Below are 71,626 nucleotides of genomic sequence, written 5' to 3'. Positions count from 1 at the left end.
GTGTGTCCAGGGAACAACAGAGGAGATCAACAGAGGAGGTCTGGCTCCCTCTCCTCTAATGTTTAGTATTTGATTTATTCTAAACCCATTTTTTACACTTTAATGTATATAGGACTCAGATGGGAATTTTGCTAAAATGCAGATTCTGATTCAGTAGGCCCTGTGTAGGGCCTGAGATTCTGCATTTCTGACAAGCTCTCAGGTGAAGCTGATGCTGTGGTCCTTGGATCACACACTGAGAGGCAAGAGTCTAGAACACCACTAAGGTCCCCTAGCACTTTACTGGAAGGGAAAGAACATATTCAACCCCACTGGAGATCTGAACACACCTAAATGGCTCCCAAACACCTCCCCCTGGATTTTTTTTTTTATTTTAAAGTTTTTATTTATTTGACAGAGAGAGCTCACAAGTAGGCAGAGAGGCAGGCAGAGAGAGAGGGGGAAGCAGGCTCCCCACTGAGCAGAGAGCCCGAAGCGGGGTTCGATCCCAGGACCCTGAGATATTGACCTGAGCTGAAGGCAGAGACTTAACCCACTGACCCACCCAGGCACCCCATCCCCCTGCACTCTTATGAGGTCATTCCACTGGGTCTTGCATTATCCTCATCTAGCTTTCAGCTTCTCCCTGGAGAAGGGAGCTGGGTGTCTCCCTGAGCTGGAGTACTTTGGGGCACAGTAAATGCCATTTCAGTGTCATGGTTAAGAGGTTAAGAGCATATACTCTGTGGTCCTGCTGCCTAGGTTTGTGTCCTGGCTCTGCTCCTTACCAACAAAGCAAGTGGCTTAAACCCTTGGAACCCCAGTTTGCTCATCTTTAAAATTAGGGTAAATACAAAAGCAATCCTACAGGGCCATTGGGGAAGATTCAAGGAGATAATGAGTGAAAAGCACAATCCCAATGTCTAGCATATAGTAAGTGCTTAATAAATGACAGCTCGTTATCTTCATTGTTTTTTACTGTCATGGAGGACATCACACAAAGTGTGACAGCCGCTTTCAGGGAGAGTAGGGGAAGTCTTCAGAAGGGAGGCAGAGAAGAACTGGGCAAAAGAAATGAAATGTTCAAAGGTGGGGAAGGGGCAACAGGGTTACCTAAATCTTACCAAGTGTCAAGAACTCTGTATTATTCCTCTGAATGTGGAAATGTAGATATTTTGAAAGAAGACACAGTTTGAAGCAATGCTTAACACAGAAGAATGCACAGTGGAATCATCGGGGGAGTTTTGTTTAGTCATTTTGGAGAGACTCAACCAGGGACCAAGTCTTAAAGAACACGGTACCCTGAGGGATGCAGGAGGACTCTGAGTGACCACTGGCCCCGCTGCCCCACTCTGAAGCTGGGCTCTTCTGTCCACAGGAAGCTGCTCTGAATGTCACAGCAATGCCACCTGCATGGAGGACGGGACTGTCACAACATGCTCCTGCCAGGTGGGTTTCACTGGCGACGGCCTTCTGTGCACAGACCTGGATGAATGTGTCATTCCTGGGGCCCACAACTGCTCCAAGGGCAGCAGCTGCGTTAACACACTGGGCTCCTACTTGTGCACCTGCGCTGCAGGTTTCCATCTGACGCCTGGGCTGGGGTGCACCGATGTGGATGAGTGCACCCAGCCAGGGCTCAGCCACTGCCACCCCCTAGCCACCTGCATCAATACCAAGGGCAATTACTCATGTGTCTGTCCTGCAGGCTACCTGGGGGACGGGCAGCACTGCGAGTGCTCCCCGGGCTCCTGTGGGCCGGGACTGGACTGTGTGCCCGAGGGTGACACGCTGGTGTGCGTGGACCCATGCCAGGAGCACCAAGTCCTAGATGAGTATTGGCGCAGCACAGAGTACGGGGAGGGTTACACCTGTGACCTGGGCCTGAGCGGCTGGTACCGCTTCATGGGGCCGGGTGGTGTGCGCCTGGCAGAGACCTGCGTGCCGGTCCTGCACTGCAACACGGCCGCGACCATGTGGCTCAACGGCACGCACCCGTCCAGTGATGAGGGCATAGTGAACCGCAAAGCCTGCGCGCACTGGAGTGGTCACTGCTGCCTGTGGGACGCGCCAGTCCAAGTGAAGGCCTGTGCTGGTGGCTACTATGTCTACAACCTGACCGCGCCCCCCGAGTGCTATCTGGCCTATTGCACAGGTGAGTGGGCGCCCCGTCCCCACACTCCAGACCTGGGTGGGCACCACAAGAGACCAGGGAGCATCCCTGTTGACCATCTTTGTCTATGATCCCGTAGACGCCAGCTCCGTGATGGGGACATGTGAGGAGTGCAGTGCAGAGGAGGACTGCAAATCGGATGATGGCACATGGAGCTGCCAGTGCAAACAGGACTTCAACATCACTGGTGAGGCCAGTGGGAGGAGGGCACCGTGTTGAAAATGTCAGCAACCGGGGGAGGAACATATTCCTATATGTGAGTTGGGGACATGTGAAGATGATGCAGGGCTGCATATTATCCTATCCAAGTAAAAAGTGGGTCCAGTTATATCTGTTAAAACCAGGAGACCCCAAAGCTCCCAGAGCTTCAGGGACCTCCTTACCCCCAGCTTCTTCCTGAGGCTCCCACACTACAGCACAGGTGGCTGCCACTTGTTGGCCAGAGGTTGCCCAAGCCCTATTTCTACAGCTCAAGAACACAGGACTGGTGACCAGCCTGCAGTTTCAAGGGCTGGGCCCTCCACTGACCAGCAGATGATCTTGAGCAGGGCTCTGTGGGTTTCCAAGCCTCAGTTTCCCCATACATACAATGATTGAAGCAGGCTAATATCTCCCAAACTTCAGTCATGATTTTAGTCACATCCAAGTACTAATTTTACAATTTTGTTTTTTCCAAGTACTACTTAGACTGTGATTTTTATTATTAACTTGTTCTTCTTTAAACTGGTTAAATCCTTCTTTTAAATAAACGGGACATTTATGGTCACTGCTGTGTCTGTGGCAAGTAACACTTACCTTAGATAGAAGGTAACAGTAAAAATGAATACAGGGAGAGAAAATCATTAAATCCCAGCAGCTGTGTAATACTTCAATTTTTAAAAAGTTAAAAAAAAAAAAATCCAGCTGGATGTCATTGTGTGCCCCAAACACCGAGCCTGATGTCTGCACTCTGTTGTTTTAAAAGGGAAATTAGCAGTGTATAGCATTAAAAACATTAGTAGCTAGTGTGGATTATACAAAAAGGATGGAAAGATATTGAGATTAATGTGTTTGTTGTTTTGTTTAATTTTACTGAGACTCAGTGTATTTAATGTTGGGGGGTGAACGACCAGAATACTGTTTTTTGTACACAGTCCCATACTTAGGGTAATATGGAGCTGATAGTTGGCCAATTGAATCCATCCAGTGATGCTTGGAATCCAATCTTTTGTCTCCGTCCCTCTGAGAGAGAAGACCACAACAAGATGAGATGGGGGCTAGTCTGAGTGCCCCCAGCTGACGGCCAGCCCGACCAGCTGGGCCTGGGCCCCGGGGATGTGCTGGACCCTGAATTGTGGTTCCAAGTTTCCAATCCTGCTTTCCCTGCCCATTTCAGATCTCTCCCACTTGGAGCGCAGGCTGGAGTGTGGAGCCAATGACATCAAGGTGTCCCTGAGCAAGTGCCAGCTGAAGAGCCTGGGCTTTGAGCAGGTTTTCATGTCCCTGAGTGACAGCCAATGCTCAGGCTTCAGTGAGAGGAGTGACCGGGACTGGATAACTGTGGTGACCCCAGCCAGGGATGGACCCTGTGGGACGGTGATGATGGTATGTCCTGGCCAACATGGGACAGGGTCAGAGCATTGCCTGGTTCAAGCCCCAGGTTTACCATTTCCTAGTCATATGAGCCCAGTTGTGCCTCAGTTTCCTCAACTATAAAATGGAATAATGATACTAGTACTTACTTCACAGGGTTAAGAGAATTAAAGGAGTTAAGGTGTGTGAAATGATTAGGACGGTGATTGGCACAGTATAAGTGCTTAATAAATTTAAGTTTCAATAAAGAGAATGATCCATGATGATAGTTCCCGATTTTACAGATGGGAACAGCAGGGCCTAGACTGGGCAGTGTGTCTTCTTAGCCAGCAGGTATCAGCACTGGGCTCAAAAGCAGGTCTGTCTGTCATGAATTGTCCTTGAAGGCAAGGTCTGCATCACTAGTGTTGAGAGAACTAGGACCTCTCCTCCAGAAAAGTCCTCAAAAGGGACCTGGAGCTCCATGTTTGAGTGGAACACTGCTTCTCCAATCCCCTCATCCCCCAGAAAGAAAAGGAAAGAAGACAAAAAAAAAAGGAAGAAAGCAATTGTTATTTGCTTAGCACAGCGTCTGAAATTCCAGCATTAGTAATGAGTATGGACGTGGTTTTAAGTCTTTTTAGTGTTTGAGAGGAGACATGATCTAATTTGAAGAGCCCAGGCTTATTAGATTCCACATACTGTGAACAAGTTACTCAAGAGTTACTGTTTGTGAACCCCCATCTCCTCATCATGAGGCAGGAAGATAGCTGCCCTCCTCTTAGGGTCATGAAGGAACTAATGCAGTCATGCAGGAGGAATGTTTAGCTCAGGGCCTAGTTCATATATGGCTGCTGTCCCAACTTTTGATTATAATAGCTGGGAGTGCAACTCACAGGTGGCCAGAGAAACTGCTTTGGTTTTGAGTCCTACTCAGATTCTCATGCCCTTCTCTCCCACTCCCACCCCCCAATACAGAGGAACGAAACCCATGCCACATACAGCAACACCCTCTACCTGGCAGATGACATCATCATTCGTGACCGCAACATCAAAGTCAACTTTGCATGTTCCTACCCCCTGGACATGAAAGTCAGCTTGAAGACCTCCCTGCAGCCAATGGTCAGGTATGGCCAGAGAGGGTCCCCAGTGCCCCTGGCCATCTCTACCCCCACGACTACTTAACCACCAGTTCCTCAGCTTCCCTGTTAACTGCCAGCCATAAGTTGCTGGGTGGGGGGACTAGGAGGCAGTATTTCCAATGGAGGAGCCCAGTGTGGAAGGAAGGACCCCAGAATCAAATCCAGGCTCTGTCACATACTAACCAGATGTGTTTTTTTCCAGCTCTGGAAATTGATAGCCCCACTCTGGCTGTCCGTCTTCTCACCTGTGAAATGGACCTAAAAATACTCGTACTGCCTTTCTTAGAAGCACAACAGTGCTTGGCATATGTGAATTAACTATGAGGGTCTCTGGCTTATCAGAGGGGCGGCGTGGTTGGATCAGATGGAAGGAGGGAGGACTCTAGGTCCAGACCTGCTATTTATATGAGAAATAATTCATATGTCACGTTTGAACCTTAGTTTCCTTTCTTCTCTATAAATGGGAATTTGATTAAAGAAGGGTTTATAAATTATGCCTCTTAGAGTCTGAGGGTCTTTAAGGAAGTATGTATGGGGATGCCTGCACAGTGAACCAAAGAAGTTCCATCCATATTGGGTGTCACATGAGATTTATTTAAAAAAAAAATAAAAGGATCCTGTTGCTAAATAATATTGAAAATCTCTGAGTAGGGAGAATCACAGGCCAATGATGCTAATGTTGGAAAAATTATAGTTGTAACTATAACAAGCATTTATCAAGAGCTCATTATATATCAGACATTGTGTTAAGTGCTCTATAGGAAACATCTCACTGAAATCTTAAAGTACCTTAAGAGGTGTAAGTATTTACTACTATTATTATTATTACTCCCATTATACAGATGTAGAAATTGAGGTTCAGAGAAGACTGAGTAACCTGTCCAAAGTTAAGAGTCTAATAAGTGGCAGAGCTGGAATTCAAACCCAGGCCATCATGCTTAGAGCCCCCACTCTACCATGACCTTCATTATGAAACTCATCCATGACTTCATGTTCTTTGGGCCAACCAGACTTGGGGAAAGAAGGCTGCTTGTTGTCTGCCTGTGGGTGGAGCATCATCTGGCCAAGCAATGCCCTGGAGCAATGTGGCCAGGTCTCAGGCCTGAGAGACTTCAGGGAGCAACATACCTATATGGAGATGTCTTTTGATTTGAGCTGGAAATCTTGTCCTAGTCCAAATCTGAGTCCAAACCAATAACCAAGTTCTCACCTGCAATATGGACTTCTGTATTACTGAGCTTTTATCATGTGCCTTATTTCCTAGTGAATCAGTCTTAGTGTCCTTTATTGGCTCATCCTGTGAAGTCTCATCAGTGTAGCTGTTTTCAATGTGGTTAAAAACAACCCATTTACAAAACCCCCACCTTCTGCTATAGGTAGAGCCAGAACTCTGACCTAGGCGGTAGGACTCATAGCCATCCCTTTTAATTGTTCCAGGGTGAGACCAAAGAAGGAATGTAGGTGACTCCCTTGAGAATTTCTTTACTGGACTCCTTGAAGGCAAGGGCCAACCAAGGGGTGTGGTGTGTGGACATGTTACAAAAAATGTGGTCTATGGATCAGCAGCATCAGCATCACACGGGAACTTGTTAAAGATGCAGAATCTTGAGCTCTATTTGAACCTACCAAACCAGAACCTGCATTTCAACAAGATCCCGAGGTGACTCACCATGTCTGCTCATCACAGTGGGCAGCCATTGCAGTGGTTGGTGGGTTCTAGTCCTCCTGCTAGATAAACACGCACAGAGCTGCGAGGGACCGCCTGGGACCACAGAACAGAAAGGGTGGCTCGTCTGTTGCTGTTCTCAGCTCTGGTTTTCTCACCAGCCCCTCTCCCCTGGCAGCGTTCTGAACATCAGCGTGGGTGGGACAGGCATGTTCACCGTGCGGATGGCACTCTTCCAGAGCCCCACCTACACACAGCCCTACCAAGGCTCGTCTGTGACCCTGGCCACAGAGGCCTTTCTCTACGTGGGCACCGTGCTGGATGGGGGTGACCTGTCCCGGTTTGCACTGCTGATGACCAACTGCTATGCCACACCCAGCAGCAACGCCACGGACCCCTTGAAATACTTCATCATCCAGGATAGGTAAGGCCCATGGGTGGAATTCTGGGGCAGAAGGGGGCAGCCTTTGGATTTGGATTCGGGAGAAAGTACATCTTCATATTCATTCACCTCTAGCTGAAATATGGCATCACCAGCCATTATGAACACAGGCAACAAACCATAGAAGTATTAGCAGGACACGTGAAAATATTTATACATGTCAGTACTTTTTAGTTACTAGAGTATTAGACTTTCTACTAGAAATTATTTAATGTATTATCAAATATATATCTTTGTAAATATATGTATTTATATAGAATAGATTATATAAATATATAATGCATATATCAAATGCTCTAATATCTTGAGAACTATGCTTCAGCTGAACTGGTTTCCTTTATAATCTTAGGTACATTACTTTATGAATTTAAAACATTATTTTTGAAGAGGGAGGCACAGGCTTCACCAGAAGGCTGCAGGTGTCCAGGGCTCAAGAAAAGATTAAGAAACCTGACTGGAAGGTGCACCCACCCAGGGTAGGGGGCAAGCTGGCACTTGGCTGGGAGGACTGAGCTAGAGACACAGGGCCAGTTGTAAAAGGGAGGACACAGGTGTGCTACTTTTCACTCCAGCAGCACTGGAGAACCGTGGACCACACTGAGAGGAAGTAATTCACATTATCATTCAAATCAGAATAGAAATCTTTTGAAAGCTTACTGTGTGCCTGGATCTGTGGACAGCACAGTGAATAGAAAGGACAAAACTCTCTGCCCTCATACGGCTGATATTCTAAGGCGGGGGGGACCAATAATTAAACAAGAAGAAATGTGTAGCATGTCAGTGGTAAGGGCGCTATAGGAAAAACCCAAGGCAGGGAAAGGGAAGGGGCATATGCTATATAATAGCATAGTCAGAAAAAGCATCCCCAAAAGGCAGTGACCTATTCCTGTTTCGGTTCTTAGAATCTGCCTGGTTACATCAAGGGAAAAGTATCAGTTGGGTGCTCCTTTGACATATATATCTGTTATTGCTAATCCCCTCTGCAACAGAAAGAAGTCTACTTTAGGGCCTTCCGCTGTGACAGGAGCTAACTAAAATTTAATAGCACTGTTTTACTTTGTATTTATCCATAAATGGTCATGTTGTGCTTATGGCAAGTGATGCTGGTTTGCTATTTGTGGTTAGGATCTAAAGATTCTTCTAAAAAATAGATGTGTTCTCCAATAAAAATGTAAATATATTTAATGCACAAAGCAAGTAAATGATAATAATACAGATGCTGGGAAACAAAGAAAAATATACACAAAGGTGGTTTCTAGGTAAGACCAAAAAAGCAAATTTGGAAAGGGGCATTGATGGAGATTAGAGCATCATGGAGATTTGGGTCCACATCTTGGCTTTGCTATTTCTTAATCTGGAGACACAATTCATCTCATCTCTCCAAATATTCATGTCCTCATATGTGAAATGGGCATAAATACCTACTGTGCAGGGACTGGTAAACTTTTTTTTTTTTACCTGAGTAAAAACACTGAGTATGTTCATCGTGGGACACTTAGAAAGTTTTGAAAAGGAAGCAGGAAGACTGCCTGGGTGTGCCTGTGTTTTTGTCTGGGTGTGGGAGCTGGGTTAGGAAGCACTAGTCCAGGAAGAGTAGCAAACATCTCAGGACATATAAGGAAGAGGCGACTGGGGAGACAGCGAGGGGCAGGAGGGGAAACTTGGATGCCCTGCTTAGGTTGCGTGCATGGAGCCTTCAGGGGGTGGGTCCCCTGAACCTCAGGGCTTTCGTTGTGCCAAGTGGAGTCTGCATTTTTACAAAAAGATCTGAATGGCTTGCACAAAGCAGGGAGTTCCCTTCTCAGTTCTTCCTCTGTGTAGTGAGCACTCAGCCCCTCTCCTAAATCAATTTTGAGCAAATCATGTAAAATAGCAGAGAAAATGCCCAGTTTGCCTGCCCTTGTATCCTGATCCAGCCCAGCACACACATGATCTCTGCATGTGCAATTTTGAGTTTTGGTGCAACTGTGTTGATTGTGCAATTGTACAGATAGGCATACGTGCATAAACACACATAAACACATACACACACTCTCCCTTTTGGTCACTGCCCCTCAGGACTTATAAGTGCCACTGTTATCATTAGAACTGGGCACACAGGAGATAGCCAACAAATGGTAGGTAATGATCCTGAATCTCATTTCTTGGGAAATCAGAGGTGCTGACTTTATAGCATAGTTTCAACCCTGTGCTGATGACATTTTATTTCAGCATTATATATTTTATATATACACATTATAGATAGATAGCATCTACTATGTGTCCTATACTGCAGTATGCTCTTGGAAAGGTTAACTCATTTAATCTTCCCAGCTATCTTATGATATGGGTTACAAATAGTATTTCCTGTGTACAGATGGGGAAAGTGAGGCACAGAGAGATTAAGTTGCTCAAGGACACATAGCTAATAGGTGGTGGAGTGAGATTTGAACCCAGGAAGTTTGGCCCCAGAGTGCTTGCTTAACTAACCAGGTTATATGACTTAACCCTCCCAGATGTCCACGCACTAAGGACTCAACCATCCAAGTGGTGGAGAATGGGGAGTCCCCTCAGGGCCGATTTTCTGTCCAGATGTTCCGTTTTGCTGGGAACTACGACCTGGTCTACCTGCACTGTGAAGTGTATCTCTGTGACACCTTTACTGAAAAATGCAAACCTGTGAGTTGACTTTCCTCTGCCTGCCTGCCATGATCTTCCCCCTCACCTGTCTTCCATAACCAAAGACATTTGGCCACAAGGTCTAAAAGAAAACAAACATTACTGTTGTGTTTCTCTTTTATTTAGTCCAGGAACAGAATGTGCAGTAAGATGGGGTGGGCAGAGCCAGGTAGGAGACCTAAGCCATTGGGAAATCAGGTGGGATCAGCACAGTGTGACAGGCTGGTAAATGCTCTGGACTGTCTACAAGCCTGTGTTCTCATAATAGAAGCTGACAGTTTAAAGTACCAGGTGCACCTTATCTGTGTTAACTTTCTAATTCTTGGCAGTAACTAAAGGGGAGACATTTTATTAGTTCCCTTTTTTATATGAGGAGAGCAGTTCAGAGAACTTAAGTGACTTTCTTAAGATCAAACACCTAATGAATGGTAGAGGTGGGGCATGAGCCCAGGTATACAGATCTCCTGACAACCTCCTCGACCATCCTCAAGCCCCAGCCTGATGCAGGAGGAGACCCCTGTAAGGAGTGCAGCCCACTCCCCATGGTAGGACCACATTCAGTCTCCCTCATGGAAGGGATTCTTTGTTACCCTCTTCCTGCAGACCTGCTCCAGGACCAGATTCCGCAGTGGGGGCATCATAGACCAAACCCACGTCCTGAACCTGGGTCCCATCACACGGAAAAGTAAGAGAGCCACTCCCTCCCCCAGGTTTCTGGTGGGAAATATTCTCTGGAGATAAGAAGGGATGACAGAACCAGGCACATGGATCTTACTGGGTTCTGAAGAACCAGAGCAAGTAGATTCTGTGGGGGCAAAGTGGACTACAAGCTGCCTGCCTTTTACCAGTTCCTAGTCATTCATTCATTCTATTGCACAAATTTGTTCTTGTACCTCCTGTATACTAGGTCCTGTGCTAGCAGGTGGGAGTCTTGTGGTGAGCAAAAACAGATACAGACCTCGTTCACATGTAGCTTATAGACCAGTGGAGCAGTCATTATTCAGACTGAGGAAGGATTAACCAAGAGGGGTCAGGGAAAGTGGGTGAGGAAAAGAGAACCCCAGACAGAGGGTACAGCATAGGCAAAGGGCCTGTGGTGGTAGAGGTGAGGGGGTGGGTAACCCAGCCTGCTAGAGGAACTGAGAAAAGGCCAGGCAGGCTGTAAAGAGGAAGAGGTTGGTATGGGATGAGCAGCTGCAGGTGGGCCCAGACCATGTGGGAATTTATCATTGTTGCTAAGATTTGGGGCCTTTCTCCTAAAAGTAGTGGGGAACTCCTGAAATGTCCAAGACAGAGAAGTGACATGATCTGATCCAGATTCAGAAAGACCACTCTAGCTGCCAACAGGAGAGCAAACTGAAGGGATATCTCTCAGGCTTCTTGCCATCTGCATGCTTTCTCCTTGCACTGATCCTTTCTTTCCCTTTACAGATGTCCAGGCAGTAGTCTCAACGGCTGCTTCTAGCAGCCTGGGTAAGTTCAGATCCTCATTTCAGGAGGACCTGCATTAGAACCTTCCTCAGGGGCTTTTATATGTGGGCCCAGGATGTGCTGGAGTGCCTGGCCTGCTTGGCCTGAGCTCTGAAGAGATGACTGCATCTGTAGAAATGCCTGGTCCTGGGGTCGTACATATAGGCACATATACCTGTGCTGTCCCACAGTAGTGCATATGTGCACACAGACAGGCGTACAAAGACAGGTGTGGACAGACAGGCACACCAGAATGTACATTACGCAGAAATGTCTGTGCGCACACACACACACACATGCACCATGTCACATGCATATGTTCATATCTGCACACACAGAGGCATAGATAGCTGGAGTTGCGTGCATGCATATTTGCAAAGGCAGACATACGCATACTTCTACAAACTTATACCCAATAGACATGCACACACTAGAGCTGTACCTTGGGCACTTCCTGAAGCTTTGTGACTCATCTCTAACACTTTTTTTAGGATTCACTCAATAGGTGACAATTAGGTGTTGAGTGCTACTACATGCCAAGGACCATGCTTAGTTCCGGGATGAACACACTAGACAAACAAGAAGCTCTGTTTCTCTGCCTCTCTGACCACAAAGGCCAGGGAGAGCTGGCACTTCATGGCCTTTGATTTTCACAGACACTGACTTGTCTGAAAATCTGGATGAAAAGTGAATTCATGTAAGTGTTGCCCTTCTTGGCTCCTGGCATCTACATCTGAAGGAGTTGTTACACCAACCTAGTGTTTTACCTGAGCTAGGCCAACCCTTCAGCAGTGAGCTTGGAGTTGAAGATTCAAGATGTTCTTAAGAGGCTCATCCTCTGTGAATATCCCAAAGTCACCAAGGATGGCTGAGTAGGTTGGGCACTGCACATGAGTGTCCTTTTGAGGGGCTACCAATCCTAGTGTCAGAGGAAAGGCTGTTTTCTTCAATCTGGTCCACTTGGGAGGGCACTTTTTTTTCTTTTTCTACCCCGAGTAGAACCTTTTTCTAATTGGTTTTCAGGGCAGATAAAGAAAAGGTTGCCTTTTCTAACTGATCAGCCCAGAGAGGGTGTCCTTTCCTAACTGGTCAGTCTAAAGGTGGCATCTTATGTTAGTTTTGTACAAAGGTACATCAGTGCTACCAGCAGCCCTGTAATTGTTTTCTTTGCAGGGTTCCTGAAGGTCTGGCTGCCTCTGCTTCTGTGGGCCACCTTAACCCTGATGTTTCAGTGACTGGCAGCTGGAAACCCTGTGCTCTGTGGCTTCATTTCCTGCCGGCTGGGGATGATGCAGCTTAGTCCTCCAGCCACAGAAAAGGGAGCTCACACTTCAGTCAATCTTGCTCCTCTTCCCCCCCAGCCCACCCACTTTAATCTTCACTGTTGCAAAATATTCTCTATTTTCAAATTCTGCCTTCTCTCAAAATGGGACTTGTGACGTGTCCGCACATAAGGTCCCATGTCTCTTTGAAGAGTATGGCAAAATAATAATAATTTTAAAAGCTCAGTCTTTGAAGTCATTCATTCATTCAACAAGGATTTATTGAGCACCGTGTATATGTAAGAACTAATCAGAGAGCTGAGGACCCTGTGGTGAAAAAAACCAGACTGCATCCCTGCACTCATGGTGCTCACACCCTGGTTGGAGAGACTGGCTTCAACTGGTTCTGCTGTACAACCTCAGATAAAATACACAATGTCTCTGAGCTTCGTCCATCCATTCTTTCATTCATTTTTCCATGCATCCATTTACTCAGAAATATTTGCTGAGCACCTCCTATGTGCCAGCCCTGTCCTAGCTGCTGGGGATACAGCAGGGAATGAGCCACACACCATCCCTCCCCTCCTGGAGCATACAGTCTGGCAGGAAAAGGAGAACTTGAATGGTGATTACAAGTGTGGCAGGCATGAGAGAAATGGCAGAAATGGAAAGTGTAACTGGGGGCTGCTGCCACTGTATAATAGGGATAAAAATGATGCTTTCACAGGGTCCATTCAGCTTTGCAGAAACATTTAGGTGAGCATCCAGTATGTTCTAGGTGCTCACCCAAGGTACTGGGGACACAGGAGTAAGTTAGAGAGACATAGTCCCTATCTTCAGAAGTCTCAGAGTATTTAGAGGTGATGTATGACCTGTCCCAGGGACTTCCTCCCTCCATTGCACTTGTCCCTCTCCATCCAGAAGATGTAGGCCTGCGTGCACAGCCACAACAGCAGTAGCAGTGGAAAGCAGACCCACGACCTCTATTGCGCAGGGTTGCTTCGTAAGAGGGGACTTCAGGAGGCTCACTGAAGGCACAATCAAAAACTAAGAGGCTACTGGGCCCAGGAGACCCAGATATTCCAAGGGCTCTGGACTTCTTTGTCAAGGTCAGTGGAAGCCAATGCTGATGGGAAATGTCTGCCCTGACACCAGCTGCTTTCTGGGACTCCAGCTGTGGCTTTCCAGGACAGACCAAGGTCCTGTTGTGTTAGTAGAGCCTTCTGATCTCAGGGAAAACCACATGTGTGTATCAGCAAACAGGGGCTATGAGGATATGTATATTAAGTTACAGGACCTCACAGGGAGACACGCAGACATGCACTGAATCCCTAAACCTGCTGCCTTTACAGAAGAGCTTTATGGAGAACTTCAATGCTGAGCCCAGCCCTGTCTATGGTTAGTAGAGCCTGGCTGGATTGTGTGCAGATTCACTTTGACCCAGGTACAACAGAACATGAGGAAAAATAAAAACAGGGGCCAAATGCAAGAAACAGGGAAAAGAAAACACATCAGAATTAATCCCTTTGTCCCTCTATTCCTTTCCTTTTTTCTTTTCTTTCCCTTCCTTTCCTTTCTTTTCCCTTCCTTTTCCTTTCTTTACTTTGTTTTTTTTTTCTTTTTATCACTTAAGTATTCAGCTCAATATTCAATAGATATTTTAAACATAAATTCAATGCTGGGCACTTTTATAGGCACCACAGAAACACCAAGTAATCAAAACAGAGACCTTACTGATAAAGAGATAAAGAGCTCATGTTTAAAAAGGGGGAATAGGGACGCCTGGGTGGCTCAGTTGGTTAAGCAGCTGCCTTTGGCTCAGGTCATGATCCCGGTGTCCTGGGATCGAGTCCCACATCGGGCTCCTTGCTCGTCAGGGAACCTGCTGCTCCCTCTGCCTCTGCCTGCCATTCTGTCTGCCTGTGCTCGCTCTCTCTCCCTCTCTCTCTCTGACAAATAAATAAATAAAATCTTAAAAAAAAAAAATAAAAAAATAAAAAGGGGGAATACATTTAAATAATAATTATGTGAAATGTCAGGTGGAGACAAGCACTTTGGGGAAAAAAACAAGGAAGAGAATAGAGCTATTTGGGGGTGGTATTTTATATAGGATGCTCAGGGAAAGTCTCTCTGATAAGCAGAAGCTGAGAGAAGTAAGGGAACAAAGCAGGGGGATATCTAAGGAAGAACATTACAGGCAAGTGCAAAGGCCCTGAGGGAGGATTTTGTGTCTTCCCAGCAAGGTTTCACTAAGACTTGGATAGCCATAAATTTTGAGCCATTTCTCACGGGAGAGGGTTTGAAGCATACATGTTATTTTTTCCCCCCATTTGTTTACTCAACGAGTACTTACTAGGTGCTGGTTAGAAGTGCAGACAGGATCCCTGTCCACAAAGATCTTACAGCCTTCAGAGGGAGACAGATCAATTAGTAGGTAATTGAGTGGGACTGGAATCATCCCAGCGAGGCACAGGAGCAGAGAAAAGATGCACCAGCAAGCGTGTGGTGTTCAGGAGTCTTCCTGGTGGTGGACCTAGGAATATGTTGACCTAGGAGAGGTGGACCTAAATATATGGTAGGAGGCCAGGCACAGTATGATCTAGACAGAGGGAATAGCACATTAAAGGTCAGGAGGTGGGGAAGAGTTCAGAGAGCCACAGATTGGAAGGAGCATAGAATGTGTTGGGGAGAAGCTGTAGGTGAGGTTAGGAGTGCGGCCAGGGGTCAAATCCCTGGAAGCATGAAGTGACGGGAGTGGGGGATAATGCCAAGAGGTGACGCTATGGCATCTGGCTGCAGGAGAGGTAAGAGAATCAAAGGGGGGCAAAGAATGAAAGCAAGGAGACTCACTAGGCTCCTGTTAAAATCACCCTCATAAGATAACAGTGGCCTGAATTAGGGTTGGTGAAATAAAGCTAAAGAAGGAAAGACAGATTCAAGAAATCCTTGAAAACTGACAAGTTGTGGTAATTACTGGAAATGTGACTGAGGGAGAAAGGAGGGAGGTAGGTTTCCAGTTTGGGTGACCAGGTGCATAGCAGTGCCATGGATTAAGACAGACAATGCAGTGAAAAGGGGAAGATTTGGAGAATGGATGACTTCAGATTTGAGACTGCTGAGGTGAAAGTGCCTCAAGCATCTCGGCCTAAGGAGAGATGGTTCGGCAGGCAGCTGGGTTGATGGATCAGATGTTCAAGGGATTGGTCAGGGATGGAGATACAGATTTGAAACTCACTAGCCTATAAAAGGTACTAGAAACCAGGAGATAACTTGACACCGTCCAGTGAGAGTATATGGAGTGACAAGAAAAATGTGATCTACTGGCATTCTCAAGGATACATGAAGGAAGAGGACAATGACAGACAAAGAGCAACAAAGTCAAGAAAACAGTGACACAGGGGAGCCAGGGAGATGCAGAGTGTCGGGAGGAAGCAGCAAAAAAGGTACTGACAAGGGGCCAGAAAAAATGCTTGAAGACATGGCCTTAGCAGGGCAGCTCAAGCCACATGGTTCAGACTGGAATGGAAGAGTTGGAGGAGGGAAGGTGGAAGTGATGGTTTTGTGGGCCCAGATGAATTATGGAATCCAACATTTGTGGTGGTTATAAGTTCCATATTTAGGGATTTTTTTCTCCAAATATACTAGGAGTAGGGAAGGTGGCTTGTAGCATTTTATTTTGCTCAGGTTGAGGTTTTGCTGGAAGGTGTTACCAATGCCAAGACTCCTGTGCTCCCTGTCTTCAGTAGCCTTGGCTCCTTGAGGAGTCTCAGAGAAACACAGGACAGGCAGTGACCACTTGTTCTGCAAAAGCTTCAACTCCTTTATTAATGCCACAATACCATGCCATGGAAGCCAGGTCCAAGCCTGACACTTCCAAGTCCAAGATCTCTGGCTTCATCTCCATTCCATACCTTCCAATCTCTAGGGTAGCCCACCTACTAGGAGGTATTGGAGGAGAGGTGATTCTGACACTTACTTGGTCTGTCCTTTGGTATTATTCCATGACTCACCATCATGAAACTGGCCCTTCCCAGACACAACACTGAGTATCTGAAGGTGGGTAGAGTCTATGGGCCAAAAATAGGAAACACCCGTCCCCCACTTCCTTATTTATTCCCTTGCTCTAACTAGCCCCAAGTGGAGTGGCATCCAGACAGAAGCAGAAGTGTTCTACAGTGATTAGCTAAGAACACAAGGTACAATTGGAAATCTATTGTGCAAACAAGTGCCTGTTTGATTTCTCTCACTTCCCTTTGGGTTTTAAGCTCCCTTTTGATTAGTGTTTGGTTTCTGGTAATAAATACGGTCCCAACTTCATTGGTTTATGGAGGGGAATATTCTTCCACTATTTTCTATGGTAAATTGTTTATCTTACCTACGCCCAACAAGACCAATGTATACCTGAGATTAACTCCAGTCCTATCTGGGCACCAATCATGGAGAGCCACGTGGGTGGAAAACTGCAATAAAAGTGTGGTGCATAGCCGGCTTTCCCACAGCTGACCAGACAACAGCTCTGTGTTCTTATCCCAAGGTAAGTACCATTTCAAGCCCCAGCAGGCTTCCTTCTGATCTTGGGGGGTTTCCCCACCACCCTTGACCCACTGGATGTGCTGGGGTTGTTTGTTTCTGGAAGCTTTCAGAATAACTTTCAGCCCGGTCAAGTGCTCCGGATTTCACTGTGTGTTCAGCTCAACCACGATTCCAGCTACCTGCTGGCTACTCCAGGTCTAAAGATGCCTCCTCACTCTGTCCCTCCTCCAGGAACATAGGCCCCCACTTGGGATCTCATCCCTTAGAATTACTAGTCCTGGGTACTCTCTCATAACATATTCATGATATCCTCTCTAGAAACAGATCTCTAGATTCAAATTGAGTCTTCTGGAGACTTTAAGAAGCCATCAAAGATTTGCTTATTGGAGGAAAGTTGCCAGAAGAGGGAGTGTTACTGGCAGACTCTTCACAGCTCTTTGTTTCTGCCCTCCCCATCCCTATTTACTTATTCATTTATCGCTCATATCTTTACTGAGCACCCCTTATGTGGCAGACACCATGCTAGCAGCAAGCAACGTGGGCACAGTCTGACACGGTCCCACCCTCCCAAGAAATCTGTATGCATCTAGGACACTTCAGGAGACTCTTAGGACAGTGCCCAATACACCAGAACTGAGAAAGCAGCTGTTACTTTTGTCTGTAGATATTCATAGCACTGTAAGTTCCCCTCCACCCAGTCTCTCAGAGCCTGAACCCCTACTTGAGTAGGAACCAACCTAAGGCCTTCTAGGACGTCCTGCAGTGCCAGCCAGCTCCAAACTTGCCTTCGGTTCTCTTGCTGTCAACCTCATCCCCTTCGCAAGCCTCTTACCCTCATCACCCCACCTCCTCTCTGCAAGACATGCCTGCTTTAAAACAATGCAGCCCTTCACAAAAGAAATTATGGGTCTGTTTCTGTGAACATGGGTCTGTGTCCTTAAGCAAGCTATTTAACTTCCAGCATAGTGTCTACATGTAGGAGGAGCTCAGTCCATATCTCTGGGATTAATATGCTCTGAGACCCATCTCCCTCTTCATCCATAAATGGGAGCAAAAATAGTACCTTTCCCGGTGGGCGGTTCAGAGCCTTAAATGAGCTAACATGTGCAAGGGGCTGAGTACAAATCATGGTGCTGAACTGATATGAATTCCCTTCTTACCCTTATCCAAGGAGGAATGACCTCTGTCGCCCTGACTGTATCTGAGTCTCTCCCTTCCCCTAGCTGCATGGAGAGTCTGCACGCTGCTGAATGACCTGCACGTCTCAGCTTATGGAAAGGATGGTGGGCTCTTATGTCTTGTGGCTGGCCTTGGCGTCCTGCCTTCTGACCCTGGCATCTACAGAACAGCAAGGTGTGTGCTCTGCTCACCTGGCATCTCTGATGCCCCATGATACCTGGGGAGAGGGGGACTGCAGAGAAGGCAGTTCAGGGTCAGTAAGGGGAACAGGGACATGTCTAATTGAAGACTCAGCAGCTAGAAGTCAAGGGGTACAAGACGAGGGAAACTAGAATACAGCCATAATCTCTCAGAGTCAAATAGGAAATCCCCTCTGCAAGGACCGTGGAGCCAGTTAATGTAACTGCCCATGTCCAAAATATGTGGAGCTCAGAGAGCCCAGATTCATGGAGACATGAATCTCCTAGTCACTCTGTGCCCTTGTGTTGGCAAGCACCTTCTCCTTCCTCTGAAATTTTACTCATCTGTAAAAAGAAAGGACTAGAGGTAATGATCTCTCGGTGATCCTTTCAAAGATCTGTGGACTGGGCATCTTAGATGTTTGCAGCAAGGGTCCTCGGGCTTAACACCAGGCTGAAATTTCTGCCTGTGTCACCTGCGGAGGGGGCTATGGGAAGGGGAAGGGGGACCCAGTTCATGGCCACTCTTGGGAAACCATAGTGTGTGTGTGGGAAATAATCCAACAACAGCAAGTGCAGTGACTCCTTTCCTTAAAACAAGTACATATGTAAGCAAGGCTTAAAAATCTCTTTTTCAAAAAAGCCCCTCTAACATGTATTTCAAGAATGTGATCATATGTGTGTACTTAGTCTGTAATTCAGGCATTGACACTGTTCAGTAAATCAGAACTGGAGAACAGAACCAGTCTGAACTCCTACTAAGCCTCAGGGGCTGTGTTTGGCATTTTATATTTATTATTATTGTTATAAGCAATGCTTTGGGGTTTTATTTCTCCAAAGCAGGGAATACCTCCTAAGATGACTACAGTAGTGCATAGCAAACTCTTGAAGAATTTTTTGATGGCTAGGTGTATTTTTTCATGTATGTTAGAAATGTATAACTAGTACAGCATACCTACAGTATCACAGATTATTATTCCTTAAGATGAAACAAATTTATAGAGAGTCACTAAAAGAAACATATTAAGCAGATAACTGGACAAAGGGACACAAATGTGGAAAACATTGTGACTCAAGGCTTAGGAATGGAGGGAGTTTGGGAACCACTAACTTGCAGGTGTTGTTTTAAAGACAAGTCTCAGGGGAGTCAAACCACATGTCAAGGTCATCCTTGATGACCTAAATCCAGCAGGTGTGGCACTAGATCTAAACCCAGACTGACCAACCCACCCCTTCAATTCTCACCTCCCCCACACATCATAGTTCCTTAATCTGTTAAAAACCATGGGATGGGGATGCCTGGGTAGTTCAGTCGGTCAAGTGCCTGCCTTCGGCTCAGGTCATGATCTCAGGGTCCTGGAATCAAGCCCCACATTGGACTACTGGCTCAGTGGGGAGTCCGTTTCTCCCTCTCTCTCCGCCCCTCCTCCCAACTCATGTGCTCTCATACTCTCTCTCACTCAAATAAATAAATAAAATCTTTAAAAGAAGCCACAAAAAACAAAACCAAAAATATGAGATCAAGGGCTCCTGGGTGGCTCAGTCAATAAAGAGGCCAACTCTTGATTTCATCTCTGGTCATGATCTCAGAGTGGTAGGATGGAGCCCGCCTGGGGCTCTGTGCTCAGTGGGGAGTCTGCTTGGGATTCTCTCCCTTTCCCTCTCCCTCTGTCCTTCTCCTCTCCTCTAACTCCCTCTCTCTCAAAAATAAATAAACAAATCTTTAAAAAAGCCCCATGAGATGAGCAAAATCGGAAATGTTAGAACAGTGGTTCTCCACTGGGGGTGATTTGGGCAATGCCTGGAGACAACTTCCAGGAGGAAGGAACTACTGGAATCTAGTGAGAAGGGCCCAGGAAAGCTGTGAAACATCCTGCAATGCATAGGACAGCCCCCCATAACACAGAATTATCCAGCCCCAAACATCAGTAGTGCCGAGGTTGAGAAATCTTATGTTAGATCTATTATCTATCAATAAAGGGGAAATGTCTATGATATAGTAAGTAAAATATGTAAGTGGGGAAAAAATGTACAGCATTAAGCCATTTTTAAAAATCCCTATATTTTAAACATATGCATAGAAAGAGTCTGAAAGGGGTGCCTGGGTGGCTCAGTGGGTTAAGCCTCTGCCTTCAGCTCAGGTCATGATCTCAGTGTCCTGGGATCGAGGCCCACATCTGGGCTCTCTGCTCAGCGGGGAGCCTGCTTCCCTCTCTCTCTCTGCCTCCCTCTCTGCCTAATTGTGATCTCTCTCTGTGTCAAATAAATAAATAAAACCTTTAAAAAAAAAAAGAAAGAAAGAAAGAGTCTGAAGACCATACAGCAAATTTATAGTTACTTCTAGGGATGGAATGGGCTTATGACAACTTTCATTTCTACTTTATTCATTTTAATGACATTTGAGGTTTTTTCAGGGAGCCTGTATTACATTTATAATACATTGGTCAAACAGGACCAGTGTAAGGTTGCACAGGGGAGCAATGCACAACTCTAGAGCCAAAGAGAGGGCATCAAGCTCAGTGTGAGGGATGCCCCTTGAAACTGTGCAGGGTGGAGACCTTGGTGTTCTTAATGCCTATAAAATACCACACAAAGTCCTCATTATTATTCGGACCCTAAGAGGATGAGGCCAATGTGTAATGAATGGGTTGTGTGCCTCATTTCCTCATTAGGGTCCTTAAGCACATTCAAAATTCAAAACAGAGTGCATAGGGGGCGTCTGGATGGCTCAGTGGCTTAAGCGTCCAACTCTTGATTTCCACTCAGGTCAGGTCATGACCCAAAGTTGTGAGATTGAGCCCTATGTTGGGCTCTGCACTGGGTGTGAAGCCTATTTGAGACTCACTCTCTCCCCCTCTGCCCGTCCCCTCCCTCTCTAAAACAAAACAAAACAAAACAAAATGAGTGTGTGTGTGTGCACGTGTGCATGTGTGGAGAGGGGAGGATTAAAATCCTGTAGGCTCTGAGGATGCGCAGTAAACCCAAGCACACTGCTGCTTTCCAGGTGACAGAAACTTCATCAACATCCGTTCCTATGACCCCTGCCAGAATTATACCCATCTGGACGAACCATCACGAAGTACAGAGTACACAGGACAGGGCCAGCTATGTGACAGGGACATGAATGGCTGGTACCGCTTCGTGGGAGATGGAGGAGCGAGGTTGCCAGAGACCTGTGTCCCAATGTACCGATGCAAGACAGACGCTCCCATGTGGCTGAATGGGACACACCCTACCATCGAGGAGGGGATCGTCAGCCGCATTGCTTGTGCCCACTGGAGCGACAACTGCTGTCTCTGGAAGACTGAGGTGCAGGTGAAGGCCTGTCCGGGCGAGTTCCATGTGTACCGGCTGCAGGGCACCCCCAAGTGTAATCTGAGGTACTGCACAGGTGAGTGGCAGAGAGCTGGGGATGACTGTGGGGCAGGGCTACCTGGTGGCCAGCCCAGGCATCAGCAGTGAGTGGAGCAGATCAGGAGACTAAGCAGAACAGCCTGGATTCAGCTCCTGCCTGTTACTGCCCAGTGGGGATGTCACCCAAGGTTGCCAGGCTTTACAACATTTCAAGTAAAGCCAGAAATTCAGAGTTGAGGGCTAACTCTCTTGATATATACATATGCATATGCATATACATTTGCACACATACACATACATACACACACCTATATCCATATGTGTAGCATGATATGAAGAACTCGGGCTCAATCAGATTTAGATTCCAGTTGGGCAGTTTAATTTACCTCTCTGAGCTTTAGTTTTCTGATGTGAGAAAAATGGATAATGGCAAAAGTCACAGCCAATGCATACTGTCGCTGCTCCAAGCCAAAGTGCTTTAGACTATGAGCTCATTTAATGCTTTCACCAACCTCATGAGATATGGGTTATATATAACTACACCCAATGAGAGGTCTGGGGCAGAGAGAGGTTAAGCAGCTGTCCCAATGTCACAGAGCAGGAACACGACGGAGGTGGGATTTGAACCCTGACACTCTCGTTCCAAGATCTATATACCTAACCACTATGCTACCCAGTTTCATAAACTACCACGAGAACTGAATGAGCTAATTTGTTGAAAGTGCTCCAACAGTGTCTGCCATGTAGTAAGCATTAGGATAGCTGCCTCTGGGTTCTCATTTCACTGGACTGGGAGTCAGAAAATCTGAGTTTAAGGCTTGACCCTTCCACTATGTATCGCACACCCTTGGGCAGGAGTTCTGGGCCTTGGTAGAATAACAGAGTTGGCCTTGGTGGCCTCAGACTGCCTTGCTCTGCATCCTGATCCTCTTCCCCTGTGCCTCACCCTGGAGACCCCTACACTGCGAAGGACAAGTGTGAGAATACCTGCCGCCCGGAGGAGGAATGCAGCTTTCTCAATGGCACCTGGGGCTGTTACTGCAGACAGGACCTCAACAGCTCTGGTGAGTGGCTTGGCAGGGCTGAGCAATGGGAACAATGCTGGTCTGAGCAGACAAGGCAGCACAGAAGGATTTTCCTTTTCCGAGGGTATGGACAAGGTGTGGACCAGAGTCAGTGGGGATGGAACTGAGGTCAGGGAATGAAGGTTCTCAAAGCTATTTGCAAGGATGGAAGAGGTGGGATGGAACAAATTGCCAAGTCAGTCTTTGGACCACAGCCTGAGAAAGCAGCTATGGTGTTGGTGAGCTTGACCCATAAGGCACAAAGGTACTAACGATAGGGACTCTGCAGGTGTGGGAATTGCATTAAAATATCTGTAGGTCTACATGTGAAGGACATGGGTAGACTCCTGTGACAGTCCTGAATTTGTGACATAGTGGCTCTCTGGAGCCTGGGTCAAGGCACCTAGACTTTCTGAGGCTTAATGTCTTCATGTGTAAAATGGGAATAAGATTACAGTACAAATAACCACCATACAGGGTAACTGCAAAAATTAAATAGGAGCAGTCCAAATGGGTAGGCTTGTAAGGTGATAAGGTTATTGTCCCAGGAAGTAAGCAAGCAGAGGCACATGACTTATGGGTAGAGATGCCATCAACAAGCCCTAAGTCCTGGGGTTAGATGAACTTCCCATTAAGATTATTCCCTTCCCGGGGCGCCTGGGTGGCTCAGTGGGTTAAGCCGCTGCCTTTGGCTCAGGTCATGATCCCAGGTCCTGGGTTCGAGCCCCGCATCGGGCTTTCTGCTCAGCAGGGAGCCTGCTTCCTCCTCCTCTCTCTGCCTGCCTCTCTGCCTGCTTGTGATTTCTCTCTGTCAAATAAATAAATAAAATCTTTAAAAAAAAAAAAAAAAGATTATTCCCTTCCCTCCTGGGACTCTAATGAGGGCCTTTGACTCTTGCCCTTGGCATAAACATGCCTTCCTCTGAACACACTCCCAGTCCCTGCAGAAAAGAAAGTGTTCTAGACAGTGGACCAAGAACAAGCATATGTTTAGAAGACTGGGCTGGAGTGTGGACCAGGTGGTGCTTGGGTGTGCCTAGCAGGAGTAGGGTGAGGACAAGAGGCAGGACTAGAAGGAAACAACTCTGATCTCCATGAAGGCTCTCTGTGCTTATTGGGTGGACAAGCCCCCAAAGGCTCCAGGTTATTTTCCAGGTTTTGGGCAACCACAGAATCAGACGGTGGACTTCAAGGATGTCTTCTCTGTACCTGAAGACTCCAAGGGTATCCTTGGCAGGTCCTCCTAGCTGACTGGGTGGGTGGGTGGCCTGCCTCAAGTCTTCACTGGTGGCTACTCAACAAGTCCCCATTGCTTCCAGGCACAACCCCGTTGTGACCTGGCTTTTGCTTACTTCTCCATCTCTCACACTCCACCCCTACTTATTCTAAGTTCCTGTACCTCTGAGCTTAGCTTCTCCATAAACACACCAGCTTTTCTTCCATCACCACGCTTTTGCCTCTGCTATTCCCTGAGCCAGGGGTGCCCTCACTTGCCCTGTGCACCTGCAAAACTCCTACTCCTGACCAACTCCCAGCCCTCTATGAGTCCTTCCCTGACTTAACTGACAGACCCAGATATACCTTCTTGTGTTTCCCTGTGCACCTAGAACATACTTCTTTCATCATACTGCATCTTAATAAGCTGTTGGCATGTTGGTTCTGACACAAGACCAAGGAATCCTCATGGCCTGGGTCCATGTTTTCTTTATTTTTGTGTTGAATGTGCCTCGCACATACAGAAGGTGGTTAGTAAATGTATTTGAATCAATGCATTCATAAATACAATCAAAACGATATTTCTCTTCATTTGCTATCTACCTCCCCATCAGAATGTTAGCTCCATAAATAAGGGTAGGGATTCTGTCAGTTTTGACAAACACTGTATCCTCAGTACCTAGAACAGTGCAGACAGTAATGCTCAAGATGTATTATTTGTTGAATAAATGCCGAATGAATGAATGGAATGAATCAGTGAATGAATGAATGAATGAATGAGTGAATGAATGAACAAATGAATGAACGAAAGAAAAAAAGAAATGCAATGGCTCTGAACCTGGTCAGATGTGCTGGCTTCACAAAGCCAGGGAGCAGGAGTAGTGTGTATCCAACCCTGATTCCAGTCTGGAATGCAGGATAGTTCTGCTTCTCTAGAGACCCCAATTCCCAGAGACCCTGATCCCCAATCCCCAAGACATGAAAGTCCACACCTGCACACAGCATGCCTAGAAATCTTGGACCAGAGGCTTTTTTGCCAACCTCACCCAATACAACCCGAGTGTGAATCCCACCTGGGTCCCAGGCCCCTATTAGTCTACCTAACTCCCTGGTACATATGATGGCTTTTCCAAAGGGCATAGAATGTGGGCTCTGCCCACTGCTTCCAGACCCCTGTCCACTCCACCTACCCCATTCTCAACTTTCTAGATGTCCACAGTATGCAGCCTCAGCTAGACTGTGGGGCCGAGGAGATCACGGTGTCACTGGACAAGTGTCAGCTGGGAGGCCTGGGTTTTGGGGACAATGTCATCACCTACCTGCGAGACCGGAACTGCAGCAGTATCACGCAAAGAGAGGAGAGAAACTGGATATCTGTGACCAGCCCTACCCACGCTGGGGCCTGTGGAAACATTCTGGAGGTGAATGGTGTTTACACCACTGCTACCAGAGGGTGGGAGTTGGGCTGTGGAGCTATCTCAGTAGCTGTGAAACCTTGGACAAGTCACTTAGCCTCTCTGGGCCTCTAGTAGTATGTGAGAGTAGTAGTGTGTGTAGTATGTGAGAGTACACATGCTGGTTCACATACAGAGCTTAGAAGAGGTTTGCTGCTTGAGCTCAATAAATGTAAGCTGTGATTATGATTATTTTAATTAGGGGTGATGTGGGAGGGGTCAACATGGGAGTAAGCGTGGTAGTTGTTGATTCTCCCCAAAGGCCAAAAATTATTGTTCTAGTTTTTGATCTGGGATTCTCAGTCCCCTTCCCATAAGGCTCCAGGGGCCACTAAGGGAAGAGGCCCATGTTCTTCCTGGTGATCGGAAGGCAGGGTGGCAGCATGATGGAGAGCATCAACCTTAGAGTCATGTAGGCCTGAGTTCTAGATACAGCTGCACACACATAAACATACACGTGGTCTTATTTTTATGCCAAAGAGAAATGGAACCCATGCCATCTACAAAAACACCCTCTCTGTGGCCAATGAGTTCATCATCAGAGACACCATCCTCAACATCAATTTCCAGTGTGCCTACCCACTGGACATGAAAGTCAGCCTCCAAACTGCCCTGCAGCCCATTGTAAGGTATGGCACTGACCCTTGCCCTTTAATCTATAACCCTGACACTGATCACACCCACTTCAAGCAAAGCTTAAAATGTCCTCAGGCTGCTGCCTACTTCCTACAGGAGCTCTCACTCTTTCCATCATTCACTCTGCAAATATTTCTTGATCATAGATTAATGTTCAGCATGCACAAGGCAGACATAGAGTATTCTGTGGGTATTAAAGATTATTATTACGAAGCAATGCAGCAACATAAAATAATGTTAATTAAATATGCTAAGGAACAAAAACATACCACAGTTTCATTTATCTTGAGGAAGAAAGGAATTAAGCAACTAATTATTCCATCAACTATTTACAAGTGAGATGAATGCAATGTGGGAGAAGCACAGGGTGCTGTGGGATCAAGAAGCAAGGGTTCCTGATCTAATCGTTGTGGGGAGGGGATGGAGGAGCAGGAAGGCTTCCCCACAGATGTGGGATTTAAGCTGGGATAAGCTTTGATTAGATAAATAGCACTCCCAATTCACTAGAAATAGAACTAAGTAGCAATTTGGGTGGGGATCCATTTGGAAGAAACAAATGAAAGAAGAAGAAAGAAACAGAAGAAAACAAAAAACAGTTTTCATCTATTTTGGTCACTGCTGTCTCACAGTGCCCAAACAGGGCCCTGTGGAATGGATTCCTCAGCATTTAGACAGTAAGACTTGCTGGGGGATTTTCTGTGTCAGAACTCCAGGGTGCCCTTTCCATCCCCCCACTGCCTCCTGGGCTCTCAGAGTAGTATGAATATGACTAGTAATTTTCTAGTTCAATGGTTTTCAGACTGTATTGTGTTGGGGCTCCAAGTTTCATAATAAATAAAAATTAAAGCCATTCCTCTTTTAAAATGAATGTTTCACTGGATGATTCCCTGGTGGAGGAAGGAGATCTGCTGCTAAAAATGGTGAACCCACAGAACTGATCCCATTGTATAGGGGGGAAGATGGAGGTGTGCATTTGCTGTTATTCTCTGAGGGACAGAGATATAGGTGATCTGTGAGGTAGGGAAAATGGGTAGAGATCCCAGAGACACACTTGTCTGCTTGTCAAGTTTAGTGCCTAGCAGATACTAAATGCATGATTTAAATAGGTGATTGACTAGTTCCTTTAGGAATCAAAGATATGCCTTCACTTTCATAGCCTCACATAAGTGCAGGGCTGGATTTACTTTGTTCTCACTGGTGGGAACCTAACGATTCCACTCTTATGGTTTTCCTCTTCTCAGTTCTCTGAACATCAGTGTGGATGGGGATGGAGAGTTCACTGTAAGAATGGCCCTGTTTCAAGACCAGAACTATGTATCTCCTTACGAAGGGGCCGTAGCTGTCCTGGCTGTTGAATCTATGCTCTATGTGGGTGCCATCTTGGAGAGAGGGGACACCTCCCGGTTTAACCTGTTGTTGAGGAACTGCTATGCCACACCTACTGAAGATAAGACTGACCCCGTGAAATATTTCATCATCAGAAACAGGTAACAGGCAACTCTGGGTTATCTTTTGGCCTGATTAAGGTTTTCGGGGAAGAAAGATCACCATGGCCCTGCCTGGTAGTTGTGTAAACTGGCTTACTTCTTTTGCAACATAATTTGGCATTACATATCATGACCATACTTTTGACCCAGGAGTATCACTCTTGACATTTTAGCCTAAAGCATTAATACAAAATAGGTCAGCAAGATAAAGAAATGCCAATTATTTTTCACTTAAGTATCCTTTATAACCTTGGCAATAGGTTCAAAGTTCAAAAATAGGGATCCATTAAGTAATGATGGGCTATTATACAGATAGTAACACCAACAAATCAACATGAAAATGGTATGACAAGTGTTATGGGACAAGATATCGCTGAAATTGCTAACTGGCAAAAACAAAGGGAAAATGTATATCCATAGATCATGATTCAAACCATGGTAAAAATATTAGCTAATATGTATCACTGAGTTTAGTTATGAGTTTAGCCATGCACTGTGTCACTAAATGGTTACATCAACGCCAGGAGGTACAGATTACTGTCTGCTCTACAGACCAGAAAAGGGAATCTCGGACAGGTTAAGTCATCTGCTCATGATCATTTAGCTAGAAAGTAGGTCTGGGTGGAATATGAAACAGTCTATTTCACCTCAGAGAACAAACCCCACAAAACTGAAACCTGGGCTGATGAATAAATGTCTTGGAGGGGGCGCATAGGTGGCTCAGTCAGTTAAGCATCTGCCTTTGGCTCAGATCATGATCTCAGGGTCCTGGGATTGAGGCCCAGGTCGGGCTCCATGTTCAGTGGGGAGTCTGCTTCTGCCTCTGCCCCTCCCCACCTCTCATGAGCGCTCTCTCTCTCTATTTCAAAAAAATTTAATACCTTGAAGGAAACCCAGAGGAATAAAAGTCTATGTCAGGATGGAGGGAATCAGGGAACTCTTACATTCTCTGTGATGATGTTTTTATACTAGATACAGATTAAAGATACACCCAAGGACCTCAGGTTCCTTGAGCTGTTCTAAAAGTAGACCCTTGCCCCTGTCACTTTCCCAGCTGCCCAAATCAATATGATTCCACCATCCATGTGGAGGAGAATGGGGTGTCCTCAGAAAGCCGGTTCTCAGTTCAGATGTTCATGTTTGCTGGAAATTATGACCTAGTCTTCCTGCATTGTGAGATTCATCTCTGCGATTCCCTTAATGAACAGTGCCAGCCGGTGAGTATCTCTTCAGAGTGAACTATTCAGAGATTCACATGGGGCCTGGTACCTGGTAGTCTCACCATATATATTTACTGCAATTACAGAGGGATGGAAAGAAGAAAGGGAGAGAGGGAAGGAGGGGAAGAGGAAAGGATGAATGGATGGACATTCAATCTCCAAAAGTCCATGTGTATGTAATTATTGTGTCCCTAGGAAGCAGATCAGACAAAGAAGTCTGCCCACTAAGTTTCCCTGGCAGAAGATATATTTTGAATGATTTCATAATAGTGGACTTTTAAGTGCCTATTCCATGTCAGGAATTACACTAAAACTTTCATATAACTTATTTAATTAAATTCTCACAAGAACCCTTTAAGTAGATTTTTTGTTAACCAGCTTGTACAGATGAGGACACTGAGCTTAAGAGAGGTCTTCTGCCCAAAAGCAACACAGCTAGAAAGCATCAGAGCTGGGAGGTAACTCGAGTGTCCATGCTCTTAACCCCTGTTTGGTACTGCCTTCTAGAAGCTGGCATTTGTTGAGTGTGGACTATGTACCTGGGTGTTACAGACATGCTCATTTTAATCTTTAAGACCAGGAAGGTATTACTTAATAGTCCAATAGAGAGGTGAAGTCATTAGTACCAAATTAGACAGCTAGAATTAGAGTGGAGATGTGATGGAATGGATGAGATAAGTAGAAAGGAGTCAAATCCATGTTTGCTTATGACTTGACAGTAAGTTGAGAAAACCACAGCCTCAGAGTTAGGGGTACATGGTGGGTAGGGTCCCATTCTTGGGCCATATTCTTGTCCCATTGCAGGGACATCCTGGATAGGAACTATGACTTTAAATTTTGATATAATGAGATCTCTCCATCCCCCACAGTCTTGCTCAAGAAGTCAAGGTCGCAGTGGAGTAGTGGCTATCAACCCAGCCCAGGTTCTAGATTTGGGACCCATCACTCGGAAAGGTGAGTGGCCCACTTCTGGGTGAGAAGACCAGGTGGTCAAGTGCTGACAGTTAACCACAGATGCCTGGGGTCATCACCCTAACAACTTAGAGCCTTTTTTTACCTCCTCACTGCAGCCCCCACCAGTGCATCTATCTTTCTATGAAGTGCTTTGGGTAAATAACAACAGCATTTGCCATTTGTGCTGAACCTCTATGTGCTAGAGACCAGGCTAAGCTCTCAGTATCCATCAACTCACTTTATTCTCCTGACTGAGTCCATTTTACCAGCGAGAAACTGAAGCTTGGAGAGATTAAGTGGCTCACCCCAAGTCACTCAGTTCAAGAGCAGCTGGAGTTAGAACTGAACCCAGCTCAGACTGATTCCATAGCATATTTCTTCTTGCCTTTTGCTTCTTGCCAAGTCCCCTTACCTCAGCCCCTTTTGGGTGAAGTCTTTAACCCAACTTTGTTTTCTGGTGAATGACTATGTTTTCCAAAATCCAGTTATAATATTCTGGGGCATGATGTAGGGGAAGCTTTATAATTGCCCACAAATGTTAACCTGCCCATGGGTGAACACTACTGTTGTGATTTCTATTACCACTAGAATGGAGGAGTCAAAAAACCCAGAAGAATGAAAGCAACTTTTTTTTTTGTCCTAAAGAAATTAGGACGCAGTAATGCTAGTAACAGCAGCAATGACAGTAACAGTAATAACACATGAGGCTGGCACCGTACAAAACATTTATATGCATCATCACATGGAATGCTCACGACAGCCTAAGTTGGTAAGCACTATTACCACTTGCATTCTCCAGGTGAGTAAACTGAGGCTGTCTTGTAAAGAAGGCTCTGTCCTGAGTTGTCCTGCCTCTTTACTGAGCCCTCAACCTGAGGCTTCATCTGGTATCACAGGGTTGTTGGAGGGTTAGGAAATTTTATTTTGGAATCAGATAGATGGAGATTCAAATTCCAGCTTTACTACCAACAACAAGGTCAACTTAGGCTTCCTTGGTCAACTGAGCCTCAGTCTTCTCCTCTGTTGAATGGGGACACAAATACTTTCCTCACAAATCTGCTGAAAGAACTAAGTTTCAAATGCATGAAATGGGCTTAGAAATAACAGATGCCTCAACAGTGAGGGTGGCCAGGTCCAGCCAGGTCAGTGGCTGCGGTGGCCAGGTCCAGGAGGACCTGGAGCAGCTATGGCCACAGTGCCAGTCCCCGGCACACGACTGAGGAAACCTTCACCTCTGCTTTTGTCCCCAGGTGCTCCATCTCTTGGCGTTGCGAATGGAACCCCCAGCTCTGCAGGTACATTTTTATCTCCTGCCTATCCCACTGCCCTCCCTCCCAACCCTCGTTTAGTCCTCTTCTCAATTCAGTGCACATTGATTTAGCCTGTGCTAGTGACTGTGGACACTGAAATCAATCAGTCCCAAGTGTGGCTCTTGAGATGCTCAAAGTCTAGCACAGGGGCCAGTCATTTAACAATAAATACTTATTGGGTGCCCACTGCTTGCCAGGCATTGTTTAGATGCTGAAGATATAATAGTAAACAGCACAGACCAGGTGCCTGCCCTCATGGAGGTTATGATACAGTGTGGGAAACAGTCAATTAAAAGTTAACAAGATAATTTAGAAAAGAGAGTGATGTGTTAGAAAGTTACCAGCATGGGTAACAGTGTCTTTAAAAAGATAGTAGTTTATTTTACTCACATGTAAATGAAGTCCAAAGGCAAGCAATCTGGGGATCCTGGGGTGGCACCACAAGGTCATCAAGAATCCAAGTTCTTTTAAGCTCTCCCCTCCACCTTCTTCATCCTCCTGCTCCAAGATGGAAGCCAGAGCTCCAATCTTCATCTCTAGTCAGCAGGATGGAGGGAATATGGAAAAAGTCAGAGTGTTAAGGAACATTCCTAGAAGCTGACACCTTACACTTACACTTATCTCACTGGCCAAAGTTTAGTCACACCTGGCTGCAAAAGGAGCTGGAAAATGTAATCTTTATTCTGGGCGGCCATGTCCTGAACCAATGTTTCATGGTTCTATTTATAAGGCAAGAAGGAAAATAAATATCAGAATGGGTAAATGGCCAGAAAAATGTTCAGAGGAGGTGATATTTGAATGCAATGAGAAAAAGGGGCCAGGTTTGCAAATAATAAAGGAACAAGCCCTATAGGCAGAATGAACAAGAGTTGCAAAAATGAGACAGTCATAGAAGCAAATCGCAAGCAAGTAGATAGTGCGGCAGGAGCACACAGAAGAGTAATGAACTGTACCTGGTAAGGTCAGGCAAGAATTTTAGCAGGTGGCAACATCTGAATGGTGTTTTGGTGGGTGACCTGGAATTTAACAGGGAGACCAATCCAAGAAATGTGTTTTGGGCCAAAGGGAAAGCAATGGTACTAAGATTTTACTGCCCCCTCTTCCCAACACACACATGACCTATACTGGTGAACCAAGACATGAAAACGTTCTTTCCATCCTTAATTCTCCAGCTAGATAACAGCCTAAAAGTTTCCAAATAAGGTCAAGATGGCCCCTCCACACTTAGGGCTAATATTCAGACAACACTCAGAAAATTGTGCTCATCAGAGACAGGGGTCAGAGCTCAGACTAAAAGGAGCTGGAGAGCAGACATCACATCTCATACACTTCTCCCAGTACTTCAGGTTAGCGCAGTGCTGGGAACAGCCCAGTTTCCCAGTAGAGTTTGCCAAACTGACTAATTTCTAGGATGGGCAGTGGATTCTGGAGCCTTCTGGAAGAAAAGGGGAGCGATCTCATGCGGTATGAGAACGCCACAAGAGGGCACTTATGGTGTTTTTTGTTTGCTATCTCCCACAAACATGTCTGAGGTTTTTTTTTTTTAAGATTTTATTTATTTATTTGACAGAGAGAAATCACAAGTAGGCAGAGAGGCAGGCAGAGAGAGAGGAGGAAGCAGGCTCCCTGCTGAGCAGAAAGCCCGATGCGGGGCTCGAACCCAGGACCTGGGATCATGACCTGAGCCGAAGGCAGCGGCTTAACCCACTGAGCCACCCAGGCGCCCCAGAGGTTTTAGAATTAACTGAACAACCACCTGTGTTTCATAAATACAAACTGGTTGTCATACACTAATATTTCAGAAAATTATGATATTCTTCACTTCCTCCTAGAATATCAGCAAGTTACTCTGAAGTTTATGGGACAGAGAAATGTTATAATCTCATAGTATGGCGGGAGGGGTGCACATGCCTCTCCCAGGCCCCCCAGTACAAGGCATCTATAACCCAGGACCCACACCCTTCATTAACACTGAGTATATGATCATTTTCAGAGGAGATGTGTTCCCAACCCTCCCAGATCTTGGAGTCTAATATTCAAAGCTGACACTTACATGGTGTTTATTATGTGCCAGGAACTGTTCCAAATGTTTGATATGAATTTACTCACTTAAGCCTTACAAAAGTCCCATGAGGTATTAGTTGCTTGTGATTTTTCAATTTTGCATACAGATAAACTCAGCCATGGTGAGGCTCAGTAACTTACCTGGGCCTGCACAACTGGTTGTAGAGCTGGGATTATTCTTCTTCTTCCTTTTTTTTTTTTTTTTTTTTTTAAAGATTTTATTCATTTGACAGAGAAAAAGAGAGTACACAAGTGAGGGGGAGGGGCAAAAAGAGAGGGAAGCAGACTGTCTGCTGAGCAGGGAGCCTGACCTAGAGCTTGGTCCCAGGACCCTGAGATAATGACCGGAGCCAAAGGCAGACGCTTAACTGACTGAGCCACCCAGCTAGCCCTAGAGCTGGGATTCTAAGCCAATAAGTCAGGTCTCAGAGGTCTTTTAACCTCTGTGTCCTTCTCCATCTTTAGTATTAGTCAGCATAAGTAATATTAGCTGCTATGACAGACAATCCTCATCTTTCTGTGCCTTTACACAATAGTTTATGTCCCACTAAATCACTGGGGGATGTAGTTCTGTGCTTTGCAGTCATTAGGAAGTCAGGCTCTTACCTTCTGTTAACTCTGGAAACTCCACTGTCCCTAGCAAGTCCTCTGCCGGATCCTTGGCATCTGGTCCCTAGATGGTGGGTGACCAGAGTATGGAAAATTATGCAAGAGGTTTTAAGGACCAGGTCTAGAAATGGCATATATGATTTTTACCCACATTCCACTGGCCAGATTCAATCATGTGATCTCACCTACCTGCAAAGGAGGATGGGGGAAAATTGCCTTCCAATATACCCAAAGTAATATGAAAAAGTGTTTGATGATTAGATAGCTTTGCCTCTACCACATGACCCCTTTGCCACTTCCCAGGGGTTGTAACCTAGAACAGATATTAAGGATACTTAGTAAGGCCTTAAGTATTAAGTATAGAGAGGCTAGCTTGCTTTGGCTGCTGAGTTCCAAAGGCCAACACTTGACAGACATCTCTCTTATATTTCAGGGTTCCTGGGAGCTTGGCCCATGGTTCTCCTGCCTGTCCTCCTGGCTGGGCTGTTCTAAGAGCTCAGCCAAGCATCTAGCCTTGAAGCTCGTGTTCTTCCCTCTGGTGACGGCTTCCAGTCACCCATCGGCTATGCCGGTTCTCTCTCCAAATCACATAGACAGTCTTGGTGTTTAGACTCTGGGACAGGCTAGGTTCGGGGAAAGGGGAAAGATTCCCTTGTTCAACACTCTCTGTGCCTTTATATTCCTCTTTTTCTCATGGTGCGGGCCCTGCTGGCCTGATTTCCTCATTTATTAGCAGGATTTTGGAGCCAGACTTGCTCTGTGCTTCTGTGGCCCCAGCCTTTACCAGAAATGTATCATGTGTTACTCTGTAACTCCATAGTAGACGAGCTGTATCACTGTGGGGTGGAGGTAGGAGAAAGGGGATGAGCTTGTTAAAAAGACACCTCTCATGGTTTCTTCCCAAGTATACCTTGTTCTAACTGCTGATGAACTGAACAGACTGATCCTTGCTTTAACCTGTGTCCTCTGATGTATTTCCAACATGGTCTCAGTAGTGGCCATGGGAATGAGTTGTAAAGGGTCCACTTCTGGAGATTCTACTCCCAGAGAAGACTGGTTCCCATTGCTCCTCTGCCTAGCTCCATACTGTAGACATGCTTTGATGTGCCTAGGAGTAGGCAAAAATCTACCCTAGGACCCAAATGCTGGAGGACCTGCTTGATTTGAATACAGAGATGCTGTCACTCCAGAGTATACCTCCAGCTGTGAACAGTGGTACGCTCCAAAGTAAGCAAGAAGTCCCAGTGGAAAATGCTATGTCGATCCTGCCATGGGGATATAGAAGAAGTGACTGGGGGATGAGTGAAGTCCCTTTCTGGAAACCTCTGATGGGCCTTCATGAAACACTCCACAAAGATGCCACAAAAAGAGAATGCTTCCCCTTCCCATAGCTATACACAAGGCCCCTACAAGCTGGCCTCAGGGAAAAAATGATCAGAACAGGACCAGGCCACAGGGGAGCAGAGCCTGTTTACGTGCTAAGAGGAGACTTTCCAAAGTGCTCTCATGTTCAGAGATAGTGTGGTTTCAAGAAACAGAAACACACGCCAATTACATCAGGCAAAAGGAGAATTAATTATCAAAATATAGGAGCAAAAAATCCAGAACAGAAGATACAGCCTGGCTGTATGAGGAAAACCACCAGAAACCAAGGTTTGTTTGTCCTTCCGTCGGTTTTCCTGAAACCACACAACCTTCACATCTGCTTATCTTTGTGTGTCTTCTTTATTCCCCCGTCCTGAAACTAATTCTTGCTATTCATTCATCATGCCTCAATTAAATATGGACATTGAAGCTTCCCCTCACTTCCTAATTCAGGGACCATATAGACCAACTAGCACTTGGTATCCTACATCTAAATTGTACAAGAAAGAATGAGATTTCCCTGTTTGGTCAGAGTGCTTCCCTTGGTCCAAACATCTGAGGGCAGGTGAGTGGCCTCACCTAATGCAAACACAGCCAATAGGGCCAACCTGAGGAGGCAAGTCTCGAACACATGGCAGTGTTTCTTGGCTAGATACCCCAAAAGTGTACTCTAATAGTGACTTTTTTAAAAGAGAAGTTCTTGGGAGGAATTGCTTCTTGTTTCCTAGTAAGTCAATGGATTCAGAGATATTGCATTTTAAGGGAGGAGTACACTAGGAATGCACCTGAAAGACAGGTCAGGGGCCCTAACCTTTTCCTTTCTCTGAGGTTCATCTTCTCTTTCCTATGGAATAAAGGGGCTGGACTAGAACAAGATTCTCTAACATTTATAGTGGAACCCTTTCTTTAAACACAGTTCTACGTGAATACCCAATATGTAGACATTAAATGGAAATAGACTCTTGTTGATGTCAGGTAACGGGCTTAGTACTCCCATCTGTGATTCCCTCATCCTCTAGCCCTCAAAGAAACTCCAAGATAACCCAAAGGGTTACCAAGAGCAAAGTTCTGGAACTCTTTGGGATATATCACATCTGATATCTCTTCCAGTGTAAAGTATATGAGCTTCTACTTAACCAGAGCAAATCCTGGCTGTCTAACTATGTATGTATTTGTCTATCCATCTATCATCTATCCATCACAAACTCTCCTACTCTACCTATCCCCCTTGCTCTCTCCATCTATCTATCTATTTATAACATACGTAGTTAGTTACAGATTTTGTTTTCTGCAGATGGGCATACTAAATGAATAACAATCTCTGAACGTCCAATCCACTTTATTCATTTGGGCAACACTAATCTGCTGAGCAATTGTTATATCCCAGACCTAAGGGCCGAGGTACAATAATGAATGAAACATAGTCCCTCTCCTTAGAGGTTCACAATCTGGTGGGACACAAACACACAGAGGCACTCATGCGCAGGTCACACTCAACTGACCCCCTCTGACTCATAAACACACACCAACGTCATGAGCCCAAGGACATTTCCACATGCAGAGATCCTCACCAGGGCCCTCAGGCCCAATCACTTACATATATATTACCATAACTTAGTAAAGCTAACACTTTTAGCATGTCCTATGCACCAGGCATTATTCTAAGCACATTAGGGGCAATGCAACATTCCACTCTCCCCTTAGATACTGAAGGTAGGAACTATTATTAGTCCCAGTTTAGAGATGAGCAACTAAGGCTTAAAGAAGGTGATCACTCACTGAAGGACCTATTGCTTTTAAGTGCTGAATTCAGGGCTTGGGCCTGTAGCCTGAATTTGGAGGATACACTTAGTAGACACCGTATTCTCCCTCCGTTTATACACAAAGCCCCCTACACACAGGAGGCACTCATTTTCATACACAAACCACCATACATACATGTACCCACTTGCATACAGGCACATGGGAACATATACATATGTAGTGACACATGTGAATATACACATATTTGCCAACACAGAGGCCCTCACACATACACAGGCACTGACATTCACGGATGCACAGATGCTAGCATGCTCACTAATCTATGCAAGGTCATTTAGATGCAGACACATACACCTTAGTACAGAAAAAATAACATTCTTTGCTACACATACACACGTACATATGCTCATAGATACATAAACATATGCATGCATACCTACAAGACACAGGACCTGGATCCCACTCCCCAAGGCTAGGACTCTGGCCCTATCTCATTTCCCTTTAGCTTTCCTCTCCTCCTTCCCCTAGTTCTGCCAAGCTGGGACTGAGACAAGAAGTACAAACCAGAGAGCACAGTGAAAACATACTCTGGACCCAGCGTTCTGAGAGTTCTGGACTAGAAGGATGACAGAGACACTGAGAAAGGACCTGACCCACATTCAGGGAAACTGGCATCTCTACTCTGGGGGAGCACCTAGAAGCAGCAGGTGGAAGATACAAGGAGGCTAGGGCAGCCCTGTTCTCCAGCAGCTTAAGGTCTGCTGGAGAAATACAAATTCTAGGCAGCCAAAGCTAAACAGTGTGAGATCAAGACAGACATTGCTACAAGATGTGGAAAAGGGAGAACTCCACTCTTCCTCTGGAGAAGAGGGAAGGATCTGTCCCACGGAGTTTAGTCCCTTCACTTTCCAGATAGAAACTTAGATCCAAAAAAGAGAAGTGGGATGTTCATTCTTAATCCTATAAAAGATCCTACAGGATGTGCTATCACCAGCTGGGCATCAGAATATGGGGAGAAAGGGTACCTCTGAAAGCTGGTCATTTAAAGGAGATTTGGAATGGGGGCCCCAGAGGATTAGTTCCACCCAACCTAAGTCCTTTCATAATCTCTCCTTACCCTTTCTTCTTCTTCAAAACTCTTCCTCCTATAAAAGGCTAGAAATCACCCCTTTGCTTTCCTTCCTAATCCCAGTAGATTCTCCTTTCTAGAACTTTACTAAATCCATCCAACCAGAATACCCTGATCATCTCTAATGTCCTCTCTTAACCTGATACAATAGCTTCCCAGATGGGTGTTCTCCAGTCTCACCCCTCCCAACCCATTCTCTACCCAGAAACTAGCAAGCATTTGCAGCAAGCTCACTTCTCTATTTTTTTTTTTTAAAGATTTTGGTTTTTTATTTGACAGAGATCACAAGTAGGCAGAGAGGCAGGCAGAGAGAGGAAGGGAAGCAGGCTCCCTGCTGAGCAGAGAGTCCGATGTGGGGCTGGATCCCAGGACCGTGGGATCACGACCTGAGCCGAAGGCAGAGGCTTTAACCCACTGAGCCACCCAGGTGCCCCTCACTTCTCTCTTTATATTCCTCCAGCAGTTTTTAACCTTCTATCTGTTGAGGCTGGCCAGCTAGAGGGCTGACAAAATCCTCCACAGTCTGAGCCAAGCCTGTTCTCTTCAGCTTCAGATCTTACACTTACTTATCCCTTTCATACGTCATGTTTCAGCCACCCTGAATTTCCACAGTTCCCTGACTGGCCCTATTTCACACTGCTCTGCCTTCGCATGTGCTATTCTTGCTGTGTGGAAGGCCCTTTCCCCCAGGGATGACATCCCTAATCAGCTCTAGGGTCATTTCTCCTGTCACACTATCCTAACTCTCCTGCCTGGCCTAGATTTGATCCCACTCCTCTTTGTGACCACCTTCTCTACAGAATCTTATTATCACATGCACTATCTGCATCTGAGATGATCTATTTTTACATCTGCCCTCCACCCTCCACCCTAGACTGTTAGTTCCTTGAGGACAGGGGCTTTGCAATATTCGAACATTACCGGCTGACTAAATGAAGACACGGCCTCACCCTTTCTTCTTTATTCCTTTACTTCCAGCATAATCACGCTGTCAGGATAGAAGGGAACCACTTAATTTCAGAAATAAAGGAGACTTTCTCACTTGGATAATCACGACAAAAGGACCAAGTCGGAATCTGAGACAAGATTTCTGGGCTCTCTCCAAGACTTTCAGCCCATTCCATTGTCAGCTGATCTTACAAAGGGCTGTTTTCCTTTCCCCTTTAATTCCCATCTTCCTTGGCTTCAGGGGAGTATTGACTGAAAGTTTGGGTGCTTCTTCTTTTTTTCATTAAGAAGGGCTGTAATGGAGCTGACAGAGTGGTTACTGGTGGGGAGTAAAGTGAGAGAACTCAAGAGTAATCACTACTTAACAGCAGGGGAAAAAAAAACAAAAAAGCAATAAAAAACCTGTAAAGAGCTTGGGAGGCTGTTGACTTTAAAAGTAAAACAGCTATTCATTTACCAACAAAATGGGCTTATTGATGAAGAGCAAAGGAATTATAATTGGGGACATGGCCTAGTGATGGCAAACCATAGGCACTGCAAAGGAGAGGAAATAAGAAAAGGAGGAAGTTCGGAGGGGCTGCTTTGAAAGGAAGTCCATCGGAGGAAAGTGGGAATTCAGGATGGTGTTGGTTTCTCATTGGCTGAGTTGTGGTATATTTTTCTTATTGGCTGAGCTTGTTGTTGGGCAGGGAGACATTCTTCCCTCCTCCTGATGGAGCAGTAAGTATAGGCTTTTCCTTATACTCTAGGAATGCAAGATATATAGCTCTTCCTGTTAAGGTTGCCAATTGAGGACAGTGGTAGAGCATTAGAGCTCCCCCTTCTGGTCTCTTGGTTCCATTTAAAATGAGGTCTCTACTCAGTTTCACAAGACTAACTTCTGAATTTAATGCATATCACAGCTGCAGAGGAGGGAACCTAACTCCCCTCTGTACTTCTAGATTCTTGGCTAAGACAATTCCCCTCAATTAAAAAAAAATTAACAAGAGAAAAGCAAACAGAAGTTTAATAACATGTATACTTCCTATATACATGGGAGATACCCAAGAAAATTGAGTAATTCTCTGATATGGCTCAAACCATCAGATTAAAAAAATGTATTTATTTGAAAGAGAGAGAGAGAGCAGGCAGATGTGAGTGGGCACATGAGTGGGGGAGAGGCCAGGTTTGAAAGGGGGAGAGAGAGAGAGAAACAGATTTCCTGCTGAGCACAGAGCTCAATGCAGGGCCCTGAGATCATGACCTAAGCTGAAATCACAAGTGGATGCACTACGGACTGAGCCACCCAGGCGCCCGGAAACCATCACTTTAAATATCATCTCCAGCTAAAGACAAAAGAGTGTGTTAAGGGTGGGTAGTTAGTTTTGGGAAGTTACCAAGAAGGGCAGTAAACAAGGGTAAGGTTGTTACGCAGATTTAACTCTGTCTTCTAGACTGATAAGAGTTTCTGGAGATTTACAACCATCCTCCTCTTTTTGACACAGAGAGGAAGACACCCATTCAAATGGAGATTTCCCTCATAAGTGTTAATATCTTACAAAAAAAGGTAATTTCTACTCAGTTTTTAGAGTTGCTTCTGTGTCTGCTTTTTTTGACTTTAGAAAAAGTAACTAGCTCAAAATAATCCTTATGCCAAAGAGGCATATTTTGGGGCGGCAAATTCTGTTCCCCTTCACAGTCAATCACCAATCAAACCTTAGAAAGTCACAGAGAGGGACTTTCAAGCATAGAAAGCATTTGTTGTGGATTCCATCTTCAGATACCAGACGCTGGGAACCCCTGTCTGAGAAAGGAATTCGTTTTATTTCATAGAATACTTTATGTGGTGATTCGGGTTTGTAGGGAAAAGGAGGGGTCTGGTTGTACACATTTCATTTCAATGCCTAAGCCTGGTTCCAAATTTATTGAGAAGAGCTACAGTTTTAAAGGGCAGAACCGTTTAGCTCTGGGTCCCAAAGTACCCATGCAAACACTCCCATTCCTTATATTTCACGATGGGAATAGTAGGTTGCTAGAGAAATAAAGGGGATAAAGGATGCGAAGTCCCTTTGCAATGCATGAAGCATCATACAGATGATAACTGCATCATTACCATCATTATCATCATCACCTACTGTTTTTCCCACTGTAATATATTAAGCTGCTTCTCACATCTCTTTATTTGCGCCCCCCCCCCTTTTTTTAAGGAGAGGGGAAGGGGAGGGACAGAGGGAGAGAGAATCTTAAGTGGGGCTTTATCTCACCACCCCGAGATCTAACCTGAGCCAAAATCAAGAGTCGGATGCTTAGCCGACTGAGCCACCCAGTTGTCCCTCTTTATTTGCCCTCTTAGCTCCTAGATGTGACCAAGAGGAGACCATTTTTTTAGAATCTTTGTGTTTGCCAGAACAGAACTCTGGGGAGCATGTGGAAGGGACCATCCCCTCCCTCAGCACATGGAATAATACTTTATGAGCACTTAATATGTATAAGCCAGTACACCAAACACTTTACATGTGTTTCCTAACTTGATCCCCACAATAAGCCTTTGAGATAATGATGTTCCCACCTCACAGAGGAAAAAACCGAGGCATAAAGGGGTTTAAGACCCCTCTTCAACATCATTTACTCAGTGCATATAGGTGAGTCAGCACTTCCAGTTTCACATTTTACAGATGAAGGTGTGATTAAGGAACATTACATAACTTGCTCAAGGTTGCACAGTGAGGAGGTGACAGACTTCACGATTGGAACTCAGATTTGCTTAAATTTAAAACATGTGCTGCTTCTTCTACGCCACACAACCTCCCTGCAGGACCTGTGATGCTCTGCAATGACAACTAAAAACCTACCTCAGAATCATAGCAAGACCTATGCATGTGCATTCATGTGTGTGTGTGCGCATGGAGTCTGTGTATGTGAGTGTACATGTGTGTGCCAATAACTGTGGCTAGGCTAAATGATCCAAAAAACAAAAAACAAAAAAACAAAACGCCACTTTTCCTGAGACATCCTGAAGCTCCTTTCACCCTCAACAGGAACTCAGAAGAGTCACAGAACCTAGGAGACGCAGAGGAGATTTACAGATGATCTAATCCTACCCTCTTTGTGATCAGAGTGCCCTGAACCAGGAATCAAGACATTCATATTTCAGGCTGACTTCTGATGTGTGAGTTTAAGAATGCCACTTAACTTCCCTCAGGCCATCTGTAAATTAAGATAATAACATCCCCTCCACTAACTTAATGATCTATGACTCTGTCATTGACAGGCTGTGGCTGTCAAACCTTCTGGCCCCAGCATGGCCCTCTTTTGTCCAGCCTGGGGCTGTCTCAAGGCAGATTCCCATTGATAAACTTAGCCTTAAAACCCTCAGACTGTTCAGAATCCAGGAGAGAGCCTCTCTGGTTCTGAAAAGCCAGGAAGGAAGGCAGCTCCAACCTCAAGAGATAGCTCAGGAGCAAACGCTCCCTCCCTTGTTCCTTCAAGCACTTTCTGAAGAGCCTGATGTGCCAGACCTTTTGTCAGTCTTTTTTTTTTTTTTTTTTTTTTGCTCTTTGGTAACTCAGTGGAACTGGTTACCGTGTCAAGTGTTCCCCTCTGGTTGCAATTTCTCAGGTGGAAAAGCAGCACTTAGGGCATTGTCCTCAAAATATTCGTGGCTAAGTTGCTTCTGCTGATGGTGACAGTCATGTGACTGATGAAAAAGGTGATGTCACTTTGCAGCCACAGTGTTTTTGCTATATCTGACTGGTGCATAATACACACATCATGCACATATCCCATGTACACAGCTTGATGGATTTTAACGAAATGCAACCAGTACCCACTTTTACAAATAGAACAGTACCCACTCCCCAAGAAGCCCCCTTCCTGCCCCTGCAGTTACAACCCCTCCCAAGGCAACCATTATCCCAGCTACTAGCACCACGGAGTAATTTTGTCTTTTTTTGAATTTTATATAAGACGGCTCATATAATATCTTTTGAGCCTGACATTTTTAAAATTTTATTTTTTAATTCAATTAACATATAATGTATTATTAGCTTTAGAGGTAGAGGTCAATGATTCATCAGTCGAGCCTGACTTCTTGTGTTCAATATTATCTTTGTGAACTTGACCCATGTTGCTGTATTTAATTAACAGTTTGATGATTGTACCGGCTGACATCAGTCTATCGAAGAATATGACCTAATTTATTGATCCTTTCTATTGTTGATGGGCATATGGGTTGTTCCCAATATTCAGCTATTGTGAGGCATGCTGCTTACTTGTGTCTGTCTTTCATAGAGCACAGTTCCCCACTTCTGGTAAACTGTGGTATTCAGCTTTAGTAGATACTGTCAGGCAATTTTCCAAAGTGGCTGTACTTCGGCCAGACATGTTTTTAACATTCCAAGACACTTTAGCCTCCAGTATCTAGTCTCTATTGACTCAACTTCTTTTGCCTCTTTGAATACTCCTTCAGGGACTTCGCACATGCAAAGTCTCAGGCTGTCATGATCTCTGCCCAGCTGAGGGCACGCACTCCTCTTCTGGTCCTCAAGGCAGACACTGGCTTCTTTCAAGCAGGCCCTGTACCTTTCATACTCAGCACTTTACATGCAACATCTAGCCCGTGCCTGGTAAATGGTTAGCACTAAACAAATGTTAGCTAACGTTGCTGTTGCAATAGACAGTTTTTGTTTCTCTTTCCAAAATTTTGTGATGGTGGGAAGTCAGATTTCTTGACTCTTATCCTAATGTGTTGATCCCTATGTGCCCCCCAAAGCTTTTAAATTCCCCACAGTTGAGAAGTATTTAGCAGGCCTGATTTCCCCAGGCTCCCAATAGTGAGCACCAGTCTTTCTGAGGTTGTACCGTCCCTCTTCTCTATTCAATGACCAACAGAGGGCACTGTGGGAACGTGTCTGCAGAAGGAAGGAGGTGTTGGTCAGAATTAGAAAGAGCCAGAAAGGAACTTCATTTTGAAGACCTAAACCTTCATTTTACAGATGAGCAAACAGATGCTTAGGCAGAAGACGTGACTTGCCCAAGGTCACCCAGCTGTATGTGGCACACTGTATGTGCCACTGTATGTGGCAGCCAGAGATGACTCTTAGCCCCTTGGCATGCTCCACTCTGCAGGGGAGTAGCCAAGCACTGAATGAGACAGCTGTCTGCGGGTGCTGTAGCCTTGAGCCTGCCAAGGTTTATTTGCCAAGTCCCTCACTTCCTCAAATTATCTTCCTCGCTCCCATTCCATGAGAGAAAGGATCTAGATTTTGGAGGTGGGACAAAGCATGCTGTTCCTTTGATTCCACAATGACCTTTAAGAGAGCATTTTAATTTTCTTAATAATAGCTACCAATTATTAGGTGCTGTGTGCATTGCATGCATGACAAGATCTAATCCTAAAGCCAGGATGGTGTGAGGATTCAATGCTTCCCTGTCTTCTATGAGTCCTTTCTTGATCACTCCATTGATAGAGACCTCTCCCCACCCATTTCCTCTCTATGGTATCACCCACTTTATTTAAAAGCTCTTTACAAATGTATTTACAATAACTCTGCTTATTTAGTTGTCTACTTACTTATTGTCTGCTTCAACTCCTCCACTCCTCCCAGGAGACCGGGAACTCAGTGAAGGAAGGCTTCTAGAGCTTGAGAGGTCTGGGTTCAAGTCTCAGCCGGTCTACTCACTTGCATTAGTCACAAACTCTGTTTCTCCCTTTGCAAAATAGGGAATCCTGCATGTACTTTACAAGCATAGAGAGGGCCCTGCCAGTCATCTCCTCTTCAACACCCTATATTTGGTCATCCATCCTATATTTGATTACCCTAGGTGATGAAAGACTCATTACTGAGCAGCACAGAGAAGGCAGCACACCTGAGCAGTCCAAGCTTGGTCAATAAGTTATATACCTTTCGGAAAATCCAAACTTTTCTGAGCCTCAATTTCTTGTTCTGTACAGTGGAGATGGTTATGAAAATACCCATCTCACAGGGTTCCTATTGTTAACCTTAAAAATAAGTTATTTTACCAGCAAAAATAGGCTTACTTGGGAATAGCAGAAAAGTTCAATTTTGGACATGGAAACTACAGCCAAACCGTAAGTCCAACAAAGGAAACATTATTTTATGGGGCATTATTTTATTTTCTCCAAGGAAAATACCTTGGAGAAAAGCAGGAATTTAAGGTGATGATGGTTTCTCAGTGGCTGAGCTGCAGGGACAGTCAATTTCTGGCAGGAGATGTAGTTCTTCTCTTGTTGGGGCTTGCAACGGATGATTCTTTCCTATTGAGAATTGTTCTGTTGGAGTCTAACTGATAATTCTTGGTGTAAGTGACATTGACTGGTATGGCTCCCTCTTCTAGCTTCCCACTCCACTTTAGTGAGGTTCCCCCTATTAATTTTCACACTATGAAGATGAAATGAAATTGCAAATGATTAAAGGGGCTCACATATGGCAGGTGCTTACTAAATGTTTGTTTCCTCACTTATTCCTTAGAAAGGGAAAATGACTCTAAAAAGCACATTTTTTTTTCACACTTATTGAAACCTGAGGTAGTTATCGGTTTTATAATTGATGGCGTGTCATAGCTTTCTTTTATTCTTGGTGATACATAAAAAAAAAAAAAAAAAAGGTCTATTTTATAACCAAAGTCATCTCAGTGTCAAAAAGATGTGACAGTAGGTGCCAGGGACAATATTCAAATTCAGGTTTGCCTGACTCTCAAAGGCCATGCAGGTCTGTCTGCATAAGACTCTCATAACCACTGGTGGATTGGCTCCTCTACAACCCCAGCCCCAACCCAGCCAAGCCAAGCCAAGCAAAAACTTAAAAACTTCTAGGGGTTATAATAATATGCTATGTTTATGTGCCTGGGGCAAGGATGAGAATCTGGGACTTAATTAAATAAAGATGTTCATCATCTGCTGCTGTCAATGGATAAGTCTGCAGATTGTACATGTGGCCATTTGAAAGGACACAGCATTTATTGAGTTTCTACTAAGTTCAAGGCACTGGGCTAGGAGTTCTAACAAAGGCAAACAAATTAGCTCCTCATCCCAACCTTATGAGGTAGTTATTATTACCAGTGGAGCTCATTTACAGACAAGGGAAATACAGACAAGTTCAAGAAACGTGTCCAAGATCACATAGCTAGAAAGAAGTAGAGCAGGGATTGGAACCCAGGGTTACTTAGAGCCTGGAACATCAAGGAAATTGGCTAAAATTATTAACTATAAACCTTGAACTGGCTATCATCCCTCTTCTTGGCTCCCAGTAATCTCCAAATTCTGATATTGTTCTTTCTACAACATATACCTTGTATTTACCTTTTTTAAAGATTTTATTTATTTGTCAGAGAGACAGAGAAAACACAAGCAGGGAGAGCAGTAGGCAGAGGGAGAGGGAGAAGCAGACTTCCTGCAGAGCAGGGAGCCCAATGCAGGGCTTGATCCCAAGAATCTGGGATCATGACCTGAGCTAAAGGCAGATGTTTTACCGACTAAGCCACCCAGGTGCCCCTATGCTTTGTATTTAAAAAACAAACAAACAAACAAACAAATCACTTGACAAAGGGATGTGAACCCCAATATACAAGCATTAATTCACTTCAGGCTTTTCTAAGAATAGGCCACTTTGTTGGGTAGACTTTGTAGCAGAATGTACCAGCTGGACCTGCCTGGCCCAAGATCGAGGATGACAACCCTTCATTTGTTAGAAGAACCTGATAAAATGCTCTGAGGTCCAGGACTGATGGTCAAAAGAGAACACACTGGCATTGTCCCACCTATGGAGTCATGACTTTGAGCACATGGTTTTCTAGACCCAAATGGAACATAACTGAAAGCAGAGGAAACTGAAGATTTGTCTCAAAAGTTCACCAGGCCTTCTCAAGCTCAGTGCTATTTACCACTTTAAAGTTAAACCAACTGGGCTCAAAGAGGTTAAATTACCTACACAGAGCTGAGCAGATCGAAACAAGTATGACTCCCGAACTCAAGCTTTTTCCACGGCCGTATACTTTCTACCTACTGCAGCAAGGAGCAAGCAAAGGGACAGTCTCGGGAATGAGTGACAACATACCAGGAAGAGAAAGTAAGTCATTAGGGCAAACATTCCAAGGAGCTTTGGTTTAATGGGAGAAAAATACAGGTTTCTAGCCGACCCAATACAACACCTCATACCAGCACATTCCAAAGTTATACCTGGGAGGCAATTCCCAGGTCCCAGTCTCTTGGAAGCCAGGGAGCACATGGTCTCACCCTGAAATCTGTCTACAGAGCTGAATGAAAGAACTAAGGGCAGATCTTATTAACAAACATGTACAGTGTCTATTGTGTTGTAGGGACTGATCTAAGTACTATAGTAATATTAAGTCCTTGAACCCTGACAAGGGAGATACAATCGCATTCTCCCATAAGATGAGAAACTAAGTCACACAGACATTAAATGACTTGCCAGGTCACATGGCTAGCAGACAACAGCGGCAGGATTTGAAACCAGGCAGTGGGGTTACAGACCATGCATCCTTGACCATTATACTATACCGCCTATCTGAACCCATCTGTTTTTGACCCCATGGTTTTCCTGCTCCCAGAACCTTAGAATCCTAGTTTGAAGGGTTTGTGTGATGCCTAAAGCAGAGATAGCCAGTCCTGCTCTCACTGGCAGCCAATGGAGTCCAGCCAATAAATCACCAATGGGCTATCAACAAGGAGACCTCAAACTCCTGTATAAAAACTACAGGATAAATTCATAGGAAAGCTCCATTTGTTCTGGATGTGTCTACTTCCTAGTATCCCCTGGGATTTTTGTCTATTCCCAAGCTAAATTCCAAGGCTGTCAACTTCCCCTTGTCTTGCTATTGCCCTCAAATGTGTTTATTTCACTGTAGCCCAGAAAAGTCCTCACCCTTGGCAACCAGAGCTGTGAATCACACTGTGGCTTTTCACCTTCCACTGGCACTAGGCAAACAGATCACCACTGGTAACAGTCTCTTTCCACACCTCTTGGAACTCTCTGCTATTATGGCCTGTGCTGAACTGTGATGATTTGTTTGTGCGTCTCTACCCTTCTAACTTGTGAACTCCTAGAGGGAATAAACCATCTTATTTACCCAATACATCTAGTGTAGAAACTGGTACTTCAAGACATTCCTTGAATGGGTAGGTGGGTGGGCAGGTGGATGGATGAATGGATGGATAACTGCATGGATGGATGGATGGGATGGATACGTGGATGGATGGATGGATGGATGGACGGACCAATGGGTGGACGGATGGGCGGACGGGTAAGTGGACTGATGCATGGATGGATGAGTGGGTGGCTACGTAAATATATCAGATAACTCTCAGTGAGACCAGTTTACCAATTACCACCCCCATCCCAGCCCCGCTTGGCTCCTATTCAGACAGATGCAATAGGCTTCTAAAGGGCCCTTCACTTCCACTCTGCCCCCCACCCAAATCTTTTATTCATACAACATCTAGAGGTTCTTTAATGATGCAGATTTGATTCTATCAGCCTTGTCCCACCTCTGCCTAACACACACCAATAACATCCCACTGTCCTCAGAATAAAATCCAAATTCCTTCCCAGAGCCTACATGGGGCTGCAATGGTGGTATCTACTGACCACTCCATCCTCATTCCACGTCAGCTTCTTCCTCACTGATGACATTTGGACACCCTGGCTATCTTTCATTTCCTAGAATAAGCCCAGTTCTTTCCTGCCCTAGGGCCTGTGTCTGAACTTGCTGTTCTCTGTGTCCGGAATGCACTTCCTCTGTCTTTTTGCATAACTGACTCCTTTTCCTTCCGGTCTCAGCTTCAAAATAAAGTCTTAGGGAGATTTTTCTCTGCCTCCCCCATCTAAATTATGCCCTCCCATCTTCCTTAGAGCACTCATGTAGTAAGCCCCTCTCATTAGAGCACTTTACTGCACATTTGTAGCCATTATTTGTTAATGTCTGTCTTCTAGCCAGACTGTAAGCTCTAAGAGGGCAAAAAGAGCAGGAAGAGCACATCTGTCTTATTCACAGCTGTATCCTCAGTACTTAGCAGGTAGCAGGTACTCAAAAATATTTGTAATAGGTGTCTGCATGAATGGATGGACAGGCTGAGATAGATTCTGACACTTCCCAAAAGTGAGGACACCTGGAGTATTACATGAGAGTAATGTCCAGGCCTCTTTCGTTTTCCCTGAACACCACTAGTAAGTTTTGGTAAAGAGTCATGAAATCTGACAACCTTAGAGATGAGCTGGATCTCTTTGATCATTAAGTCCAACTTTGTTTTATATTTGCAGAGATAGAGCCCAAGAGTGGAACTCACTTCCTCGGGATAACTGTGTTAGGGACTGCTAGTTATCTGCACAATAGACATTTTCTTCTTTGTCTTTACGAGGAGAACCCAGATTTTGTTGGTGATGATGACTAACACAGTTTTTAAAAAGACAAAAACAAAACTTTATTTCCCAGTTTCCCTTTTTGGGAGGGATGGTCATGTGACCGGGTTCTGGCCAATGAAATGTAAGTGGAAGTTGTTAGGTATGACTTCCAGAGAATCTTCATCTTCATCTTCTTCATCTTCTTCTCCTTCTCCTTCTTCTTCTTTTCTTCTTCTTCTTCTTTTTAAAGTATTTTTCTTATTTATTTATTAGAGAGAGAGAGAGCATGAGAAGAGAGAGGTGAGCAGGAGAAGCAGACTCCCTGCTGGGCAGGGATCCCAATGTGGGACTCAATCCAGGGACTCCGGGATCATGACCTGAGCTGAAGGCAGTCACTAAACCAACTGAGCCACTCAGGCACCCCCAGAGAATCTTATTAATAGAGGATTTTACTTAGGCATACCCTTGGCTTTTTCCCCCTTTCTTCTTCTGGAACACAAGCATTAAGACCAGAGCCGAGGGGGATATTTTATATTCATGAGGCTATCTCACAAATTAGAGAGAATAGAGTAGTTAGGAGTCTGGAATATTGATGACATCCAGGACCTACCAGATTAGCCCTTGATTACCTACCTCTGCATTTTATGTCACATGAGACCAAAACAAACCCCTATTTTATAGAAGTCATTGTTACTTGGGTTTTTCATCATAAGCAGCCAACTCAGTCCAAAGCAGATATGGTCACTAATGGAGCTAGCTGCACATCCAGGATTTGAAGCTGACTCCATACCAACTACTCCTTGCATTGGGAGAACAAACAAGCCACTGCAGCTAACCATACTGGGCATGGTGAAGGAAATGCTGTCCTGGTGACAGTGCTGTGATGTAGCCCTTCTCAGACCGTGGTCTCCAGACCAGCAAAAGCAGCATCACCTGAGAACTTGTTAGAAACACAAATTCTCGGGCCCCGCTCAGACCTGCTAACTCGGAAACTCTGGAATTAGCCCTAAGGTCTGCATGTTCACAAGCCTTCCAAATGATTCTACTGCATGCTTACGTTTGAGAACTGCACTGTAGTGTCACTTAGGGGAGCAACAAATATGGCAGGTCATTTCTGAAGCATGGGGAGGCTTCTACGGGATGCCGAGGTGCAGAAGTCACTCACGGGGCAAAAAGAAGGGGATTCTCTCCAAGTTCAAGCACACATGGGCTCCCAAAGATAGAAAAAACACATTATACTTGCATTTTTATTCACTTGCTACTCAGATCAGCAGAGTAGCTACTGGAAGCTACTAGGAGTTTGTTGGAAGTGCATCCCAGACTTACTGAATCAGAATCTGCATTTTCATAAGATCCCCTTGTGGTGGTCACACATATGTTCAAACTTGAGTGCCCATCTCAGTGAAGACTGGGGCTAGGGACAAGGCAGCTCAGGTCCTGATCCCTAGCAGCACAGCCTAGAGATATTTGTAGGACGATGGCATCCATGCCTGGTGCCACAGGAGATGGGGTCACAAAGCTGACAATCAGAGTGGATGCCCAAATGGCACCTATTACACACCCACCCCATCCTCTCCATCTTGCCAGCTCTGATTTTCCCCTTAACACCCTCTTCTCCATCCTCAGCATAGTGGTGAAGAGGGTCCTGGAGTCAGATCTGCTAACTCAACTTCACATAAAACAAGTTATTTAATCTCTCTGAGCCTTGGTACTAATTTCATAGAGCTGTCATGGAAATTAGATGAGTTAATACTTCTAAAACACACAGACCAGAGCTTTGCAATCCAGGATTCCTATCTGCATCATCGAAGGAGCTGATGGCTGGGCCACCCCAGACCAATTAAATAAGAATCTCTAGGGATAGGGCCCAGCATTCATATTAAAACAGATCAAATACAAACCTCTGCAGGTGTTTTTTTTGTTTTGTTTTTTTTGTTATTGTTTTTTTTTTTTTTTTTTTTAATGTGCAGCCTGGAGGGAGAACCACTGACCTAAAGTGATACCAGGCACAGAGTGAATACTCCAGAAACACTGCTGTTGCTATTCACACTGTGCATCCTTCCTCACACACAGGCTCTAGTCTGCCTCCCGCCTTCCCTCCAGATGAATCCTTTGCCTTAGATGACCTGCCCCTCCTGGACTGCCTGGCAAAGAGCCAGTCCTCTGAGATTCTGCAAGAGCTTCACCACCTTCATGTAGCCTTTCCTGATTCCTCCAAAGACTGCTGACCCTTCCCCTCCTGGTTCTAGTGTAACTGAGCTGCTAATAAAAATACTGATTTTGCCCTTTCATGGAGGATTTAATCTATCCTGGGCATTATGCTGGGTAGTGTGTACATTTTCTTTTTTGATCTTTACAACAGCTCTGTCAGGTAGGCTCCAGTCAAAGCCCCACTGTATAGATGAGGAGAGAAGGATCCTGAAAGGTAAAAGTGCTGTGCCTAAGACCACTTAGCTGGCAGGTGATACTTGTACTCAGACTTAGTAGCTCCATAGCTTAGGCTCAAGCCCATATTACCACACTGCTGGTATCTGCATGACTGTCTCCTGCTACAGCGTCTTAAGCCTTTCAAGGACAAAGATTGTGTGTAATTTATCATCATACTTCTAACACCCCGGACATGTTAGGCACATAACAAATGAGTTAATTAATTAACTGTCAGGGTAGGATGTGATAGATATCCACCACCTACTGTGTGCCAGGCAATCTGCTTGCCACTTTCCTAATACTGGGTGCAAGAAAGGAGAGAGTTTGAATCGAAAAACCCTGGTTTCAGTCTCACTGGGACCAAAGACTGCTCACAGGACTCCCAGGCTGGTGACTTTTGGTGACTTACACGATCTTTCTAAGCTTTAGCTCTTCATTTGTAAGTGGGGACAGGAAATGTGGCTTTCACAGGACTGAGTGACACATAGACAGTGCCTAGCACAGTGCCTGGTACATAGCCAGGGCTCAGTAAATGTGAGCTGCTACTGGCAACTCATTTTGTCCTCCCAACAACCTGTCGAGGTGGCTACTGTTACCGTACTGTTATTATTTTTTTTTTTTTTAGCTGAAGAAACGGAGTCTCCCACCAGTTGCAAAGTTGGTAAGTGGCAGAGCAGGGACTAGAACCCAGGATGGTCCAACAGTAAGTCTGAGCTTTTTTCTCTCCAGGTTCTCTCAGGCAGACAGAGTTGTTTAGTGACACTGCCTACTCCCCTGGAGAAGTGCCTACTGGAGAGCAGTTGGGGAGAACAGCCTGCTGGAAAGAAGAGACTGCTTCAAGCATCCAGGCTCAGAGGGAGAGTCCATCCTTTCCCATTCCCTGCATCTCTGTGTGTGCCCAGGTGAGAGATGGCCCTAAGGCCTGCAGGGGTGATGGCTGGTGGGCAGAGTGCAGGGAGAGGAGAGATGGGGAGGGGAGGAGGAAGAGTGGTGGAGGATGATGGGAGGGGAGGGGGTGATGGCAGCATAGGATGACTGTCCAGAGCAGACAGAAAGGTGACTAGTACAGTTGGGGGCAGGGAGCAAGGGGGCTGATGAGACAGAAAGGTGGCCTGGGAAGGGGAGGGGGCTAAGAAGGTCTCATGGTGGTGAGCTGATCTCTCCCTGAGTGGAAGAGTTGTTGCCATGACAACGTCCAGCGCCAGATCGATGCTTGGCATTGGTTGGAGCTCTCAGTCACTGCCATCTCCCTCCCCCTCTCTCCCCCCTGAAGTGGGGAGCATGTGAGGGAGTGTGTGGGGGAAGGGCAGGGGATCATCCCTCCTGAGATGATCATGAGCCTCCTGGAGCCATGACATGGGTGCCTAGAGCCCCCAAATACCAGAGAGTGGCCTTGATGGGGGATAAGAAGGGATCCTTCTGCCTCCCCTCCCAGCTCCTTTGAAGATGGGGCAAGGAGGATGACAGGGTTCCCGTGAGAGCTGGAAGAACCTCCTGGCTGCTATCACTGGGGCTCAAGGATACAGAAGCCAAGTGTCACCTTTTCCCTCAAGTCATACAGTGAGACCTATAGAGGGGATCAGAAGGCATGGGTTCCAATTCCTTTCCAAGCCTCCACTTCATCATGTGAAAGTGCCAGCGGGGAATAGATTTTCTGTGAGGTTCCTTCCAGCTCTAAAAGCTACGACTTTTTTTTCCTGTTAGCTTTATGAGGCCAGGTCACCCTCCTGCTACGACTGTAGAATCCCCATGGAATGCTTTCCTGACTCAGTGTTGGTCTCCCCACTGACCAGTTAAGGAGATCTGAAAGGCCACTAGAGGGTCCACTTTTTTTTGAGCTTCTTGTAAAGAAGCAAATACCACAGGGCAGAACAATGTGTTGGCATATTACCAGGGGACAGGCCAGAGGCTCTGGAGCTCTCACACCTTGAGTGGAATACTGAACCCACCACTGACTGACTTATTGATGCTGGCAAGTTACACAACTCTCTGAGACTTAGTTTCCTCCTCTGAAGTATAGGGTTTGGAGAAATATTAATATCGGGGCAGGTACTGCTACTGCGGGCATTAAATGAGATTATAGAAATGAAAGCATGTTTAAAAAGTAGCAGTTGTATAGATATTTTAAACTATCATCAATCATGCCTGACTGACTCTGCCCATCAGCCCTGATAGAAAAGAGGGCTTCATGAGCTTGGTGACTGTAGGAACAAACTCTGAGCACCTATTAGGTGCCAGGCCCTTTACTATCCCATTTGATCTCCTCAAAAACTCTGGTGGGCCTATTATTCCCATTCGTCAGTTGAAGAAACAGTCTCAGAGAGGTTAAGTATATTTCCAAGGTCACACCAAAGATCAGGGACCAGTCTGGGATACGAACTCAGGTCTCTCTGACTCCAAAATTATCAGTGGAAGGATATTTCTTGAGCTGAGTCTCCTGTCCAAGGAGGGCCAGGCTTGGGGACTGTCTCAGCATAAAGATGTAAGGCTTTGGCAAGAAAGGCAGTGGGGAGCAGGTTTGTGAGAGAATGAAGATCAATTTACCCATATCCCCTGAGAGGGTTCCAGAAGGAGGACTTCTACCAGTGAGTCCAAGTTTCAGGAGATCCATCAGGGATGAGGAGTTTGTCACTGATTTCAGCTCAGGGAGAAGAAAAGGAGGAAGGAGAGAGGGAGGTAAGGAGAGAGGGGAAGAAGGAGAAAGAGAAAGAGAAGAAGAAGGAATGGTGAACAAGAAATCCTCATTGTAAAACAATGAGCTTCTCCTTTCTCTAGTCTAAAGATCACAGGATTTGGCCAGAGGTCCCACCGGGATGAGCCAGAGAAGCCCTACTCTGTCATCTCCACTTTCCCTCAGAGTCTGGCCTCATGGTAGTGCATGAGTGGGGAGGGGAGGGAAGCATTTCAGAGCAAAGCAGGAAGTTGACAGAGTGGGGCTTTCCAGGAGGGCAGCATGAACCGCACAGGTGTCCCCTGAAGCCAAGAGATTTCAAGAAATTCCAAGCTGCCAAAAGCCTGGCAGCAGCTCCCCAGCATCCAGACTGGAGTTGCTGGTGTCCAGGAGGCTGTGGGTGTGAGCTGGCCCTGCAGGATGGGGTTGGGGGTTGGGAGAGGGCTGGCACTGAGGAGAAGGCAGCAAGTTCTGCTCACTAACAGCGCTGGGGATGCCAGCCTCCTGCTGTCTACTTCAGTTTGGAAAATGAATACATTTTTTTTCAAAGGAGTGAGTTTCGCTCTTACTTTGAAAGTGAGCAGGTCTGCTGGCATACGGTGGTCATTTTGCCTTTCAGAGCAAGGTCTCTGCAGTGAGATAATCCTGGATGCTGCTCCTGGTTCAACCCCTTATGAGGAGGACAACCCCAAGTATCAGTGTCTCATTCTGAAAATGGGGTAGGGGATGTCTACCTGGAGTGCAGCTGTCAGATTAAATGAGGTGACATGCCCATGTTAGTTTGAAACAGCTATCTTCTAACTTCGGACGTGTAAAGTGGCTGAGGGAGATTTCTTCTAGAATCCCCAGGTCAGGAAAGAGAGGTGCTGGAATGGTCCCAGAGGGGCCATTGGAGGACACATCACTGGAGCTGCAAGGAAGCCAGTGTGTGAGGTGACAAGGAGGGACACAGGGCCATGTAGGAGCAGGACATTTCCTTTCCGTGAGGTGCGACGCCATCAGCCCCATTTTATGGATGAGGGGCTCAGGCTTACAAAAGGGTTTATACTTACTCAAGTTCAGCTGGTCACCAAGTCCCACCAAGTGATGGAGCCAGAATGTAAGTTCAGGTTTTCTGCTTCCAAAGCCAAGTCCTTTCCCATACTCCCCTCAGAAAGGGCAGCACTGGTGGGAGACTCAGTTTCCTCAGCTAAAAAAAAAAAAATAATAATAACAGTACGGTAACAGTAGCCACCTCGACAGGTTGTTGGGAGGATAAAATGAGTTGCCAGTAGCAGCTCACATTTACTGAGCCCTGGCTATGTACCAGGCACTGTGCTAGGCACTGGCACCCACTCAGGCAGGGGACTTCCCCTCTCTGAGCTTCATTTCCCTAATAAAGTAAGGTTAGATGTGCTAATGTATGTATATAAGAGGCTAGCAATTTCAGTTGCATGATGGGGAAGACATTATTCTAAAAGCCGGGAGTCCTAGGCTCTAGTCTTGCCTCTGCCTTATAGTGCTGTGTGACCTTGGACAAATCACAACCTCTCTGGGCTTTAGGGCATTAGAATTTCCAAGGCAACTTTTTTTTTCTTTTTTTTAGTTTTTTTTTGTTTGTTTGTTTGTTTTTGACAGAGATAGAGAGAGACTGCCAGAGAGGGAACACAAGCACACGGAATGGGAGAGGGAGAAACAGGCTTCCTGCTGAGCAGGGAGCCCTATGTGGGGCTCCATCCTAGGACGCTGGGATCATGACCCCAGCTGAAGGCAGACGCTTAACGACTGAGCCACCCAGGTGCCCCTCCAAGGCAACTTTAAACACATGAGTGACTCAGCCTCCCCTCTAGAGATTCTGATTCAGTTGGTCTGGGAGAAAGTCTGCATATCTGGGTTCTTTTAAGGCCCCAGATGCTTTGGATGAGCAAACAGGGTCCAAATGGCAACACCAGTCCTCAGATGTATTCTCTGAACCAGCAACATGGGCATCACCTGGGAACTTGTTAGGAATGCAAACTCTCAGGCCTCACAGGGACGGACTGATTCAGAAACTTGAGTGATCTGTTTTTACAAGCCCCCCACCTCCTACTTCCCCTGGTGATTCTGAGGTACATTTAAGTTTGAGGACCTCTGGGCTAAAGGATTCAAGCCAAAGAGCCTATACTTTTCAGGTTGTGCATCAAAGGAACAAGATGAAAGAACTGGGTAAGAGCAGGAAAAAGTGTGGGTAAAACTGGGAAAACAAAGAGGGATGGGAGAAAAGACCCAAAGAATCCAGAGGCAACATCAGCTTTGTCCCTGGGTGAGCTGGCATCACAGCTACGAAATCTGCTAAAAAATTTAAAAGGCCTCCGAAGACATGCTTCTCAAAACAGGGCATGCAGTGGGAGTGGCTGAAGCCACAGAATGAAGAGGGTGTGTCTTCCCGGAAAGTCAATTTGCCAGAACATGTTTTGGGGGAAAAGTTAAATTATTTCATCAATGAGTAACTGAAAACATGACTGTTAGATTAAAGCAAACAGATCTATGATGCCACAGAATACCACCTGCTTGTACACTTATTAGATAAAAGGAAAGCTTCAAAAGACATTTCATATTTGCATTTGGGAGCTTTAGACAACAGCCTCAGACCCCTGGGGACCAGTTCTCCTTTCCTTGCCCTTTGGTAGAAAACACAACATTAATGAATGAATTAATGGATTGATTGATTAGATAAATGACTGAGTCCCTACCTTGTGCCAAACACTCCACAGTGGACACCAGGGATGTACCTGTCATAAAAATAGGGAGAGTTTCGCTAGAAAAGTTTATAGTGTAAAAGGGATTGGTGAGCAGGCTCCAGCAGTAATCCAATTAGGATACAAGTAAATACATCATTACAGACTGTGATAAGCATTCTGAAGGGGAGGAGGGAAGGCAAAGAGAGAGAGAGAGAGAGATACAAGAGCATAAGAGAGGGGACCAGACCTGGAGAAATGTCAGAAACGGATGAGGAACGAGCACTGGAACCCAGACGGGGAGCAGGTGTGGGTAGCCTGTTCCCAGGAGGTCTGGAGACAGCATGCCATGTCTCTGGCTTCCCTCCCTGGAATTTTCCCCTCCTTCTTTCACCCCTAGATCATGCTCATCATTTCCCTCCAGGAAATGTTTGCTGACCTACTCTAGCCACTCTAACCCTCCTCTGAATTTCCACATCTCATTCTTCCAGCACCTCTGGAATCATGACTCACTCTTACTTTCTGCCATTCCCATCCCACCTTCACGATGATGTTTTCTATACCCAAGTAATACCAACACTAGAGTAGACTTAATCTTTTACCTAATACCATTATAAGAAAATCATAAATAAATAATGTCATAAATATGCCAGAGAAAAAGGTATAAAGAGATAAGGTATAAAGGGATAATTCTCCCTTTGTTATGAAGGGAGGAGATTTGCAAATGTTAGAAGGGTGCTCAAGGCAAATCAGCACTACCTGAGACATTCTCCTTGAGACCTTAGAAAGACCAAAGAAGTTATGAGAGGGGAAATGTAGGCACTTTGTGATCTGATCATTGTCTGTATAGCTCCCGAAGTAACTTTGTAAGTTCTGCTAATGGTACACAGCATTGCCATTTTTTATTTTTTTTGCATGTTTCATGTTTTGTTTTCAGGAGGATGTTAAAATCTACAAGGATAAAGGCTCCTTTACACACGCCACAGCACCTATAAGTGTTGGAATGTTTCTTGATTCAGATGACATTTTCTGACAAGCCACAAGCCCATGAGAGCTGAGGTATGTTACATCCTTAATGTCTTCCTTGAACTGTACTAAACCCTTTGCATGAGTCACCATAGTTTTTTTCTCACAGTATCTCTGGGACAGAGGTAGTATTGTCATCTCAACTCTACAAAGAAACTGAGGCTCAAAAGACGGGAAGGAAATAACTTGGTTGGGCTCATCCAGGAAGAAAGAGGCTGGACCAGGTGTGGCGCTGAAGTGTTCAGGGTCATTGCAGCCGGGGGCTCAGACTACGTGGACACAATGGATTTGGTTCAGTTCTGTGTCACAGACACATATTCTGATTAATAGTGCTTACTTTTGCAGAGGTGCCCCAGTGCATAGGATTCTTATGAAAACACAGATGTGAAAAAGGGTGGAAGGGAAGAAACAAAGCCAAGCATTGCACACAACCGATGAACTCAATAAAACCCATTATGAAACTCTCCTCACCTGCTCAGCCCTTCTGTGATTCGCCACTGTCTCCACATGGGTCTCAGACACCTGACTTGCATATTTTGCGACAATGATCTTCACTATATATAGGACTGTGTGCATTAATATTAAGTAACTGAACTTCGTTTTGAATGCACTTAAATGGTTCAAAATGCAAAATTTATAAAAAGGGTACATAGCAAAACCTCTTTTATCCTCCCCTTTCACTCAAGTCCCCTTTCCAGAACCACCACCATTGCTATGGTGTGAATGTTTGTGCCCGCCCCCCCAACATGTTGGAATCCTAGCCCTCATGTGATGGTGTTAGAAGGTGGGGTGAGGTCATGAGGGTGGAACCTCCATGAATGGGATTGGGGCCTTGATAAAAGAGGGCTCCAGTGACATCCCAAGCCCCTTCCACCATGTGAGGACACAATGAGAAGGCTTGACCTGTGAACCATGAAGAGGGCCTTTACCAGGACATAACCATGCTGGTACCTTGATCTGAGACTTACCAGCCTCCAGAACTGTGAGAAATAAATTTCTGTTGCTTATAAGCCACCCTATCTGTGGTATTTTATTACAACAGACTGAGCAAACTAAACCGTATCAGTTTCTTGTTTGTCTTTCCAGAGGATATCAACTAATCTATAAGCAAACAGACCCAGACACACATACACACAAATATACACACCCATGTACACACATATACCCTTTGTAAACAAAAATAAAGCATATAGGACATAATGGTCCTCTAATTGCTTATATGACTCAGCAATACACTTCAGAACTTGTTTTATGTCAGAATATAAAAAGTTTTCTCATTTGTGTTCACTTGTCCCATTCTTCCTCCAGTCATCAACTGATGAGCAATTAGGTGGTTCCTAATCTTTTGATATTGCAAACAATATAGCTTGAATGATCTTCCAATTATACTATTAATGACATAGCATCTTCCTTTCAATCAACTACTTCCAAAAACTTTTCTCCCATCCTAAGCAATATCTATGATAGCACAGATTTGATGAGCTAATCATATATTTTTCTAATGCACATTAATATGAATAGATAAGAAATTCACAACCATCTAAGTCAAAGTGTTTCCCTGTAGATCACCTGTAACCATTCTGCTTAGTGCCTGGGCCATGCATTATTTAGGAGAACACTAGCTGTCCAGACATTCCAAACTCCTTGGCCAGACACAGGAGGCCCTTGAGGATCTGCCCTCTGCCTCCATATCCAAATTCATGTCCCCCGTCTCCTATGCTCCAACCTGTGGACTCACAGGCCATTTTAGGTTCATGCCAAACTAAATCATGCCCTAGTAACTTTGCACATTGTCCTCCACTGCCTGGAACAGCGTCTGCACCTGTCCTCTGGAGAACTCCTACTCTCTTCTCAGGTCACAGTCCAAGTTCTCCCTCTCCAGGAACCCCTGTCTGCCTTCTCCATCCAAACCTGCATCCACACACTTGGCCCATACTTGCTTCTACTTTAACCCTCGGTGCACAGAGTTAGTATGGCAGAGTAGTTAAGGCAGTGGGGTCTGCACTGGGTTGCCTGGGTTCAAAGCCCAACCCCACCACTTACTAGAGGCTTGACCTTGGGCAGATGGCCTCATCTCTTGGGGACGTAACTTTTCCCATTTATAAAATGGTGATGATGGTAACATTTGCCTCATAGTGAGGATTAAATGCTCAGTAACTGTGCATTATAGTGATCACCTTTACAGCTGTTTCCCCTGCTACATTATTAGCTCTTTTTAGCCCCCAAGCTCTCCAGTTTCTAATCCTGTCAGGCCTACCTTCAAAATAGATCTCATTTCTGAGCACATCTCACCCTGACCAGCTGAATGCGAGCCACCATCCTCTCCCATCTGGATGTCAGCCTCCTAATGGCCTCTGTGTACTGCTTCCTATTCCTTCAGTCCATGCCTTACAGCAGTCAGAAGTTCAGAGTCCCCTTTAAGATAGAAGTCAGATGCGGTCATATCCTGCTCTGAACCATCCAGAAGTTTCTATTCTTAAATTTTTTTTTTAATTTTTTTTATTTTAGATTTTTTTTTTTTTTTAATTTGTCAGAGAGAGAGCAAGCGCAGGAGCGAGCACAGGCAGACAGAGTGGCACGCAGAGGCAGAGGGAGAAGCAGGCTCCCCGCCAAGCAAGGAGCCTGATGTGGGACTCAATCCCAGGACACTGGGATCATGACCTGAGCCCAAGGCAGCTGCTTAACCAACTGAGCCACCCAGGCGTCCCTCTTATTTTTATTCTTAAAATAAAGGTTTCCTATTCTTAAAATAAAACCCAAAGTCCTTACTATGGCAAAAGAGGCCCACACCATCTGGTCCTGCCTCCTCCTTCATGGTGCTCCCCCTTCTCCAGCCACACTGGCCTCCCTGCCCTTCCTGGTTCCTTGTTCTTCAGGCATAGGGAGAGAGTCCCCACCTCATTCCTCAGTCTGTTCCTCCCCTCAGGTAGCAGCAGGGCTCTCTCCCTTGCTCTATTCAGGCCCTGACTTTTATCCAGAATGACTGTTAAAATCCTCTCAGGTCCTTCTCTGTCCAAAACACTCAGGGCTTCCTGGCAGGATATTTGTATGTGTCTATCTGTCCCACTGAAATGCTCCATTAAGACAAGAACTTCATTTTATTTACCACTGTCTCCCCAATCACCAAACCAGTGCCTGGCACATAGTAGATGCCCAATAAATATTAGCTGAGTGACTAGGCAAACGAATGACTGCAGGGCCCAGAACAGGGCCAGGAACATTTCTGAGGTTTAGCAAATGTTTGGAGAGCAATGGAGAGCCAGGGAGACAGAAGAACCAAGCAAGGAATGAAGAAAGGAAGCCCAGAGGATTTCGGCTTTTAGTTGTCATGTCTCTTTATTGAGACATTAATTTACGTACCATGAAAAGAACCCATTGCAAGTGTACAGGTCAGTATATTTCAGTGAATTTCCACAGTGAGGAAACCATCACCAATACCCGGTTTCAGATCTATCCCTCACTCTTCTGGCCCATTTGCTCTCAGTCCTGCTCCCAGCTCCAGTCCCAAACCACCACCAATCAGCTTCTGCACTAATTTTGCCTTTTCTAGAAATTTCATATAAATGGCATCATACATTATGTAGTCTTTTCTGTCTGGCTTTTTCCGCAACGTTTCATAATTATTTTTAGGTTCACCCATGTCATGCATGCATTAGTAGCTTGTTCCTTCTTATTTCTGAGTAGCGTTCCATTGTATAGATATGCCACATTTTGTTTATCCATTATCCAGTTGATGGATATTTGTGGGGTTTCCTGTTTTAGGCCATTATGAAGAATGTTACCATGACTTTCAGGTCTGGGGTAAATACCTAACAGTCAAATTGCTGGGCCATACAATAAGCCTATGAGTCCAGAAGATTTTGATGCCCTAAGACTTTTGGAACCTCCATGGAGGCTTATAAGAAAATGCTCCAAATGTGGTAGAGGAAAATGCACGTAAAACTCCATTTGAGCTGCAAGCTCAGCTCCAAGTCCTAAGAACAGGCCGATTCATTATGCCTGTGTTTGAAGCCCATTTGCAGTTGTGTTTGATGTATTGTCTGTGGGGAGACGGTGAAATTTGCCAGCCTTCAGACTAACAACTGAGCCTAATTTTTCACCCAGTGATTCTAAAGAAGTTTCTTCTTGGCAGAGGTCTGGGTGAGGAGCAGTTGAAATTGATTGTGGCAAATGATGTGGGAAGAAGTGATACAGTCTCTTCCACCAAAAAACACAAGTGAAAGGTGAAGTGAGCCTTATCATGTGAAAGAGTCCCTGGCCCCCTGTGAGATTTGGTCCCTGTCAAGCGTTCTGGACTCCCTGCCATCACTCCCAACTGCAGAGGCCTTAAAACCTGAGCCTCCAGCACCCAAGATCTCAGATCCTGCCAGGTACAGTCTGACAAATCCTCGCTTCAGGTTTTAAACCCCCTTATTGTGATGATGGGAACAACCATGAGCCGGAGCCGCCTCGGGCTCTCACGGCACTTACAGAAAGCTTCCAGGCTTTCATCTTCTGCTTTGCCACCCCCACCTTCCCTGGCCTTTGCTCTGCTTTGCTTTAGTTTCAAAGACTTCATTCAGTGAGGGAACTGACCTCCTGGTGAAAGACTCGAGGGCTGAACCCTCTTGGTCTCTGTCCCCATCCCACCCCATGAGAAAATGGCACGCTCATCGCAGCTCTCCTTACAGATCTTCTGTAGCAGAAAATCAGAGTTGGTCCTCGGACATAATCTGGGCGGCAAAAGTCAATCTCTGATGTTGCCAACTGCACAATGCCCATTTGAAAAAGGTAAAAAGGAAGAAGAAGAAGAAGAAGAAGAAGAAGAAGAAGAAGAAGAAGAAGAAGAAGAAGAAGAAAGAAGAAAGAAGAAGGAAGGAGAAGAAGGAAGAAGGAAGGAGAAGGAGAAGGAGGAGGAGGAGGAGGAGAAGAAGGAAGGAGGGAGGAGGAGGAGGAGGAGGAGGAGGAGGAGGAGGAGGAGGAGGAGGAGGAGCAGGAGGAGGAGCAGGAGGAGGAGCAGAAGAAGAAGAAGCAGAAGAAGAAGAAGCAGAAGAAGAAGAAGCAGAAGAAGAAAAGCAGAAGAAGAAGAAGCAGAAGAAGAAGAAGCAGAAGAAGAAGAAGCAGAAGAAGAAGAAGCAGAAGAAGAAGAAGCAGAAGAAGAAGCAGAAGAAGAAGAAGCAGAAGCAGAAGAAGCAGAAGCAGAAGCAGAAGCAGAAGCAGAAGCAGAAGAAGAAGCAGAAGCAGAAGCAGAAGAAGAAGAAGAAGAAGAAGAAGAAGAAGAAGAAGAAGAAGAAGAAAGGCAGAGCTTTGGGTAAATAAACATCCTCTCCGATGGGCTCTAGCCTCCCCGCAAAGAGAGACGGCACTAGGAAAATGACTGGTCAGTGGGGCAAATTTCGTAGGAGTTCTTGTTGCTGTTGTTTGTTGGAGGTAACAGGGGTTCCATCTGAGAAGAAGGGACTTCAGGCCATCTCTCAGATCTCATGAGGCGGGAGGTCCACAGCTGCCAGGTGATCCATGTGCAGGAACTGACTGACACGGGAGGAGACAGGAGAAAGAAGTAAGGCCGCCACTGGCCTTAACGCTGGGGTGTGAACCCTGGGGAGAGATGCTAAAGGAGCATCTGTGCAATTCAGGGGGCCCAGGCAACACAGCTTTGGAGGCCAGGGGACAAAGTGGGGCACGTGCAGAGCAAGGCAGCATGACTCATTCCAGCACAAGCATCCGGTGAGGCTTCTACTCAGGAAAGAAGGTGGGCAGGCTGCAGGCAACAGGCTGGGTGACCTAGGTTCAAATCTTGACTCTGCTTCTTTCTAATTGACTTTGGACAAGTTGCTCTGCCTGTCTGTGCCTCAGTTTTTTTGTTTGTAAACCGGCTATATTAATAATGACTACTTTCTAAGTTTGTTATGAGGAATAAGTGAGTTAATACACAGAGAGGGCTTATCTGAGTATATAGTTGCTAAATGTGTTGGCATTGTTGCTGTTATTATGGATTTCCAGTTTGGAGAAGCACTAGCTGACACCATCTGACGTATACGTTAATGTCAAGGTGATTGCAGCAGGAGCCACTGAAAAGAAGCCTGAAGCAAACATACCCTCAAAGAATCATTTAAGAGCTCCTTGGGACTCCCAGCAAAACTTGGGTGAAACTTTGCTGGAATGAGGAAGGGAGCCAAAGGCCTTTATTATACAGATTGGGTGCCTGCCAGTGGAGTAGGTATGACCACTACTAGTCATGACCTTGTTAGACTCCGCTTTTGGAGCCTGGGGATACCTGAGTTACCCAAAGAGGAGACTGGCAGAAACACATAAGACACAACTGATAAATGGTTTAGCACATCCACACTCCCCAGGTTTAAAAACCCAGATTTGCCACTTCTTAACTATGTATTTTGAGTGAGTTAATGAAATTTCCCTGTGCCACAGTTTGACTCAACTATAAAATGAAAATAAAAATAATAGTTCGTATTTCATACAGTAGATGTTGGGTCTTCAAGAGATCATTACAAAAAGACCCTAAACATGATATAGTGCCCATAAACATCAATGAGCCAAACTAGCAGATTAGGAGCAAGAGGGTCTCATGTGGTGGGAACAGCATGTGCAAAGGCCCAGAGATAGAGAGAGAGTAAAGTTTCAGGGATCACTGAGAGGCAAGCTGTGAGGTTGTAGCTGCTCTGGGAACTACAAGGCTGTCCTGGGCTCAGACTTCTCTACACAATGGAGTGATCATGAGCAGGAAAGGGATTTCTGGGACATTGGTAAATGACCTTGATTGTATGTGTCTCATGAGCTAAACTGCAAGGCTTTTGAGGGCTGGGACCTTGTTTTTCCTTCTTTATATCCACAGCACATTCCACTATGCCCAGCACAGAGTGAGTGCTAAGTTGGTACTTATGAGATGTTAAAAGCACTGGAAAAAGCTCCAGATCAGGACTCTGGTCCAGCCTTGGCCTTCACTGATTCTCTCTCGGATCATCACCAAGTCATGCCAGTGGTGCCCACTGGCATATTGGACCAACATGTTTATTGGACCAACAGAAATTATGGAAGGGATTTCATAGGTGAGGAAACAGAGGTCCAGAGAATAGAAAGAACACAGTTAATGTCAAACATTAAGTTAGTAATAGAGCAAGGGCTGGAAACCATTCCCTCTGCTAAGTCCAGTGTCCATTCCCACCTGATTTCTCACAGGGAAGATGAATGATTTCTGCTATAGAGCTGAATTTCGTATTTTCTGTCAAGCTTGCATATTTATTTTCAATGAGTTGGTCAATTCATCTCAAGACTGTATTCTTCCAAACCAACTTAGGGATTAATAATAAGCACTTTATAACAGTGATATGAAGAAGATAGTAATCCTATATTACAAATGAAGAAACCCAGCCTAAAAAAGCTGAATTTACTTGTCCAAGTTCACACACACCTGGTAGGTAAGTTGCAGATTCCAAATTCAAACTCAGAGCTTCCTGAATCCAAAACCCATGCGCTCCTCTCTCCACTGAAGGTGGATTCTGGGTACTAGTTAAGGCACTTTGCCTGGAGTGCAAGGCTTCTGTTGGGAGTCTGGGGTTCTTCCCTCACAGAAAGACCTCCAGGACAGAAGGCTACAGTCTGGGGTGATAGCTCAACCATTCTGAAGGTTCAAGTCCATCTTGGTGTGCTTGGCTAATTGGTAAAACCCATGAAAATCTGAAATTCTTTCTTAATTCTCTCTCTCTCTCTCCTTCTCTGAAGGGTGATAGGCCTTTAAGAATAACCTTAGCTCTCACCACACCCCTCAGTGATTTGGATAAACAGAAGTCAAACAGGAATGCAGCTTCATAGATTCATAACTTACAATTACTGGGGGAAAGTAGGGCAAGCTCTGGGATGTGACATCAGATGCAGCACAGGATATGCTGGTTGCCTTTAAGTTAAACAGCCTCCAGAGACTCTCTCCACAATTCCTCCCTCCCAACCCCAGTCCCTTTCAAGAGAATCAATGCTTTCATTTTGCTGGGGCTGAAAGTCACATTTAAATCCCCATTACATCATAAAATATGTCTCGTGCATCCACACATGTTTACCAAATGTATTACTGTCTTTTGCATTTTTTCCCATAAAGATCTATCTTAATCCAATATTGCTCCATCTCCATTAAGGCAACTCCTTTAAAGTTTATTCCTGTACGAACACCCCTGAAGTGCCTGCAATTTTTTTCCCTACTGTCAGCTGGAGAATTCTAGAAATAAATGGTAGCTACAATTTAGTGAGCACACACCTACTATGTGCTATGTATCTTATACAATGATTAATTGTGTTATTTAGCCTCTAAGCTTGGTTACTAAAACAGAGACCCTTACATTATAGTAGTCAAGTGATACTGAATTTTATTTCCCTCTCATTTAACTGACAGGGAGTAAGCTGTCTAAGGTGAGTGGGGGGGTCTAAGATGTCAAAAATCCCAGGTTCCTTCTAACTTGTTGTTCTGCCATCTTTGGGTGTTGCTATCATCCACCTTTTCCAAGATGCTGCATTGCTATCTTCCAGCCAGCTAGTAAGAGGAATGTAGTAAAGAAATTCCCCTTCTCCTTTAAAGACATGAACTTATAGATGGCATAGCTGCACATTTCTCATTCGCCAGAACTTAGTCAAAAACTATGCCCAGCTTGCAAATGAAGCTGGAAATATCAGTCTTTAATCCAGATGTCATAGACCTAGTTAGAAATGAGAGGCTCTATTACTACAGAAGAAGAGGATAATGGATACTGGGATAATACTAGCAATATGTGCCACATAAGGTGATCCTAAATGAGACCAGATCCCAAGATTTTTGAACCTGTAGTAAGAACAAGCTAAAAATAAAATGCTTTGACAGAGGAGCAGACTCATCTAGACTGGGATGTCCATGCCCCATGTCCAACTTTACTTAATATGAAATAACCCAAAATGTGGGATGTAGGATTGTCCTGTGTAGCAAGGACAGATTACACCACTATAAGTGGGGATTGGGTTTCCCCTAAAAAGCCAGAATGTTCCCACAGTCAAATCTTCAAGAGTGGTCAATCCTGAAGCAGGAAATAAGGATTCTGAAAATAGGCCTTAAGTGAAAGGGATGGAAAATCATCTCCTCTCTCCAAACTGGGAGTCAGTTTGGCCTGGATTCCATAGTGAAGGGATTCCTAGAATACTTCTGATGAGGGAAGGAGGTAACTCAGGCCCAGCCATTGAGAGGCAGGCTGAAAGAGAGAAGAAAGCCAGGCAGTTAAGGGAAGCTGAGGACTCATCTGGACCTGTTCACTCATTATAAATAATTTCCTGTTTTACTTCTTTTCAACTAGTCCCAAAATGTCAGTAAAAGCTTGTTAATAGCTACATCTTGGTCTCTGTTCTAATGTGGAGAATAAAGGCAAAGTGCCTGCTCCACACTTAGGATAAAGCAGACCTGCCACTCTGGTCATTCTTCAGTTCCTCATATATGCCATATTTCTTCCTGCCTTCGGGCCTTTGCACATACCTTCTCTCTGCCTGGAATGCCTGCCCCTACCACCTCTGCCTGTACATTCCTGCTCATCCTGAGCTATTATCTAGGATGTCACTTCCACAAAACCCTTCCAGGCTCACCTAAACCTCACTTATCCCTCCCCCAAGACTTCGTAGATTCTCCCTGATATTCTCTAATGATCACATTTTTTATTTGTAATAGCATATTTATTCATGGCATTGTTTTATCAGTGTCCCTCTTCTTTACTAGGTTACAAATACCACAGGGGTCAAGAACCATGTCTAGTTTTTCTCACTCCTGAATGTCCAGCACCTAACACATTATCTGGCACATGGCAAGTGTTCAATGAATATGTGTTAAATGAACGAATGAGACAGCACCCCTCTCCTAAGGCAAGAGTAACATGGTGGTCATCAGCAGAGAATAGCTCGGGCCACCAGAGTGTTGACCCTCATGGGGCTTTGACAAGGAGGCAGCACTATGGTGGCATGAGGGAGAGACTGGGACAGAAACATTGAAGATTCAGAAGGGCCCCTAAGAGCCTCCCAGAAATACTGAGGAGACACATGGGGGGATAAGGGGGTTAAGCTGGTGGCTCTCAAATTCTCATCACTTGGATTACACACATGGAAATAATGTCGTCCAATTCTCTATCCATATTATGAGGGGGATTTTATTTTTATCTCCAGTGAACAGATGTGAAAACTGAGATTCAGAGATGTTTGGAAACAGTTGTTTAGAAATATTTGGAAACCCAAGGTCACACAGTGAGTAAACGGAGTCTGGGTTCAAGCTCACGTCTGCCCATCTCCGAAGACTATCATCACTCCCTGTGCCCTGTGTACCGCCCAAAGGGGGGGAAAAAAGGAAATAGGAAAAACCCCACAGAAATCAATTCACAGAAATTATTCCAACGATAAATTTTTCCAGCTGATGGCTTCTCCGTGACAACTTTTCTTCTGCATGAATGTCTCTTTGGCTGACTGCTCTCAGGCCACTCTTTGAGAGCCTCTACCATTTAAACTTAACACTGATTACTTTTCATGAAGTTTGGTTTCCATCATGTCCTTTGCTTTCTGCAATCAGCCTCTCAGGTTTCCAAATCTGAAGGCTATTATTGGGACTCCCCTGAACTGCCTCTCTCCCAGCCTAAGTGGGATTTTTTTTTCCTCTCTCTCTTTACTCATACAACAAGTGTGTTTTTGGGTTCTGCCTTTTGAAGCACATAGCACTTTATCCAAGCCCCTCAAGGGTTAGCAACCCAAAAGAAACATGCTAAAATGGACCCAGCTCTTCCAAAGGGCAGTTTGTGTCTCCAAAGCTTCTAAAATGTGCATCTTTTTAATCCAGTATTTCCACATCGGGGGGGTTTATCTCAAAAACAAATCAGATGTGCAAAGATGTGCAAAGATGCCAGATGTGCAAAGATGCCAGATTATGGATTTTTTTTATCAGCAGGAAATTTACAATAGTAAAAATACAGGAACAACCAAATACCCAGTAATAGGGGACTGGTAAAATAAATGGAGATACAATGATATGCAATGCACCCATTAGAAATGACAATGTAGACTTTTACTGATGAACAATATTCACAGTGAGAAAAAAGTAGGTTCAGAAGCCAACTGTAGAATATGACTTCATTTCTGTTAAGATACAGATTTATTTGTTCATACAACAAAATGTATTGAGTGATTGTTATTTATCAGGTGCTATGCTAGGAGCAGGGGATATAGCAGTGAACAACATCAAGGCTGTCTATCAGGAGATCATGAATCCACTGACCATTCTCTGCTCGTGATCTCTGAGGTCAGTGGCTCAAATTCTCTGAGCCTCAGTCTCCTCATCAATCAAAAAGAGGATAATAACGGTTACCTACAGCAATGTGGGAAGGTGAAATATGTATGAATATAAGGGCTCAATAAATGTAAGGTATATACTATTTATCATGCCAAAATCTACTACTTTCTACTATTTCCAATCTACCAGGGATTACTGTAATTTTCTGTAAAGACCCCGAGGCTACATCTCAAATACAAGTCTCAATACAATCATCAGATATCTACACAACCCAGGATAAATCATTGCATTCAGTCACTTCAGTTAGTCAGTCATTCAACAAACCCTTATTGAGCACCAGTTATGTGTCTCAGCATAGCCTTCAGGATTCTCTACCCTCCAGCCCCCTTTGCCCTCTGCTCCTACCACTGGCCTCCCAACACTGACCTTCTTAAAGCTTCTCAAACATATCAAGTTTGCTCCCATTTCAGGAACTTTGCTCTTGCCGTTTTTCTCTGCCTGGAATGTTCTTCCTTCTGCATGTCATGACTGGATACTTCTATCTTTTCAGTCTCAGCTTAAATATCTCCTCTCTAAGTCCTCAGCATTCTAGGTATCCTAGACCTCCTGTCATGACTCTACTGTCTTCATAGTGTTTACCAGTATCTGATATGATGAAATTAATTTTCTTGTCTATTATCTAGTCTTCCCCACTACAATGGAAGCTCTAGGAGAGCAGACACCTAGTTTGTCTAGTTCACTGCTGTACCCCAGATCATAAAACTGTACCTGTCACATAGTAAATGTTTAATAAATTTTGTCAGATAAATGACTGACTGACTGAAAGAATGAATGAATAAAAGGACATTCCTTGCCCCAGGCTAAGCCAACGAATATAACTAACAGTGAGCAACAGACATATAATCTTTTATAATCATCAGCTTGCAATGCCTGATTTCTCAGTCTTCCAAAAGGGAATTATTCTTGTCCCTGTCTTACCTGAGGATTCTTTATAGTTATGAAACCAGCATTCATTTAAATATGCACCACCCCCTATCAGATCCTTTCTCCAGGACTCTCCTCTGCCAGAGTGCTGAGTAATTATCCTTTAGAATCTACAATGGCTCCAAATTTTGATTAAATGCTTTCTTGGCTTTTAAAATTCCAAGCCAAACTATTAGGCTGTGCTCTGCTATGGCATTACCCAGTGCAGTGATTGACTGAGACAGACTTTGCCCCCCTCTTACTTTGCAGCTATTTCCTTGAGTATTTTGATCCGGGTGAGAAGTATGACATTATTGATTTGCTCTGTTCCACTCACCAACTGCCTCATCTGCAAGAGCAGGAATCTTTATGGCTTCAATAATTTCCCGGAGTGCAAAGAACCCTTTTATATTTTTGCTTAGCGCTTTGCAATTCTGTAAATTTTTTATGGACTCTGAGGTTAAGTTTCATCCTTTGCTCTCAGGCTCATCGGGATGTCTACTTGGGCTCCAAGAAAGAACCTGACCCTTTTGCACCCAATTATGTCCTGCCCCATCCTTATCTTTAGAGAGGGACAGAGAGAAGAGAGAAAAAATAAAAAATAGAATTTTAGAGTTAAATTCAATGGGTTTTTAAATATTTCATTTCTTAAGTACTCTCTACATGGAAGTGGAATTCGAACTTACAACCCTGAGATCAAGAGTCGCATGCTCTAGCAACGAATCAGTCAAGTACCCCAACCCTATGCTTTTTTTAACTAAAAAGAAAAAAAAGCAGCTCAGAAAGGTTTAGTGACTTGCCTAAAATAACACAGCCAAGAAGTAGGAAAAGCTCTTCTGCTTCTGGCATGGTCTTCGATCACCAGCATTTTGGTTCTCTTCCTCCTGAGCACATAGGAGAGGAGTCCTCTTATCTGCCCCATAAGGACATAATGAAATGTTGAGTGGAAGAGAGCTGTGCCTATTCCAGGTAGATGCCTATAAGAGCTGGTAAATAACTCATCATGTTTTTCCCACCTCCAGATGGTAGAGGCTCTATCTACCTGCCTCCCAAAATGAACTCAGTGGTCCAAGAACTCATGCACTATAAGCAAGTAGTAAATCCTTGTCACTTTAAGCACAAGACATGGGGCGTTTTGTTACTACACATAACCTAGCTCATCCTAACTGATACAGCCTCCAATTTCAGAGTGTCCCAGATAAAGTCATTTGGAAATCTTTGGGAAATAATTTTGGCTGAATTATCTTGAAGATTGGGACAAGAAGAGGACTTAGTTGTTTTAACATCATAGATTTCCCTTTTATATTTATTTATTTGTTTGTTCAAGACTTGGCAAAGCTTCTGAAACAGGGAAAAGTCAAATTAATAGGAAAATATTCAAATCCCCTCATAACCTGACCCTATGCCCA

The 71,626-nt window shown here is 45.0% G+C and overlaps 2 protein-coding genes across 3 annotated transcripts in view; both read left to right on the top strand.

The window, feature by feature from the left end:
- The window catches only part of UMOD (uromodulin), a 14,503-nt gene extending 1,914 nt beyond the window's left edge, over positions 1–12,589 (top strand). For both annotated transcript variants that reach the window (XM_047714370.1, XM_047714369.1), the window contains 9 exons: positions 1,358–2,134; positions 2,232–2,339; positions 3,528–3,736; positions 4,682–4,830; positions 6,690–6,935; positions 9,449–9,611; positions 10,215–10,296; positions 11,043–11,084; positions 12,255–12,589. In XM_047714370.1, coding sequence (XP_047570326.1) covers positions 1,358–2,134; positions 2,232–2,339; positions 3,528–3,736; positions 4,682–4,830; positions 6,690–6,935; positions 9,449–9,611; positions 10,215–10,296; positions 11,043–11,084; positions 12,255–12,316 — 1,838 coding nt within the window. In that variant the 3' untranslated portion in view covers positions 12,317–12,589. The remainder of the gene's footprint in view (positions 1–1,357; positions 2,135–2,231; positions 2,340–3,527; positions 3,737–4,681; positions 4,831–6,689; positions 6,936–9,448; positions 9,612–10,214; positions 10,297–11,042; positions 11,085–12,254) is intronic.
- Positions 12,590–16,748: 4,159 nt separating this feature from the next.
- On the top strand, positions 16,749–34,557 carry GP2 (glycoprotein 2). Its single transcript, XM_047714375.1, has 11 exons — positions 16,749–16,877; positions 18,100–18,229; positions 21,239–21,625; positions 22,542–22,652; positions 25,077–25,288; positions 25,802–25,950; positions 27,199–27,444; positions 28,499–28,661; positions 29,534–29,618; positions 30,869–30,913; positions 34,035–34,557. Exons 2-11 carry the CDS (start codon positions 18,127–18,129, stop codon positions 34,091–34,093), a joined length of 1,560 nt encoding a protein of 519 aa, XP_047570331.1. The 5' UTR covers positions 16,749–16,877; positions 18,100–18,126; the 3' UTR covers positions 34,094–34,557.
- The last annotated feature ends 37,069 nt before the right edge of the window (positions 34,558–71,626 follow it).

Source organism: Lutra lutra, chromosome 18, assembly GCF_902655055.1.
Source record: "Lutra lutra chromosome 18, mLutLut1.2, whole genome shotgun sequence".
Classification (NCBI taxonomy): Eukaryota; Metazoa; Chordata; class Mammalia; order Carnivora; family Mustelidae; genus Lutra; species Lutra lutra.
The sequence above is the reverse complement of the archived record's forward strand: the minus strand, read 5'-3'. Positions and strand labels throughout refer to the sequence as shown.

Coding starts and splice junctions, on each gene's coding strand:
- GP2 (XM_047714375.1), top strand. CDS start 18,127: ATGACCTGCACGTCTCAGCTTATGGAAAGGATGGTGGGCTCTTATGTC. Junction 25,951..27,198: donor GCCCTGCAGCCCATTGTAAG/GTATGGCACTGA, acceptor TCCTCTTCTCAG/TTCTCTGAACATCAGTGTGG. Junction 30,914..34,034: donor TGGAACCCCCAGCTCTGCAG/GTACATTTTTAT, acceptor CTTATATTTCAG/GGTTCCTGGGAGCTTGGCCC.